This window comes from Brassica napus, chromosome C8 (assembly GCF_020379485.1).
Source record: "Brassica napus cultivar Da-Ae chromosome C8, Da-Ae, whole genome shotgun sequence".
NCBI lineage: Eukaryota > Viridiplantae > Streptophyta > Magnoliopsida > Brassicales > Brassicaceae > Brassica > Brassica napus.
The window spans coordinates 47,863,625-47,930,073 of NC_063451.1; the positions used below are offsets into that span (position 1 = coordinate 47,863,625).

The 66,449-nt window shown below is 36.3% G+C and overlaps 12 protein-coding genes across 14 annotated transcripts; 5 read left to right on the forward strand and 7 right to left on the reverse strand.

The window, feature by feature from the left end:
* Positions 1 to 1,070: 1,070 nt before the first annotated feature.
* LOC111214005 (transcription factor bHLH74) lies at positions 1,071 to 3,288 on the forward strand. The gene is made up of 7 exons (XM_048765401.1): positions 1,071 to 1,962; positions 2,042 to 2,233; positions 2,315 to 2,449; positions 2,551 to 2,622; positions 2,714 to 2,824; positions 2,904 to 2,991; positions 3,074 to 3,288. Exons 1-7 carry the CDS (start codon positions 1,558 to 1,560, stop codon positions 3,094 to 3,096), a joined length of 1,026 nt encoding a protein of 341 aa, XP_048621358.1. The 5' UTR covers positions 1,071 to 1,557; the 3' UTR covers positions 3,097 to 3,288.
* LOC125591339 (branched-chain-amino-acid aminotransferase 2, chloroplastic-like) lies at positions 3,262 to 6,997 on the reverse strand. The gene is made up of 10 exons (XM_048765400.1): positions 6,809 to 6,997; positions 6,644 to 6,714; positions 6,395 to 6,566; positions 6,143 to 6,319; positions 5,929 to 6,060; positions 4,140 to 4,238; positions 3,958 to 4,074; positions 3,800 to 3,895; positions 3,620 to 3,732; positions 3,262 to 3,543 (listed from the first exon to the last, which is right to left on the reverse strand). The coding sequence occupies exons 1-10, from the start codon at positions 6,872 to 6,874 to the stop codon at positions 3,429 to 3,431; spliced, it is 1,158 nt and encodes a 385-aa protein (XP_048621357.1). The 5' UTR covers positions 6,875 to 6,997; the 3' UTR covers positions 3,262 to 3,428.
* A 368-nt stretch (positions 6,998 to 7,365) lies between these two features.
* On the reverse strand, positions 7,366 to 13,008 carry LOC106420136 (endo-1,4-beta-xylanase 2). 3 transcript variants are annotated; one of them, XM_013860978.3, is made up of 9 exons: positions 12,771 to 13,008; positions 12,354 to 12,679; positions 12,113 to 12,272; positions 11,050 to 11,396; positions 10,811 to 10,970; positions 10,392 to 10,741; positions 10,123 to 10,300; positions 9,258 to 9,806; positions 7,366 to 8,628 (listed from the first exon to the last, which is right to left on the reverse strand). In XM_013860978.3, the coding sequence occupies exons 1-9, from the start codon at positions 12,837 to 12,839 to the stop codon at positions 7,513 to 7,515; spliced, it is 3,255 nt and encodes a 1,084-aa protein (XP_013716432.2). In that variant the 5' UTR covers positions 12,840 to 13,008; the 3' UTR covers positions 7,366 to 7,512. The 3 variants fall into 3 exon arrangements, with proteins under 3 accessions (XP_013716432.2, XP_013716431.2, XP_022547283.2); XM_013860977.3 differs by having other exon boundaries at positions 12,354 to 12,684; positions 12,771 to 12,970; XM_022691562.2 differs by having other exon boundaries at positions 12,354 to 12,695; positions 12,771 to 12,966.
* Positions 13,009 to 13,590: 582 nt separating this feature from the next.
* Positions 13,591 to 18,658, reverse strand: LOC111212631 (amino acid permease 8-like). Its single transcript, XM_048765404.1, has 6 exons — positions 18,055 to 18,658; positions 17,853 to 17,946; positions 17,433 to 17,647; positions 17,005 to 17,147; positions 15,462 to 15,689; positions 13,591 to 14,141 (listed from the first exon to the last, which is right to left on the reverse strand). Exons 1-6 carry the CDS (start codon positions 18,455 to 18,457, stop codon positions 13,716 to 13,718), a joined length of 1,509 nt encoding a protein of 502 aa, XP_048621361.1. The 5' UTR covers positions 18,458 to 18,658; the 3' UTR covers positions 13,591 to 13,715.
* Positions 18,659 to 19,041: 383 nt separating this feature from the next.
* LOC125591340 lies at positions 19,042 to 24,636 on the forward strand. The gene has a single exon (XM_048765403.1). The coding sequence runs from the start codon at positions 22,588 to 22,590 to the stop codon at positions 24,634 to 24,636; it is 2,049 nt and encodes a 682-aa protein (XP_048621360.1). The 5' UTR covers positions 19,042 to 22,587.
* A 2,827-nt stretch (positions 24,637 to 27,463) lies between these two features.
* LOC106419870 (amino acid permease 8-like) lies at positions 27,464 to 30,444 on the reverse strand. Its single transcript, XM_022714203.2, has 6 exons — positions 29,950 to 30,444; positions 29,713 to 29,806; positions 29,291 to 29,505; positions 28,936 to 29,078; positions 28,064 to 28,291; positions 27,464 to 27,935 (listed from the first exon to the last, which is right to left on the reverse strand). The coding sequence occupies exons 1-6, from the start codon at positions 30,311 to 30,313 to the stop codon at positions 27,510 to 27,512; spliced, it is 1,470 nt and encodes a 489-aa protein (XP_022569924.1). The 5' UTR covers positions 30,314 to 30,444; the 3' UTR covers positions 27,464 to 27,509.
* Positions 30,445 to 33,221: 2,777 nt separating this feature from the next.
* Positions 33,222 to 36,269, reverse strand: LOC111198560 (amino acid permease 8). Its single transcript, XM_022714202.2, has 6 exons — positions 35,848 to 36,269; positions 35,623 to 35,716; positions 35,304 to 35,518; positions 34,856 to 34,998; positions 34,273 to 34,500; positions 33,222 to 33,741 (listed from the first exon to the last, which is right to left on the reverse strand). Exons 1-6 carry the CDS (start codon positions 36,242 to 36,244, stop codon positions 33,316 to 33,318), a joined length of 1,503 nt encoding a protein of 500 aa, XP_022569923.2. The 5' UTR covers positions 36,245 to 36,269; the 3' UTR covers positions 33,222 to 33,315.
* A 2,852-nt stretch (positions 36,270 to 39,121) lies between these two features.
* Positions 39,122 to 43,746, forward strand: LOC111212633 (protein FAM135B). The gene is made up of 15 exons (XM_022714206.2): positions 39,122 to 39,461; positions 39,679 to 39,934; positions 40,016 to 40,104; positions 40,182 to 40,336; positions 40,411 to 40,664; positions 40,742 to 40,796; positions 41,022 to 41,258; positions 41,348 to 41,478; positions 41,561 to 41,744; positions 41,825 to 41,884; positions 41,970 to 42,218; positions 42,367 to 42,625; positions 42,713 to 42,918; positions 42,998 to 43,048; positions 43,279 to 43,746. Exons 2-15 carry the CDS (start codon positions 39,756 to 39,758, stop codon positions 43,579 to 43,581), a joined length of 2,412 nt encoding a protein of 803 aa, XP_022569927.1. The 5' UTR covers positions 39,122 to 39,461; positions 39,679 to 39,755; the 3' UTR covers positions 43,582 to 43,746.
* Positions 43,747 to 44,695: 949 nt separating this feature from the next.
* Positions 44,696 to 48,004, reverse strand: LOC106420112 (receptor-like protein kinase 7). Its single transcript, XM_013860951.3, has 2 exons — positions 45,308 to 48,004; positions 44,696 to 45,231 (listed from the first exon to the last, which is right to left on the reverse strand). Exons 1-2 carry the CDS (start codon positions 47,856 to 47,858, stop codon positions 44,858 to 44,860), a joined length of 2,925 nt encoding a protein of 974 aa, XP_013716405.2. The 5' UTR covers positions 47,859 to 48,004; the 3' UTR covers positions 44,696 to 44,857.
* A 3,949-nt stretch (positions 48,005 to 51,953) lies between these two features.
* On the reverse strand, positions 51,954 to 55,278 carry LOC111198116 (sucrose transport protein SUC4). The gene is made up of 6 exons (XM_022714205.2): positions 54,395 to 55,278; positions 53,023 to 53,762; positions 52,889 to 52,952; positions 52,766 to 52,809; positions 52,437 to 52,617; positions 51,954 to 52,361 (listed from the first exon to the last, which is right to left on the reverse strand). Exons 1-5 carry the CDS (start codon positions 54,891 to 54,893, stop codon positions 52,459 to 52,461), a joined length of 1,506 nt encoding a protein of 501 aa, XP_022569926.1. The 5' UTR covers positions 54,894 to 55,278; the 3' UTR covers positions 51,954 to 52,361; positions 52,437 to 52,458.
* Positions 55,279 to 58,062: 2,784 nt separating this feature from the next.
* On the forward strand, positions 58,063 to 59,214 carry LOC106420129 (protein RESPONSE TO ABA AND SALT 1). The gene has a single exon (XM_013860969.3). The coding sequence runs from the start codon at positions 58,287 to 58,289 to the stop codon at positions 58,983 to 58,985; it is 699 nt and encodes a 232-aa protein (XP_013716423.2). The 5' UTR covers positions 58,063 to 58,286; the 3' UTR covers positions 58,986 to 59,214.
* An 890-nt stretch (positions 59,215 to 60,104) lies between these two features.
* Positions 60,105 to 62,728, forward strand: LOC111212632 (glutamyl-tRNA reductase 2, chloroplastic). The gene is made up of 3 exons (XM_022714204.2): positions 60,105 to 60,563; positions 60,994 to 61,235; positions 61,451 to 62,728. The coding sequence occupies exons 1-3, from the start codon at positions 60,338 to 60,340 to the stop codon at positions 62,564 to 62,566; spliced, it is 1,584 nt and encodes a 527-aa protein (XP_022569925.2). The 5' UTR covers positions 60,105 to 60,337; the 3' UTR covers positions 62,567 to 62,728.
* The last annotated feature ends 3,721 nt before the right edge of the window (positions 62,729 to 66,449 follow it).

Consider the following 66,449-nt stretch of genomic DNA (forward strand, 5'->3'; position numbering starts at 1 on the left):
CTCTTGCTTGCACAATGAGACTTTGAAACAATAAGAAAAGAATAATGAGACTTATATACCGTTTGAGAAATTGATTGAAAAGAAATAGTAAAACGAAATTATTTTATACATCAATGTAACCTTAATTCCTCTGACAGTTTGGTATATATATTGTATTATTGAAATAATTGAACATGTATTTTATCTGTTTAAATAAAAAGAAAGTTAAACCAGCGGAGTTAGTCTAGTGGTACTTAAGGGAGCTTGGACCCCAATACGGTCTCGGGTTCGATTTCCGCTGGGCACCGAGGTTTTCACATGGGTTCTTCAATCCGAGGAGAACAACACGTGGTCTGAGGTAACTCCTCGCCAAAGGCTCTAAACCTATCTCGTGGCTAGTCTGGACCACATAAGTGGGGCCATGACACTCCTCGTAAATCTAAAAAAAAAAATTGAAGGAAATACACAGAGGGAATAGTTTGCTGTAATTTAAAAATTTACAAGGTGTAAAAAGTTAAGACATGTATTTATAAAAAAAAAAAGGTAAGACATGCTAAAGAGGTAGATTAAGGTTGTGTAATAATGAAAAAAGGAAAAGAACAAGTAAAGCAGTTGCAGTAGTTGTTTATCTTTGTTTAATAATCATATTAGTGTTAACTTCAACAGTTTTCTCTCTCTCTCAAATGGTAATTATGAACTTTATATTGTTTATTCTCTTCCTCTAGGTCTTTTATTGTCACTAAACAGAACTATTATTACTGTTTTCTTTGATTCTAAAAAGGTTGGAACTTGATGCTTGCTTTGTTGCTTGTGAATCTCTCCTTAATTTCATTTTATATTTTCCCCTTTTTAAATTCTTCCCAATTCAAGCTACAAACAGCATTTGATACCCTTTCAAGACCTATCTGATTTAGGTTTACTGTAAAATGTAGAAGTCCCACCTAAAGAATTTGATTCTTATTTTGTACTCTATCTATTCAAGGGCACCACAGTCTTGGAGTATCTCAAACAGGGCTTGTCTCAATCTTTCTTTCATTTATTAATAATCCCCCTCACATTATTGCTTCTCTGATCCTAACAACTTGATCCTATCCAATGGGGTTGTGTCAATATCCTTCATTTAAAAATTCAAAGTTCTTGAAGCTGAAGAGATTAGTTATGAGACAGTGACTTTGCCCTCTCTCTCTCTCTCACACTATTAAAAGCGAATCTACTTTTCCTTTTTTTATTTTTTTTTCTTTACTAAGCTTCATGTGAGCTGTAACTTAGCTAAATCCATTGCTTGTTCCCACTTTATGTTCTGAAACTTCTCAGCTTTCTTTGTCTATGATAAGTCTATTCTTCTCTTTAATTATTTTTTCTTCTCTCGACTTGAGTAGGAATAAGCATTTTATCCTAGGCTTCTCTTTCCTTAAAGAACCTGTGACTTGCTTCTGCTAACATTTAGATTTGATGCTCTGTTGATTTGTTTCTCTTTCCCCACTGTATAAAATCTACAAAACTGGTTTTAACTTCCCTTGTCAAGAAGTTTTTACAAAGTAGCAAACCTGAGTTTAAAGTTTCTTTCTGAGGATTGAAATGGGTGGAGAGAGTAATAATGAAGGTGAGATGGGGTTAAACCATGGACATGATCCCTCAATGCCCTTGTATGCAAAGGCAGATCCTTACTTCTCTTCTTCAGATTGGGATCCAGTTGTTAATGGTGGTGGCTTCTCAAGCTCCCATTACCCTTCAGTGGTGATGGACAATCCAGGGATGAGTTGCTTCACTCATTACCAATCTGGTTCTGGTTATCCGGACATGCCTGCAAGTCTTCTTCCTTTTGGTGATTGTGGAGGTGGTCAATTTCTTGGTTCAGACAAGAATGGGGAAAGTGTTGGAAGGTTGATGAGAGCTGGAGAGTCTCATGATCAGGTTTCAGATGATGGTGTTTCCCCAACGAGAAAAAGAAGGCAAGCTGAAGCTGAATCACAACGGAACAAGGTAGGTTTTGGTTTGGTAGCATTAAGTTCAAGGTGAATGTGGCTTGTGCTGAGACAAGTGAGTGTTGTTAAATTGACAGAAAGCTGTGGAGGCATATCAAGAAGACACTCAAAGGGGAAGTGATCAGAGCCAAAAGAAGCACAAAGATGGTCAGAGTAAAGAGACAATGAACAAGGAGAGCTCTCAGAGTGAAGAAGCACCAAAAGAAAACTACATTCATATGAGGGCAAGAAGAGGTCAAGCCACTAATAGTCACAGTCTTGCAGAAAGGGTAATGACTCTTTACATCAAGTTCTTCTAACAATCACTGGTTCTGAGAAGTTTGCTGTTTTGTTTGTTTGTTTGTTTGAAGGTTAGAAGAGAAAAGATCAGTGAAAGGATGAGACTGCTTCAAGAGCTTGTCCCAGGATGCAACAAGATCACTGGGAAAGCGGTTATGCTTGATGAGATCATCAACTATGTTCAGTCATTGCAACAACAAGTTGAGGTAAGAACTGAGAACTATCCCAATAATGCAAGATTCTTGAAACGTTTAAGTTAGGTCTGAAAGAGGCTTTGATTTTGATGTTGCTTTCTTTTTTTATTCAGTTCTTATCTATGAAACTGGCAACGGTGAATCCAGAAGTCAACATTGATATAGACAGGATTCTCCCTAAAGATGTAAGAAACTACCAAAACTTCACAATTGAAAAATGATTTAGTAGTTTGAAAGTTATGAATCAGTACTAAACCTTGCTTACTCTCTGTTCAGCTTCTGCAATCAAGAGACAGAAACACTCCTACACTTGGGCTGAATCCATTCACTAGTTTCCAAGGGAACATTTCTACCACTACAAATCCACAATACAACCCATTACCTCAGGTAAGCAAACATCAGAAACAGCATATGGCACCACTTTAGATTCTCTTACACATTTCCTTTTTTAATCTCATTGTTGCAGACAACACTAGAGAGTGAACTACAAAGCCTCTACCAAATGGGGTTTGTCACAAATCCATCAACTATGTCTAGCTTCTCACCTAGTAATGGTAAACTAAAAGCTACACAAACTTGCTTCAGTCTCTTCCCTTTTTTTCTGTTGTCTTGATTGATATTTTCTTCTTACCGTAGGTCGATTGAAACCAGAGCTCTAGTACTTCATGGAAAATTTGAAGAGAGCTTGTATAGAAGATGGCTTTGGTTCTAAGTATTATATAATGTTTTTCCATCATTCAATGTTATTATTTTTCTTAAAGACCAAAACGGTTTGAGTTCTCAGTTGTTGTTTTTTTACCTCAACGAAGAATGCATTTATTAAATATGGAATTTGAATTCATTTTACTAAATGAACTTTGTAGGTAGAAGTTGAGAAGATAAAAATGAGCAAAAGAGCTTTCTGTTTCTGTCACATTAATATAAAATATATCTACTTAATTTATTCTTCATTGTTGTATATACACAGCTTAATAAAACGCAGAGTAGTTTCTTAGTTGATACATGTGACCCATCCCTTGGTATCTTCAACCAATCCTGTCTGGATACCGACAAGGACCGAACGCAGTTTCTGGCAGACAGATTCATCCCCAGTTTCATACTCTACTCTGAGTGTTTCAGAAAGACTATTACATCAGGCCAAAACTTTGATCAAGGCAGTGTGAGTTTTTTTTTTTTGTTTACCGTTTGTCCTGATATGTTATAGTGCCTACAGGAGCAACTCCTACAGCAGTTCCGGTGCAGAAAACTTCATCCGCATCCATTACTTCATCCACATGAACTGCCTTCTCTACTACCTGCGAGGAACTTATCTGAGTTTGTTGTTTTGGTGCTTTGAGTTAAAACAGCTTTGGTTTGTTTTACCTGATAACCTTGATCACATGCGATCTCCATAACACTCTTCCTAGTAATGCCCTCTAGAATAGTTCCATTAGTTGCAGGAGTTGAGATGGTCCGACCCTGAACACTAGATATTAAGATACAGCAACGTAGAAATCACAGTCACAAATAATGTATATTACCTTAACAATAAAGACGTTGCAAGCAGAAGCTTCCTCGAGATACTTCTTCTTGACAGAGTCAAGATAAAGAACGTCTGAATACCCAAGACTCTTGGCTCTGCTCAGTGCTTTCAGAACCTACAACACATGGGTTTTTTCAAAACTTGTTCCCTTTGATAAACTAAGTGGGTTTCAGTAATTACTGGGGCATAGTTTGTGATGCTCTTGACGCCTCCAGATCCACCAGGAGCTGCACGAGTATGCTCTTCCTCGACATAGAGGTTAAGAGCAGCAACACCTTCCTAAACCAGTAGAGAAAAGATTTGCCACTAGTTCCATTTAGGACTGGGATTTTGAACCGAACCGCACCAAAATTTTTGGTTAGTTTGGTTAGGAGTTTGGTTCGTTTCAGTAAGTTTTTTTCTAAAAGTTCCGTTTTTGATTCGGCAATCGGTTATTTTGACTTTCTTTGAAAAGCCAAAAAGTTATAACCAAGCCATATAAAAAAACAAACCAAACCATACCAAATTTCAACCGAACTAACCGAAATAACCAAACTAACTGAATTTAACCAAAATTAACCGAACTTATCAAAAAATTTAACAAAATATAACCGAAATCATAAACTTCCGTAGAATTTTTAAAAACCAAATTAACCGAATATCGAACCAAATTTAATTTCGGGTTAATTTCGTAAAATTTATGTTGAACCTAACCGACAACCGAACTACCCAAACCATCCGGGCACAGTAAGTGAAAGAGAGGATATGCATATCTATATTATTAAAAGAGAAGTACCCATTTGAAAACGTTCTTACTTCATTAATTAAACTCCCTATTTTTTTTCTTGTCTTTTTCAGTTGCATTTATGAAATATCTTAAAACGAATAAAACTACCTAATTTATTACTTATCTTTTCAGTTAAATTAATGAAATATGCTTAAATGAATTTAAACTTCCTATTTTATTGTTTGTCTTTTTCAGTTAGCTTAATGAAATATCCTTAAATAAATTTAGATATAATGTAATTTAATCAACCAAGAAAACTCATGAGTTATCCTTACGTGCATCATTAAAATGTTACCTAAAACATGTAGCACTAATATATAACATGCATCAATAAAAATAGAATTTGACTCATAAAATTGTACGGATATTATTTTCAGTTGATTAAATTTAAAAATAATTATTTAAGAATGGCTATGCTTTTAAAAATTATATGGTATTATTTGCTCATAACTCATTTGTCATTTGCTAAATTGTTATAAAGAAAATTTTAGCATAATATAACTCAGTTGTCATTTGCTAAATTTATAGTTTTTATTTATATTTTTTATTAATTAATTATAATATTTTCATTTTATATTTGAAAGATAAATGAATTTTCTTTCAAACAATATTTTTGTAAATGTATTTTCTTAAAAATAATCAATTTAAATTGTTATTATCATTGAATATAATTATTTTTGACATAATTTGAGTTTTCGTTTACATCAAAACTTATCATATTTTAGAATAATTTTAATTTAAAATGTAATTTTCGTATTTTTCAAACAAATTTTAAAAATATTTTGTTATAATTTTTAATAAAATATTGAGTTGCATCTCAAATAAAAAGGTAATGATATTAAAAATATTCTAATTAAAATATGTAAAATTTAATATAGTTTTAAGGAAATGGTCAAAGTAAAAAAAAATTACACATATAAAAATCATGATTTTGTTAACTGGGCGGATCATTATTTATATGATATCGCACACGAAATTTTTTTTTTCTGTTTTTACAATTATCTAATTAACTCTATATACTCATTTTTTAAATATTTTTTATATGATATCACACATTCGTAAAAAAATAGATAGTTTAAGATGCAAAAAAAAAAATATTTACTTAATGAATATAATATGAACGAATATTACAAATACATCATTTAATAAAATAAATAATTAAAAACTGAAAATTCATATCCGCGCGCCAGGGTCTAGTATTACCTTGAAGTAGTTACCAACTGGAGATGCATAGACAATAAATGTATATTCAGGTGCAGGCCCCAAACCAAGAACTGGACCAGTTCCCATCAACAGAGGTCTAATGTACAAAGACCCTTTCCCTGAAGGAGGAACCTGACAAAATACACACCAACTCAGATCCCAAAACAAACCTCTTCAGAAGACAATATTTGTTACAGGAAAGCAGTTTTAGTACCCAACGTTTATTTGCAAAAGCGGTTTGCTTAACAGCATCAACGAACTGATCAACAGAAGGAGAAGGCATGAGCATACGTTCAGCTCCATGCTGCATCCGGACAGCGTTGTGATCAGGGCGAAACAGAAGAAGCTTCCCGTTATCTTTCCTGTATGCTTTTGTACCTTCATATATGGCCTGTGAATGATATCACAAAACCTCAATTGATCAGAAAGTTCAAAGACAAAATCAAGAGGGTTACAAGAGGCTTGCCTGTCCATAGTTCAAGACTCCAGCAGAAGGACTTAGCTCAATATTACCAAAACGAGTAAGTTCACCTTTAGTGAAGTCACCGTCTTTTGAGCATTTCATGACGTACATGTAATCAGCTGGAGTGAGAGCAAACCCGAGATTATCCCAATCCATATCCGCATACTCTTCATTTCTATATAATACAAAACAACGGTTGTGTGAAAACAGAGCTTTCTAGTGCTTATTTACATGAGTTGGATCAGAACTTACTGGTAAAAAAGTTTCTCACGCTCCTCTACGGCTGAGGCAGCTTGTGCGTTGTACTTAGAGAAAGTTTGTAGCTGTTCATCAGAAAAACATTCTCATACATGTTTGCATCTAAGACTTGACTTAAGGATTCAGTAGATTGTAAGAAAAAACATTTTCAGTTTATACCGTACGAATATGTAAATGAATAGGTAGAGCCAGACTTTTGCGCAGAGATGAGATTGTTTTGATCATCTTCACAATTGCAGAGCCTTTGTTTTTGGTTGTGGAAGAAGATCCTATTTGATTTAACAGAAACAAAACAAAAAGAAACGAGAAATTTCTTGAAGGAAAAAGAAAAGGTTGAAGAGGACACTAAGCACACAGTGTGTCAAATTGAGTAGCAAACACGTAAGTGATTGCGAAGTGTCTGCTTTTATCTTGGCAAATAGTTTTATTTTGTTTTCTTTTGTTTTGTTTTTAAAATTTCTTGTTCAAGAAAGACGTGTCTAGATCTCATCAGGTAGATAGACACAAGTGACTAACCAAAGGAAACAATAGTTTTGCTTTGTTTTCTTCGTCACTTGTGTCCGTGTACTTGATGAGATCTTGACGTGTCTTTCTTGAACTAGTACTTAACGTAATCAATAGAGCTTTGTCTTGTTTCGTTTTACAGACATAGTTACTGAGGTGGGTCTCTTATTTACTAATAAGAGTCGGATGTGTATTCCAAAAAGGGCCTTGACTTGAGGGTTTAGATCTTTCTTTTATTGCAAGTAACGAAAGTACAAAAGAAAAGTCATTTTAGTAAAGCCATCTTGCACAAGACACAAAGAGGAAGCCTTGCATCTCACCAATGTGCATACACGACATCAAGTCATGTATATACAAATTCAAAGCTCTATGATCACATCAACTGGAGAATTGCCTTTCTCAACAACAAAATTCTTCACATACTTACCTTCACAAGTAACAACTTCCACAACGTAACTCCCATGATAACCTCTAAACTCAAACCCTCCTTCATCCTCAACCCCTCCCTCCACAAAAGTCAACCACTCACGTTTAATCTCAAGAAACCTCTTCCCAGCTTCGTTAACCTCACCATCCGCATCCACCAAATGCGCATGCTCTCTGCTCATAAACAGCTCCCAGAACCCCCAAAGCATCACTCCTTCAACCGCCGGATGAGCAAACGCTTCCCACAGCATCACCTCAAGATCATCTCCTCTCACGTGCTCGTTAACAGACGACACATCAAGCTCCGTGAACCAGATAGGTAACCCTAATGTACTTAACTTGTCTAAAGCGTTACGAACAATGTGGCCAACAGGACTCGTTATATGTCCTTGTATCCCAATTCCTCCCACAGGCGCACCTTTCTTCTGTAGCTTATGAACAAGCTTTATGTACTTCTCAGGCGATGACCTAGAATCAAACCCGTCTTCTATGTGGTATTCATTGAGAAACAGTCTCGCTAACGGATCCAACTCATGTGCAGTCCTGAACATCTTTGCTCTTGCATCAAAGCCTAGCTTATCTCGGTAGAACGATCCGTGAAGCATCTCGTTGTTCACATCATAATGTCTGAACTTACCGTTGTAACGTGTAAGGAGATCAGTTAACCGATTCTCAACCGCTGCTTCCAGAGTAGGTTCACTCAACTCTTGAACCCACGGTTGAATAGCTGACTCGACCTCCCAGAATATGCAATGGCCTCTGGTTTCTACGTTGTACGTCTCGCAGAAGCCGAGCATCTCGTCTGCGTCTCTGTAGTTGAGGTTTCCTTGCTCCGGCTCCGTCCAGGACCATTTCAGCTCGTTGCCGAACACAGCCCACTTGAAGTTGTTGAGAAAGAACTCCACAAAGTCTTCGTTGTCTATGTTGCTCCGACTGATGCTTGAGCCGAGAGGGAAACTGTTGCTCGTCTGTCTGATTTTCACCGTTGCGCCGGATAGTTCGTTGGGATCTAGGCCTGTGACTTTGAGGCGAACGTTGCGTTTACGAACCTGTAATAACAGAGAAAGAGCGTTAGTGCAAAATGTAGCTTCACTGAAGATGTAACAACTAAAATGTTTCCTAGGTTGGTTTGGATTTTCGAATTTTCGATACTATGCTCACAAGTCTCATTCGGGTTTTAATAATTTTTGGATCAGAGTCGTTCCGGTTTCTTCTAGTTTCGGTTTGGATTATAACAAATCAGCCAAAATATTTTTTTTTAAACTTGAAAAATATTATTAACAATAATTACTAAAAATATATAAATTATTCAAAAATCTACCTAAAAACTTGTTAAACTACCTAATCTAACTACAAAATATTCAAAATAACAAGTAAAACAAACTACAAAAATCTTTTAAATATATATAAAAACATTAACATATTTAACTAATTTTGAATATTTTTGGATTTTGGTTCGGTTTGGGTTGTAGCCGAATCCGAAAGTACCAAGCTTTTAAGTTCTGTTCAGATATTTTTCCATAATGGTTTGAATGGGTTTCGTTTTTTTCGGTTCGGGTTAAGGTCGGGGTTCGGTTTGGGGTATAAACGCCCAAGCCTAATTAGTGCAAAATGAAGTTTCATTTTTCGTTTCAAAGCATTTTTGGAGATGTAAAGACTAAAATGTTTCGTAGGTTACCATATCAGCTTGTCCTTTGAGATAACTCAACCGTGCCTTATGATCAACTGCGAAGATCTGGAGACCTGCAACCATTAGATCAACACCAGGAGACGGGCCCTGAGCATGAAGCATAACTTTTTTTGCTTGCTTCTCGATTCTAAACGAACCAACAACCTCATGCCAATCACCATCCTTGACCTCAACCTTTCCTCCATTAACCCATTTACCATCAACGCTGAGTGCAATATTCACGTCTTGCGGACAAGTTAGTCCTCCTCCTGAGCCAACCTTAACCCAAGCTGAAACCTGGTATGTTAAAAACAGCTTCACTTTATCAGTTATCATCTGAGCAGGACCCATCCATGTTCCACTTCGGTTTGTTGCAAGCACGTATCGTCCGGATAGATACTCATGAGTTGTTCTGAGAGAGTGTCTGGCCAGTGGAGGTAATATCTGAGGGGACCCTTCTCCAACTCTTAGGTGGCAGTCTCCAAGAGGGAACCAACCTTCGATTGTTCCATCGGTTAGGTGGCTATTGGAAACTATGTTCATCCCAAAAACATGACTCTGTAGAAAAAAAAGGAAACCGTTTATGATTCATCTAGACATGAGGAGAAGATGTAGAAAAAATAATACCGAACCGAACCCGAACCAAAACTGATTATATAATGCATCTAAAATTTTAATATCCAAAGATTTATACTGATTTTTGAATTTTTGACATAATTTAAATGGATACAGAACCCGAACTGAAATTTATAAATATCTGGGCTTAAATCTCTAGCCCAAAAATCCGAAACCCGAATAGATTCGGACCGAAACTCGAATAGACCCACACCTAAGAAGGTGCATGTTAAAAAGAAATACAATGTATATGTCCAACCTCGATATATGGTCGTCTTGAAGGTGGAGGTTTCTCGGCAGGCTTTACTTCAAAATGGTCGACGAAAACATCAATCCCTGGTGGTGGTCCTTCAATGTAAACAACGGCTCTAGCTGGAGATCCATTCAAGAGGAACTTCCCTTTCAACTTTACCCAATCGTCATGGTTTGCCTCAACGCTGACATTGTTTTGATCAGATGATACATTTAGATTCACATCTTCAGTATCATTCGGTATTAAAGCAGAAAAGAAGTCGTTGTAAAGCTCACCTGGAAATGCCAATGTATTCTTCACGTTGGTCAAGGTACTGTACATACAAAGTGGCCTGCACGGTGTGATGGCTATGCGATAGCCGAACAACAGAAGAAGCTTCATAAATGAGTTTCCTCTGGACTCTTTCTGTAATATCCTGCTCGATTCCGCTCCACTTGTGTGTGCGCTCCGTTGCAGAAGCAAAACACGTTCCAGAATGTGGAAGTATCCTCCCATCAGCTAGAGACTCATGTAACATAAGATTGCATCCTCTTCCAGACCAATGATTGAGACCATCGGAAAAGCTTGAATTCAAAAAGATGTGATGATGATCAGCTTCAGGAGCTGAGGAGAAGTCTCTGCTTCTCTGGAAAGCGAAAGAAACAACATTAAACACTGAAGATACAGCTTCTTAAGATCTCAAGAAGGCAATTACCTCAAACTGATTATCGCTTTCGCAATGGATGGTTACTGACTTTATAAGAAGATCAACCCCAGGAGGTGGACCTTCCAGAAAGAACACAACACGGTCAGGTCTTCCTGATAATGCAAAAGTACCTTCCAGAGTTTTCCAAACATCGTTTGAAACATAAGTTCTGCCATTTAAAAAAAAAACATGATCAGTGTCAGTCTTCTTGGCTATATATAACAGAGAATGTCATGTGGTTCCCTTACTTTCCAATAAGTTTAAACTCGGTTTCTGAGCCTTGGTGCTCTAACTTCAAAGTGGCTAAGACCTGCGCAGACCTTTGAACAGGTCCCCATACGCTAACACTAGCAGAGACTTTATATGAACAACCAGGAGAAACTCTGTCTGTGATATCTTGCTCCAGTCCTTGCCAGGTTTCGCTCCGGTTATTAACAACGGCGTATGATTCTGAGTTACATTCGTTGCTGCCAACAACAAATGAATCACAACTGTTGGAGTTCCAGGAGCACAACCCGCCAGAGAAGTCATGGTTCTCAATGATATTCAAAGCAGGAGGATAAACACTGAAGGCTGCTTTGTTTTCTTCCTTTTCCTGTAGTAAAAAAATAAGCCTCGAAATGTTAAAACATGAGTTGCTATTAGATTATGCTGTTTAGAATCAGATGTCAGGGTGAGCTGTACAACGCTGCAGTGAACAGTTTAAGATCAGATTATAATGTTATAATTAGGCCTGCAGGTTCGGATAGTTCAGTTCAACATAAATCTTACCGAATTAACCCGAAATAAAGTTCAGTTTGGTATTCGGTTTTTTGGTTATATTTTGCTTTAATTTTGTTAAAATTTCGGATAAGTTCGGTTTGTTTCGGTTTGTTTGGTTCAGGTTTTTGGTATGGTTTGGTTATATTTTTGTGTATTTTAAGAAACCAAAGTGACCGATTGCCGAACCGAACCAAAAACCGAACTTAAAAAAAAAACTACCAAATCGAACCAAACTCCTAACCGAACTAACCGAAAATTTCAGTTCAATTCGGTTCGGTTCAAGATCCCAGCCCTAGTTATAATGCTTCAACGAACGTGAAGCGAAACAGTTTGATTTTCATTTGGCTGACTTGTCTCTATTTCAAATAGCTGAAAATCAATTTCATGATCAAACAAACCATAGCTAACAATAATGTTTAATCTCAGGCACATTATAGTTACTTCAATCTCAGACTCCAACCATAGCAAAACTACTAATCCCATATTGTTAAGTATTCAGATCACAATGTCTTCCGGCTAGTAAAAGAAAGAGTCCACAAAACTTTTTACCTGGAAGTCACGAGAAGTGGAGTCTTTAACAGTAACTGAGCGTATAAGAAGATCCTTCCCCGGAGCTGGACCTTCCAAATAGATCACAACACGGTCAGCCATATTCGATATCGAAAACGTTCCTTCTAGATCAACCCACTTGTCTCTCGACGCATATGTTCTGCATATAAAAGTTCACAAATCCATCATCAATCTCTAACAAAAATTCCAAAAAGACAACAACAAACTCTCAAAACCTTACTTTCCAATGAACAGATACTCAGTAGGCGAGTCATCACGCTCGAGCCTCACTGTAGCAAGAACCTGTGACGATTCATGGAAAGGACCAGAGACACCAACACAAGCCGATACATTGTAGGTAACACCGGGAGAGACCTGAGGTGTGATGTCTTGCTCGAGGCCTTGCCAAGTTTCTTTCCTGTTGGTTACAACTGCGTAGCCAGAGTCTGAGCTGGAGGAGTCTGAGGAAACGACGAAGGCTTGGCATGCGTTGGGGTACCAAGGCTCAAGCCCATCAGAGAAGTCACCGTTATGAACGATGTTGGAATACGCCATGAGAGTGGTGGCCTGTACTGAAATCAATCTATCAAATCAACATGTACAGATTCAATAGAAAACGGGTCAACGCAGGGAAAAAAAAGTCAAATAAAAATCTCACCTTTGAGTGACGGAGAGGAGAGAGAAGTAGGAGGGAAGTGATTAGTTGTAGGAGGAGTCCAATAGGCATCAATCAGATATGCTTTGGAGAAGAAGAAAGGTCGAAAACAAAACTCATCGGACTTTTCATTTGCTTCTCTGTGTTTCGGTTTCAATGCGTTTGATGATTGATTCGTCTTGTTTCGGACGTGTTGGTAATAAAGTCAAACATTGTGGTTTTGACTCTTCTTAGCGAAAACAACAGAGAAGCTTTTGGGCAAGCTTGGATCCGATCCATAAGCGAAGGTTTGGACCGGGCTTACTTTGGGCCGGGCTTGAATAAATCATTCACTTTGACAGTATAAATATGTTCTTCGATTTTTTTTTTCTAAACAATTACGTCATTACCTATGAGGAACGCCTTTTCTCTTTCTATCATAGTAAGTAGATTCTTGTTGTTATTTTTACAAAATTGTAGTTAAAGAAAAAATATGTTTATATAAGATCAATTTTTTTCACTATTTAAATTTCTTTGTAGTACTAAATGTGATCGTAAAATGAAGTACTACATAATATAACTTATAGAGGTTATCATCATCTATAGAAAGAAGTATGCTTCGAAACTAAGTCTGCTTCTTGAAAAATAATTAAGTCTTATGTTTTTGGTTTGATTATGTAAATAAATTAGAAGAGAAAAAATAATCTCTCGATGTTAAAAAACATGATATTCTGCTATCTTGTTCCTTTTATTTGTTGATGAACAATGTCTCCATGGTAGATTATGTGATTATAATTCTCTGGCTTCTAACATTATGCTAGTTAATAAATTATCTATAAGTTGTAACAAGTTAAATTAACATCTTATATAAATAACATAGCTCGTAATTATTTATTTGTTCATCCATAAACCCATTGTTAACATAACTCATTATTAACTATGTATTCAGATAACATAGGTTACAAGTAACTAATCTAAATTGTGGAAAGGCTTGTATGCCTTGACACTACTTATCAAGCCAACGATGGATCCTATGGCAGCTAGGAGTGAAACAATTAAACAAACGAAAACAAGGAGTTTCAACACTATCCATCTCACCGAATACTTCTTAACCTTTTTCTGCGAGATGTGCATCTCCACCGGGAAGTAAACTGTTAGCGGCCAGAATGCGACTGCCCCAATAAGTCCCAAGATAGCGTTGAAGAAGGGGAATATCATTGCTACAACTGTTGAGAAAATCACATAGGTTGTCCTCCACACCAGTCTGAAGAAGTTAATGCGACATTTTCCAAGCAACGGTACGTTCATCGAATGTTCTTTGGTGATGAAGTTGCTTTCTGGCCACGCCTGATTGCATTTCTTCTCAACAAACTGGAATATTGGTTGTGCAAACACCTGCTCATTATATTAACATCATCAATGTTTTGTTTTCTTCAAATTGTGAGTGGTATAGATACCAGTTATCTATTTAAACTCGACTTTTTTTAGGACAAATGACTTAGATACCACAAAAAAAAATATTATGACAAAATTATCACATAAGGAGAAAATGACAAAAAACATTTCAAACTCTACACTCTTCCACTTGTTAAATACTAAACCCTATTTGATCATTTTGCGTGTGTTAATTTATAATCCCTTATATATTAATTGAGAAATATTACAACATTGTTTTGTATATACGTGTTACCATGAGAATGAAATTCAGAATTATTAGAAAAATAAGTTGGTCCATCTTAACTTATATTATACTTTTTATTAAACTAACTATCAAATTGATAAATAATATACAAAAGAATATTCTCTTAAATAAAAGTTACGGAATTACCTAATATGATTAATGTATATATGACAATTAATGATTATAAATAATAAATATTTGATAACACTTTTTGTATCTTAGATCTTTTTTGTTTAATTTTATATTATTGAAATATATTAAACAATCACATTAACCATATAATAAAAAATTTAGATTTTTTCTTATATGTTCTATTTTGAATTTTTTAAAACAATTATAAATTATTAGAAATTTTAAAATCTCACTTTGAAAATTTTGTGATCTTTGGCTTATTTTTTGTTATAACAAGATACAAAGAATCATAAAATTTTATTAGTATGGATTTTTATTTAATAAATATTCAAATTAAATAATATATATATATATACATCTAACGACTTAAAGCAAGAAAATAGACTGCATCAATTTCGTCGTCCAGTGGAAACCCTTCAAAACTATATGGAAGACTAAGATCAAAGTAATTCGATTTTGGAAACAATACTAAGTTGATGGTTCTAAAACCATTAAAATGGTTCTCACTAATGTTAAAGTAAAGAATTTAAAAAAATTGTAGAACATGTTTTTGTAATAAAAATTCACTTGATGACCACATTAAGGTTTTTATAGGTATAAACAGGGTGATAAAAATTTTAAGCCCAAATCGATCAGGTTCATCAGAAATTCAAAATAGACTTTGGTCCACAATTGCAATTACAAATGCTCAGTCTAACATATATATGATTATATAAAAAAAACATAACTGTATGCATATTAAAAAAAATTCAAACATATATATATATATATATTTAGTTTATCAATACTATATATTTTTAATATTTATTATATAAGTTCACCATGCGCAAAGCACGGATTTTATCCTAGTAGTAAGCTGTTTTAGTAATATTCTAAAGTATTTCTCCTTTTTTATGAGTTACCTGATAAGCTCCGATAAGGTGGACAGCGATGCAAGCATTAGCAAAATCGATGAGCCAGTAAGGTTCATAAAAACCAAAGTCAGTAAGGAAGTCTCCGGGGGCTTGGTTTCCAAATGTAGCATATCCGATGCAGCCACATAAGATGTAGAAAGCAGTTGTAGTTGAGACTGCAGCAAGGCTTGCTTTTTTCATGACTTTGTTCTCTGGTGGGCTTGATCTCAGTGTGTCCTGGAAGGAAAAAAAAACACATATGAAGAACACTGTCTTTAAGAGCTAACATACATCATATTAACTCTAATCATCCATCAATATATACTTTAAGGGAATTACAACAAGAAAACAACCACCATAAACAACGGTTGAAGACGTATTATAGTGAAAATAATAGTATAGTTCTGTGCCAAAAATATTTAGTTTTACAAGTATACTTTAATTACTTTTAAACAACCCAACTAATAAATGAGTTACACTTGTAAAAAAATCGCAGTTTTTTTTCTTGAAGTAATCTTTTTTTCTGCCCTTAAGGTGGAGAACTGAACCAAGAATACAAGAATAGTTTTTTGCTATTTTCTGTTCTTCTCTCTTTCAATATTCCTTTTTATTTTAATTATTAGAAACCCTCTACGATACTAATACTATGACTAATGGTGCTCTAATAACAGTCATTATTCCAACCAAAATAGAGAAATTCTTGAGTGAACCTCAATAGTATTTGAGTATTTAATATTTGATATCTTTTAAAAAAGAAAATAAAATTGAATATCCAAATTATATTATATTTTTAAAATAAAATAATAAAAATAGTTACAAAAAATAAATAAATTAATATTGTTAAGTCTTCAGCAAAATACTAAACTCTATACCCTAAATCCTAGTTAAACCTTAAACTTTGGATAAACTCTAAACCGTTGGAAAATCTTAAACCCTAATTCATACATTAAAACTAAATTTTAATAACACTAAACCCTAAATCCTAATCACTAAACCCTAAACCCAAACTCTGAACCCTTGGATAAATCATAAACTTTAGGGTTTAGTTTTAAATATTTTTGATTTTGAGTTTATGATTAATCCAAGGGTTCAGGGTTTATCCAAGGGTTTAGGGTTTAGTGATTAGTGATTAGTGTTTAGGGTTTAGTGTTATTAAGATTTAGTTTTTAATGTATGATTTAGGGTTTAAAATTTTTCAATGGTTTACGGTTTATCCAAGATTTAAGGTTTATAATTTAGGGTTTGGAGTTTAGGATTTAGGGTATAAGATTTAGTATTTTGCTAATGGTTTAATAATATTTATTTATTTAACTATTTTTATGTATTTTTATTGTTTTATTTTAAAAATATAATCTTATTTGAAAATTCAATTTTTTTTTTTTTTAAATGATATCAAATATCAAATACTTAAACACTATTGGTTGGTGAACCCAAGAATTTCTCACCGAAATATATATCATGTAAATAAAAGAATAAAAGAACTAATAGTAGAAAGTGCTACACTATTCTGATTTCTGAGTGTACTGACATCATTAATTGAAAGAATACATGCCTGAATCTCAACGAGAACAACGGAATAAGCGTATGAAAAGGCAATGTTTCCAGCCGCTTGAAATGACTTCCATAATTTGTCAGACGCAGTTACGTCCACTCCAACCACCGTGCCTGTCAGTCCCGTCTTACCAACCTTCCCACCTTTCATCGTACCGCATTAGCCATTAGTTTGAAGATTCATATATGTATAAATAATTTTTTTTTTTAAAAACAATAGATGTATAAATAATTAAACATATATCAGCTTACAAATCATTGAGAATGATTTCTACTGAAGAAAAAAAAAATTGTACTGAAAACTAAAATATAAATGTATTAAGTATGTATCAAGATATTTGCATAGGGTTTAGAAATAGCTTGAGAATGTTCTACAAATATATTTTGAAAGTCAAAAATTATATAGAATATAGAAAGGAGAGAACGTACTTGCCAGAGCGGCCAAGGCTAAGCCAAAACCGATAGATGCATAAGAGAAGGACATAACGGTGGCGATAATGGAGAGAAAAGAGAGCTTGTGAAAATTAGGAATCTGACTAAGAAAAATCTGGACGATCCCAAACGCCGCCATGAGTGGATAATTTGATACGGAACATTTCGCACCATGTCCCTTGTCATGAAAACAATTTGCTTTCCCAATCGCCCTAGCCAAATTAACATCAAACAAGAGTTAAATATTTTCTTAACATATTGGTAACCATATGACATTATGGCCACGTTTGTTTTATGTCGTTGCAACCTACAACTGCGACATGCAACATGCAAACGAGCAATATTTAGTCGTAGGTCACGTTAGAAATTGAAACAAACATGTTTTATATATCAAAATAATCACAAGTTGTAACTTACACTAAGCTTATGGAGGCAGTGATGGTGTAACCAATAGTAACCCCTACGAGACTCCCAAACTGTGCCAGTCCACATAGCTGCACTTTCCTACCACCTGTCGTGTTATGGTTTTAATTTGTTTTGTTTTGTTTTGTTAGTAATAAATAGACTAAGCTAATGCAAAATAACATTTTGTTCAGTTAAGAAATGAACATATTCATACCAAGGTAAACTCGGACAACGTCCATGTAAGTATAGTTGCGTGTTCCCTCCGGGGATCGATAACTGTCGGCGAGCATTCTGGATGTGTAATTAACGATGACGGCAAAGGCTACCAAAATCACTGTTCCTACCACCCAACCAAGTTGTGCTATAGCCCAAGCCAACGACAAGACTCCAGAACCTATCACTGTCGTGATTATGTGGGCACTCGCCGTTATCAACGTCCCCGTTCTCTTCTCCCGACAATCATCGTCGACGTTATTCCCGGCGCCAGCACCGGATTCAACCACTGAGCTCGTGTCGAAGCTTTTCATTTTGAGAGGAGAAACTGAAGAAGAGATAAAAGAGATATGCAAAAGCATAGGCGATGAAGAGTGAATGACATATCTATATATAGATGACATATTTGAGATTTTTGTTCAAAATTTATGTAAATATCTCTTGTTTTAAGTGTTATTTCATTATGTGCCACATGCTTATTGTCTAGATATCTTTGTATTTACACTTTCTTATATTATATGCCCCATGTTTGCTAATTTTCTGGGTCCGCCCCTGGATGATGCATGTACGCAAACGTCAATGCTTATGATATTTTGGAGACGCTCATAACCTTTTTTCTTTTATTTAATTTGCACAGTCCGTAACAATAGTTACAAAGCATGTTCAAAAAGCAAGTAGTAAATATTCATACGATATTTTAACGAATAACTTTTAACCTACAAATAACAAAAAAGGTAAAGCCGAACCGTTCTTTTTATTAGCAAGTCAAACGTAATCAAATTTGTAAGAGTAAATAATTTTAAATAGACAATCCAAGTTCCTCGTTATATATTAAACCAAAGAAAATCTAATATATAAGCTTGTTTCAACTCTATTTAGTATAAAGTCTTTTTGAGATTAATCGACTCAAAAATAAAATTTTGAAAGTTTAGACTCAAAACGGATAATATTACACTAAATGAACCAAAGAGCATTTGGTCTGATTTTAGTAAAGTGTCTGGTCTAAAAGCATATGATCCATCATAATGGTATCAGAATTAAAAGTTTCGTGATTTTTGGTTTGAATTTTTTTTGTGAAAAGTAAATAGAAAAGTTTAGTTTAACTATTTTTTTAGAGCAATCAACCCAAAAAAAAATTCGTTAAAGATAGACCCAAAAGAAAAAAAAACATTATACTAAGCAAATGATTGGACATATGATAAAAGGCATCTAACTATAATAAAACCTCTGGCATATATATGATGGCATCTGGTCCGTTGCAACAAAATCTATTATCATTACTTTTCTTGGTGGTTGAAGAATATGTTATTTACTATCTAATTGATATCTTTTAGTGCGCTAAAGCATCTAGGTGAAAACGAAAGAGGGCCTTGATGACTATTAGTGTTGATCATAGGATACGTGCTTGGGCCATGTGTGTGTGTGAAAACTGGAGACGTATAAAGTCATATTCTTTTTCCTCCTTATATTATATGATCCCTGGTGGTGTAACGGATTGAAACACACAAGTATAAAGAGATATCAAAAAGCTTGAGATTAGAGCTTATTATATTGAATTCTGAAAGTTAAACGTAGGCTTCTTAGCAAAAAAAAAAGTTAAACGTAGGCGAGAGTGTGCGCCAAACTAGATAATTTCAGTGTCGCATTCTTTTCTGTTCTTCTTTTCATTTGGTTCAAAAACAATTTAATTCAAACAACGGTCAAGGTTGAATCAAGGCAACGTTGGGCCTTCTGTTTCGTGGCCCTATCGTGTTTGCATTACATATTTTAACCATGGTCATTTGTTCATGAGGTATGAGCACCGGGTTCTTCGACAATACGCATGGGCTTGTTTTTCACTTAATTGTTTGTTGAGCATAACGAAAGCAAGTGAACTTTTTTCATAGGTGACAACAATTGAAATTGATGTTTTTACTTCTCTTTTAGTAGCTAAGAGAGATTTTGATCTACAATTTTCCAAAGTATGAAATAATTTTTTCAAAAATTTAATTAAAAAAATATTTTTAATTTATATTTGTATGCGTAGATCAGTTTGATTTCTTGTTGCAATAATTAAATTTAGTTTTTTCCTGAGATAAAATTATTAGATTTTTTTTGCAGTAATTATATTTAGCTTTTTCAAACAAAAAAAACTCCCTTCTTCAATAAAACGTTTGCTTCTTTAAAAAAAAAAGAAAGTCTGATGCCTTTGGTTTAATTATGTAACTGTATACCTTAGAAGAAAATTTAATTTCTGTATGTAAGAAACACACATGAGATTGCTGATCTTTTGTTCTGTTGATGTTCAATTTCCCCATGGTAGACTCCGTGAATATAATTCTCAATAAGTTGTAACAAGTTAATTAACATTTTATATAAATAACATAGATCGGCGTATCGATTCAGTAGTAGTTGCATCTCCTCCGATACCGTGGTCATCTCGTCGTTGGGCTGTTGTAGTCTCAGAGTAAAACATGCGTGGCCCAACTGAATCTCTTTGATAATTATTTATGGTTGGGCCTCTGCCATCGTCTTGTTCCGAAGCCCGCAGACTCTTTGTTTTTCTCCAGCCCACGTAAATTCAAGGGTTTGGGCCTCCCAATCACACAGTGTTGGCCCAAGAAGCGTAAGCCACGTCATTCCCAAAACCATGTCGAGACCCGTGAGAGGAAGTGGAAAGAGATCGATACAGAAGCTCACGCCGCCGACAATTGTGGTGACCTGTTTGTATACGCCGGTACACCGGAGTGGTCGGCCATCAGCAACTCTGACTCGAAAAAGTGGTGTTGGAGTCATTGTCAAGCCGAAGTGTTTCGCAACCTTCTCGTGAATGAAACTATGAGTGGCCCCGCTATCAATCAACGCTACCATCTCATGTTTCTGAATTCGAGCTCGAGTCCGGATGGTCTTTGGAGAATCCCACCCGGTGAGAGCCTGGACCGTGATCTCCGCTTCTGTTGTTTCCAGATCCGGCGCGTTTTCCTCATCATCCTCCTCTACTCCTTCGATGAGCAGCAGTTGCGATTTCTGACATCGATGGTCTGGAGTATACTTTTCGTCGCAACTGAAACAAAGTCCGAGACTTCTCTTCCTCTGTAGCTCTTCCCAGCTCAAGCGTTTAGGTTGACCGGTGGGTGTGACTTTGGCAGTTAACGCTTGGCTCGGCGATGGTGGTGGCGGTGCACGGTTGTTGCGATTGGAGAAGGACTTTCTGGTTCGCTGCACTTGCTCATCTCTCATTTGAGCCAGCTCAATTGTTGCCTTGAGGGTTTTTGGTTGGAACATACGGATGCCATCCGAGATGTTATCGTTGAGGCCTCCAATATAAGTCCCAATGAGCGCCTTCTGAGTCCAGCCCGAGACCTTGTTCTGTAGTCGCTCGAACTCACGTTGGAATTCTCGCAACGTTCCTGTCTGTCGGATCTTAGATAGGGCCTCGTCAAAGTCCTCTGCTGCAGTAGGTCCAAACCGAGCCCACAATTCTTCCTCGAACACATCCCAAGTGATTGGAACATGCTCCTCTTGGAGAGCTTTAGATGTAGCTTGCCACCACTCATTGGCCTCGTCCTCCAGATGGTAAGAGGCGAAGCTAACCCTCCGATCTAGCGGCATTTCTTGGTAAGTAAAATATTGTTTCGCTTTACTTAACCATGCCATTGGATCTCCTTCTTGGAACTTTGGAAACATCAGTTTTACATGGCGGTTGGTGGCGGTAGGCGTGAATGGGTTGGTGGTGGTGGTGTGATCGTGATGCAGCATCATGATACCTTCACCGTAAAGCAACCGTTTTTCTATTTCGGTTTTTAGAAGATTTCATTTTCTAATTATGAATTCCTTTTAGTAGATTTTCTATTTTTAACAGGGTTAGGTTATTATAAACCGTCTCTAGAATCCTATATAAGGGATTGTAAGTTGGCTTTGATAAGTAGTTTTGAAAGATAATAAACTTGAGTTTCTCTAAAGCCTTGCATTGATTCGATTTTGTCGTCAATACGAGAGCCTTGTATCGAATTTGATTAAGTTCTTCGATTCAAGAAGTCAGGTCTCTAAAGATTTAACCTAAATCTTTAGATTTGAGCTGAGTTATACGCTGCGCCAGGTTGGTATCAGAGCTTTGCTACGCTCCTCGAAAATTTTTCCATCCACCATGGCAAGACCTCGACGAGCACCTGTTCGAACCGAAGCAGAAATCACCTGTGATGCAATCGCTGAGCTTCAGGCTCAGATGCAAACTATCGCCGCCGCCCTCCACAACCTTAATGTTCAACAACAACCACCAGTTCGCGATAATGTTGAACGTACGAGCAACAATGATGCAGAAGACGATGAAGAAGCAAACCTATTTACCGCCGCAGCAGCAGAACATGTGAACCCCCTCGCTCCTCTCAACGACCGTGTACTCGGTCAAGATAACATTCGCGGTGCAGCAGCTGTTGTTCCATGGGAAACAGGATTCAAAACAGAGATTCCAAAGTTCCATGGCAACTCATCCGCCGAAGAACTTCTCGATTGAATAGTCACAGTTGAAGAAATTCTTGAATTCAAGAGAGCACCAATGGAACGTTGTGTTCCGTTGTTAACAATGCGATTCCGCAACAGAGCAGCAGCATGGTGGATACAACTAAAAACTACACGAGCCCGTCTTGGAAAACCCAAGATCATGTCATGGGATAAGCTTAAATCAAAACTTAAAAAGACATTCTTGCCTTACAACTATGATCAGCTAATGTTCCAACGACTACATCATATTCGTCAAGGAACTTGTTCAATTGCTGAATATTCTCAAGAATTTTTTTTGCTGCTTACAAGAGTTGATATTCAAGATTCAGAACGACAGTTGGTTGCTCGATTCACTGCCGGCCTGCGTCAACAGATCGAGCACACTATCAACTTGTTTAATCCACTGACCTTATCAGAAGCTCACCAACATGCATTCACCATTGAATCTCAAACTAAAAGCAATTACTCTTGGTCTGCGTCTCGTACTACCCGACCTGTTCAGCAACAACAGTCTACAAATTTAGCCGATGATTCGCTTCCTCAACAAGCTGAAACTGCCCTCGTGCCTTTGACGGATAAGACAACAACTCGACCATCTTCACTACGATGTTTCGCTTGCGGAGAGATTGGTCATCGACAAGCCAATTGTCCGAAAAGAAATCGCAGGAGACTTCTTCTTGATGCTGCTGGCAAGGACGTAGAGGTTATTTATGATGAGGAAATTGCAGAAAATCTAGAAGAAACAGAGGACCTGATCGCAGACACTGGTCCTTGTTTGATGATGCGACGTGTTTGCCTTGTTCCACGCCATATTGATGACAATCCACAATGCCATAACCTGTTCCACTCGAAGTGTACTATTGCCGGCAAGGTTTGCAAATTTATTATTGACTCGGGAAGTTGTGAAAACGTAGTGGCAGAGGACGTTGTCAACAAACTCAATCTGACAACAGAACTTCATCCATATCCATATAAACTCGCATGGCTAGACAAGAAGACAGACTTGACCATTACTCGACGTGCTCTCATATCATATTCAGTTGGTGGCACATTCCAGGATCAAATTTATTGTGATGTAGCACCAATGGACGCTTGTCATCTTCTCTTAGGACGCCCTTGGCTATTTGATCATCGAGTAAAACACGATGGTTATCACAATACCTATAGCTTCCATTTCAACGATAAAAACTTCACACTGCAACCCTCTTTACCTGAGAAGCAGAGTTTACCATCCTCACCAGTCCTTATTCTCCAACGCAAACCTTTTGAGCAAGAGATGCGAGAAGAGGGACGTGTTCTGATCCTGCTGAACTCACCAGTCAACACATCTTTACCTCAAATTCCGGATAGCTTTAAAGGTCTGTTGACCAAGTTTCAGGACGTCTTCCCCGACGAGTTACCAACTGGCCTTCCTCGTCTAAGAGATATTCAACACCGTATTGATCTAGTTCCAGATGCTATCCTACCTAATCGAGCTCATTACCGTATGAGTCCAAGTGAGCATGAAGAACTGCGACGACAAGTTGAGGATCTCATCACGAAAGGATACTTGCGTGAGAGTTTCAGTCTGTGTGCAGTCCCAGCTTTGCTCATACCAAAAAAAGATGGATCATGGAGAATGTGTGTCGATAGCCGTGCTATTAATAAGATTACAGTCCGCTATCGATTTCCAATACCACGTATTGATGATCTATTAGACCAAATTGGTGCTGCAACAACCTTTTCTAAACTCGATCTTCGCAGTGGATACCATCAAATCCGTATTCAACCGGGTGATGAGTGGAAGACAGCATTCAAAACCAGAGAAGGGCTGTTTGAATGGCTTGTTATGCCTTTCGGGCTTTCCAATGCCCCTAGTACCTTCATGCCGGTTATGAATCAGTCTCTTCGGCCGTTTATTGGTAAATTTGTGGTGGTTTACTTTGATGATATTCTGATATTCAGTAAGTCATTAGCCGAGCATCTAGAACACTTGGAAGCAGTCCTTCTTATCCTTCGTCGTGATCAATTCTATGCGACGATGAAGAAGTGTGAGTTCGGCTCTCCTAAAGTCCAATTTCTCGACTACATTGTTTCCGCAGAAGGACTCGCCGTGATCAATTAAAAAGTGGCCAACTCCATCTACACTGTCTGAGACACGAAGCTTTCATGGTATCGCATCTTTTTATCGAAGATTTGTGCCACAGTTTAGCAGCTTAATGGCGCCTCTCACGGATTGTATTCGACGGGATGGTGTCTTCGTATGGACTCCCGCTGCAGCCACCGCATTTGAGATTATCAAATCAAAGTTGATTTCAGCTCCTATACTTGCTCTACCTGATTTTACCCAGGTCTTTGAACTCCATTGTGATGCTTCTAAGTTGGGAATCGGTGCTGTCTTGAGTCAGCGAAACCGGCCTATCGCCTTCTTCAGTGAAAAGCTGGTAGGAGCTCGTTTACGTTATAGTACTTATGATGTGGAGTTTTATGCCGTGGTTCAAGCAATCAAGCACTGGAGACATTATCTTTTTCATAAAGAATTTGTTCTCTATACAGATCACAATGCGTTAAAACACTTGAGTAGTCAAGATAAGGTCTCGGCTCGTCATGCCTCGTGGGTGTCTTATTTACAACAGTTTACTTTTGTTATCAAGCACACGTCGGGTATCTCCAATCGAGTGGCTGACGCACTAAGCCGTCGTCGTTCTTTGCTGGGTGTTCTTCATGTTTCAGTTCCCGGCTTTGCAGCTTTTGCTGACTTATACGAGTCTGATGAATATTTTGGTCTGATTCTTCTTGATGTTCAGAATGGTGTATCACGCGATTTCACTCTTCATGATGGGTTTCTTTTTCGTGGCGACCGTCTCTGCGTTCCGGATTGTAGCCTCCGTCTTCAACTAGTCGCTGAAACACATAATGAGGGTCATATAGGACGCGACAGAACATTGCATTTGATCTCTGCGTCATATTTCTGGCCGGCTCTAAGACGCGATGTTGAGCATTTTGTGGAGAGATGCACGACCTGTCAAACGTCGAAAGGACATGCTACAAACGCTGGTCTCTACATGCCGTTACCTATACCAACGCAACCGTGGACTGACATCAGTATGGATTTCGTCATGGGTCTTCCTCGTACACAAAAAGGGTTTGATTCAATCTTTGTTGTCGTGTATCGATTCTCAAAAATGGTGCACTTTGTTCCCTGTAAAAAAACGACGGATGCAGTTCAAGTTGCGACACTCTTCTTCCGTGAGGTTTATAGACTTCATGGGCTGCCTACTTCTATTGTCTCAGACCGTGATTCACGCTTCTTGGGTCACTTCTGGCGATCTCTTTGGAAGCTTCTCGGCACCAGTCTCGACATGAGTTCCGCTTATCATCCCCAAACGGACGGTCAAACAGAGGTGACCAATAGATCGTTGGGTAACTTGCTACGATGTCTTGTTGGTGATTCCATTAAATCGTGGGATTCAAAACTTCCTCAAGCAGAGTTTGCTCATAATCATTCACTCAATCGAAGTTCAGGTTTCAGTCCATTTCAGGTCGTTTATGGTCTTCTTCCTCGTGGTCCTTTGGATTTAACTACTCTTCCAGACCATACCCGTCTTCATGGAGTCGCTGCTGATTTTGTCGACAATATTCATCAAGTTCATGCGCAGGTTATCACCAATCTTCAGTCCTCCTCGTCAAAGTACAAAGCAGCGTCTGATTCTCATCGTCGCCGTGTCCTATTTGAAGTTGGTGATCAAGTTTGGGCGTTTCTCACTAAGGATCGAATGCCAGCTCATGCTTATAACAAACTCAAGGCAAAGAAAATAGGTCCTCTCACAGTCCTGGAGCGTATTAATGATAATGTATATCGTCTGCAACTTCCAGCTCATATCACTACCTCGGATGTATTCAATGTTCGTTATCTCTCTCGCTATGCTCCACCGGATCCGGTTCCTGATTCGAGGTCAAATCTTTCTCACCCCGGGGGACCTGATGCAGCATCATGATACCTTCACCGCCAAGCAACTGTTTTTTCTAATTATGAATTCCTTTTAGTAGATTTTCTATTTTTAACAGAGTTAGGTTATTATAAACCGTCTCTAGGATCCTATATAAGGGATTGTAAGTTGGCTTTGATAAGTAGTTTTGAAAGATAATAAACTAGAGTTTCTCTAAAGCCTTGCATTGATTCGATTATGTCGTCAATACGAGAGCCTTGTATCGAATTTGATTAAGTTCTTCGATTCAAGTAGTCAGGTCTCTAAAGATTTAACCTAAATCTTTAGATTTGAGCTGAGTTACCGTTGATACGCTGCGCCAGATCGCGCGTAACGAAGACGGATGGTTGGGCTCCTTCCGGTCGATGGCTCCCGATCGGTGTGTTTGAGCCCCCTTCACGGATGCTAATCACGGCTTCGTTGAGCATCTGTCGCAAAGAGTCCTCCATACTCCGGAATCTCGTATCGAATCCTTCGTTGAGCTTCGATACCTCATCCTAGACCATGCCGAGTCCAGTTTCCAGATCAGACAATTGTTCCTTGTTGCTTGCCATAACTCTAATAGACTTCAAGTTACGGCAAAAGTGCTCTGATACCAAATGTTACCTTGGTCCCTCTTCAAAGCAAGAGTTTTGTTGTAAACAATACACGAGTATTTTTGGGTAGATAAGACTACCTCTTTTTGTCTTTTTCATTGATTAAATAGAGATAAACAACAAAGGAAATGGAGCTCAACTCCTACAAAACTGGAAATGGGAAAGTGGAAGAGGTGGTTCCTTATCTCAAGGAAGACCAAACACTCTTCTTATTAACTAACGTGAAACACAAGAAATGACTAAACTTATGAATAAAAGTTAAGGAAAATACTTCGGTTTGGAATGCGATTTCGGTTTGATGTCCTTCGGTCTGGTACAAGTGCATCATTAACCATGTATTCATTTGTTCTTCCATACTCACTGTACATAGTTCGTTATTAACTATGTATTCAAATAGCTTAGGTAACAAGTAACTAATCCAAATTGTGGAAAGGCTTGTATGCCTTGACACTACTTATCAAGCCGACGATGGATCCTACTGCAGCTAGGAGCGAAACAATCAAACAAACCAATACAAGGAGTTTCAACCCTATCCATCTCATAGTATACTTCTTAATCTTTTTCTGCGAGATGTGCATCTCCACTGGGAAGTAAACTGTTAGCGGCCAGAATGCGACTGCCCCGATAAGGCCCAAGACCGCGTTGAAGAAGGGGAATATCATTGCTATAACTGTTGAGAAAATCACATAGATTGTCCTCCACACCAGTCTGAAGAAGTTGATGCGACATTTTCCAAGCAATGGTATGTTCATTGAATGTTCTTTGGTGATGAAATTGCTCTCTGGCCATGCTTTGTTGCATTTCTTCTCAACAAACTGGAAAATTGGTTGTGCAATCACCTGCTCGTTTGTATTAACATCATCAATGTTTTTGTTTATCTTTTCTTGAGCCTTATACTTAAACTTGAAAATTGTGAGTGATAGATACTAATTATCTATTTTTAACTTTTTTTGTTTTAATGAGCTACCTGATAAGCTCCGATTAGGTGGACAGCGATGCAAGCATTGGCAAAATCGATGAGCCAGTAAGGTTCATAAAAACCAAAGTCAGTAAGGAGGTCTCCAGGGGCTTGGCTTCCAAATGTAGCATATCCCATGCAAGCACATAAGATGTAGAAAGCAGTTGCAGTCGAGACTCCGACAATGCTTGCTTTTTTCATGACTATGTTCTCTGGTGGGCTTGAACTCAGTGTATCCTGCAAAAAAAATAACAAAACAAGCATATATGAACAATACTGTCATTAATTAATTAAGAGCTAGCATACGTCATATTAACTCTTTCATCAATATATACTTTAAGGGAATTGCAACAGAAAACAACCACCATAAACGACGGTTGAAGACGTATTTAAGTGAAGATAATATAGTTCTGTGTCAAAAAAAATGATAGGAATCCCAATAACGTTTTGTTTTACACATACAGAGACCATCATCAACAAGGAAAAAACGTTTCTCAACAAAAAGAAAATATTAATATTTACTTTTATAAGTACACTTTAATTACTTTTAGACAACTCAACTACGGCTGTAAAAAAAAAAAAACAAGACAACTCAACTACTAAATGAGTTACACAGAAAAGTTTCTCAATTTTTTTCCTGAAGTATCTTTGCTATTTGTTGTTCTCCTCCTTTTTTCAATATTCCTTTTTATTTTAATTAGCATAAACCTTCTAAAATACTATGATTAATGGTGCTCTAATAACCGTCATTACTCCAACCAACATATATATCATGTATAATTAAAATATAAATGCAAATAAAAGAATGTGTTTCAAAAAGGAAAAATTGCTACACTATTCCGAGTGTGACCACCAACATTTCTAGTTGAAAATATGCATGCCTGAATCTCAACGAGGACAACGGAATAAGCGTATGAAAAGGCAATGTTTCCAGCCGCTTGGAATGACTTCCATAACTTGTCAGACGCAGTTACGTCCACTCCAACCACCGTGCCTGTCAGTTCCGTCTTACCAACCTTCCCACCTTTCATCATACCGCTTTAGCCATTAGTTTGAGGATTCATATATGTAATAAATATATATCATCTTACAAATCAATGAGAATGATTTCTACTGAAAATTAAACAATGTTGATGTATGTATCAAGATATTTGCATAGGGTTTAGAAATAGCTTGAAAATGCTCTACAAGTATATTTTTGAAAGTGAAAGAAAAGATAGGAATGAAGGAACGTACTTGCCAGATCGGCCAAGGCTAAGCCAGTTCCGATAGATGAATAAGAGAAGGACATAACCGCGGCGATAATGGAGAGAAAAGAGAGCTTGTGAAAATTAGGAATCTGACTTAGAACAATCTGGATGATTCCAAAAGCCGCCATGGCTGGATAATTTGATACTGAAAACTTCGCTCCATGTCCCTTGTCATGAAAACAATTTGCTTTCCCAATCGCTCTAGCCAACATAACATCAAACAAGACTTTAATATTTTCTTAACATGTTGGTAACCATGTGACATTATGGCCATTCGCATGTCGCTGTAATACATGCAACTGTTCACAAGATCATGCGACATATGCAAAAGAGCAATATTTAGTCATAGGTCACGTTAGAAATTGAAACCAACAGGTTATATATCAAAATAAATCACAAGTTACTTACACGAAGCTTATGGAGGCAGTGATGGTGTAACCAATAGTCATCCCTACTAGACTCCCGTATTGTGCTAGCCCACATAGCTGCACTTTCCTACCGCCTGTCGTTTTATGGTTTTTTGTTTTTGTTTAATAAAAAATAGACTAAGCAAAGAAAATATACTATTTTGTTTACAAATTTGTGGTTAAAACAAATATCAAAGTAGTAGTTGAGTCACAAAATGACATATTCATACGGTAATACCGAGGTAAGCTCTAACGACGTCCATGTAAGTATTGTTGCGTGTTCCTGCGTCCGGAGACCTATAACAGTCGGCGAGCATTCTGGATGTGTAATTAACTACGACGGCAAAGCTTACCAAAAGCACTGTCCCTGCCACCCAACCAAGTTGTGCTATTGCCCAAGCCAACGACAAGACTCCGGAACCTATCACAGCCGTGATTATGTGCGCACTCGCCGTCATCAACGTCCCCGTTCTCTTCTCCCCACCATCATCGTCGACGTTATTCCCGGCGACGGTACCGGATTCAACCGCTGAGCTCGTGTCAAAGCTTTTCATATTGAGAGGAGAAACTGAGGAAGAGAGTAATGAGATATACAAAAGCATAGGCAATGAAGAGTGAATGACATATCTATATATAGACGATGCATGTGCGCAAACTTCAATGTTTATGATATTTTGGAGGCTCTCATAACCTTTTTCTCTTATTTTAATTTGCAGAGTCAGGAACGATAGTTGCAACGCATTTTCAAAAAGCAAGTAGTAAATATACATACAATATTGCAACGAATAACTTTAACCAACAAATAACAAAAAAAAGGTGAAGCCGATTCGTTATTTTTAGCAACTAAAACGAACTGATGACAAAAAAAAGCAACTAAAACGAACTCAAATTTCTTAGTAAATACTAATAGACAATCCAAGTTCCACGCTGGATATTAAACTAATTAAAGGAAACCTAATATTTAAATTTGTTCCAATTTTATTTAGTATGAAGTTTTTTGAGAGTAGCCGACTCAAAAACAAATTTGTGAAGGTTAAGGCTTAAAGCGAGTAATATCATAATAACAAACGGTTTAATGGAGCATCTGGCCCCAGCAAAGAGCATTTGGTCTAATTCTAGTAGAGTGTCTAGGAGAGCATTTGGTCCGTTATAAGAAATCAGTATTGAAGTCAAAAGTTTTGTGATTTTTGGTTTGAATGAAGATCGCTAAAGTAAATAGAAAAGATTTAATTAACTCTAATTAGTATAGACACTTTCTATAGTAATCAATCCAACAACAAATTCGTTAAAGATTAGACCCAAATAATTGGACATATAATAAGGGAGACATCTGGCATACACCGGCATCTGGTTCGCCACAGGAAAATCGTAATCATTTTACTTTTCTTGGTGGTTGAAGAATATGTGATTTACTATTTAATTAATATCTTATAGTGCGCTAAAGCATCTAGGTGAAGACGAGAGAGGGTCATGATAACTCTTTGTGTTGATCATAGGATACGTTCTTGGGCCGTCCGGCCATGTGTGTGTGTGAAAACTGGAAACGACTGATGTATAAAGTCATGTTCTCCTTCATCCTTATATTAAATGATCCGGGGTGGTGTAACGGATTGAGATAAGAGCTTCTAATATTGAATTTCGAAAGTCAAACGTATGCGAGAGTGTGCACCAAACTCGATAATTTCGTAAGCCACATTCCTTCTTTCTTTCATTTGGTTCAAAACCAATTTAATTCGATCAACGGTCAAGGTTGAATCAAGGCACCATCGTTTTGGGCCTTTACATGGGACTTATAAACTACCCAGATACCGGGATGTAAACTCATATCGAAAAGCCTGTAAAAATGGCTGGTCGGATCCAGTTTACGGCTATGTGGTCTGACTAAGCGTGTCATTTGATCGGTTCAGCCCAGCCAAAAAACCTATAAAACTCGTAAATATTTGACTCCGATTCGACTAACCCGGCAATCTTTTGGGCTTACATTCTAAAGCCTGACCTGATCCCAACTTTCAGATTTTTTGAAGAAAATATATTTAATGTTATACTAGGATAAGACCTGAATGCGCAGAGTAAATTTATATGAAAATTATTTAAGAAATATCGTATGGAAAAAAAATTATATTATTGATCGAATTAATATATTTGGCCTTTAAACAATTTTTTAAAACTTTTTTTTGTTAATTACATAATTTGTTTACTAATGAACTGTTCTCATTTTTAAAAATATTTTAGGTCAAAAAATTTTTTATTCGCATAAAAACCTAACGTTTAGGCCGAAGAATCACATGTCTACTATTTGGTTACAATGAAACTATGTCACCTCGGTTTTATATCATGATTTAGCAATTTAAAAGTTAATTATGATTATGAGAAGTTTACGTTCACGTGCCAATCATATCTATCTTCGATATTTTTCTCTTTTTTATGTCATTTTGGTTATTGCTCGATATAAATATTGATTTTTGAGTTTATTTTCATTTCTTTCTTTTATTTTGGCCTAAAATTTAGAAAATGTTTAAGATTCAAAATTATTAAAGAAATACATACTTAGGTTAAGATATGCGCCTTGTGCAGAATAAATACTTATTTTATATTTTTCTGCATATTATGAAATAATAAAATAATAATTATACATTAAATAACTAAGAAATCAGTTACTATTATGTAATAAATTGGCTTGCACATATAAATTAAATGACCGCTCTTATTTATTCACAATCATTTTAGAATAAATAAATCAAAAAATCAATCTTATCTATCGTATATGATATAACTAAATTTAAACGATATGAAGAGTATATATATATTAACATAAACACCTATTAAAATAAAATTATTTATTTATATGATTTTATCATCATTGTATCTTATTATAGAAAAAAATTTAAACATTGATCACAAAAGTTTATGTGAGACTTTTAACAGTTTTAGTAATTTATACTCGTTTTGAAAAATTCAAAATACATCATATACAAAAAAATCTAAATTTTTAATATATGATTAATGTAATTGTGTAATTTATTTTAGTAGTAGATAATTAAACAAAAATAATAGAAAGCATACATATTATTAGCAAATCTTCATTATTTAAAATCATTAATTACTATATATATCATAATCACATTAGGTAATTCCGTACGTTTTATTTAAGGAAATAATATATAATAAATAGCCATCTTGCTTTAGTTAATATCATATAGTATCATATAGTTGGTATTAAATGTTTCTAGTGAGATATAAAAATTAAATTGGATCAACATGTTTTTCAATTTCAATGTGAAGCTGACACGTAGGACTAATTAACTACCTAATTGATTGACACATAAGCAAAGAGTCTTTTTTAATTATTAAAAATTGAGGTTATATCTTTTCAAATGTTATTCAATTAATCTATAAGGGATTATCACTTTCACTATTTTAAACATCTAGCTTGAGTCCCCATTGTAGATTCTTTGATTATAATTCTTAAGTTGTAACAAGTTAATTAACACTTTATATGAATAATATAGCTCGTCATTAACTATGTATCCATTCGTTCTTCCATATTCTCATCGTACATAGTTCGTTATTAACTATGTATTCAAATAGCTTAGGTTACAAGTAACTAATCTAAATTGTGGAAAGGCTTGTATGCCTTTACACTACTTATGAGGCCGACAATGGATCCTACTGCAGCTAGGAGCGAAACAACCAAACAAACCAATACAAGGAGTTTCAACCCTATCCATCTCATAGTATACTTCTTAACCTTTTTCTGCGAGATGTGCATCTCCACTGGGAAGTAAACTGTTAGCGGCCAGAATGTGAGTGCTCCGATAAGGCCCAAGATCGCGTTGAAGAAGGGGAATATCATTGCTGCAACTGTTGTCAAAATCACATAGGTTGACCTCCAGACCAATCTGAAGAAGTTGATGCGACATTTCCCTAGCAATGGTATGTTTATCGAATAATCTTTGGTGATAAAGTTGCTTTCTGGCCACGCTTTGTTGCATTTCTTCTCAATAAACTGGAATATTGGTTGTGCAAACACCTGCCCATTACAATAACATCATCAATGTTCTGTTTTATTTTTCTTGAGCCTTAGGTAACTTCAAAATTGTGAGTGGTAACTCAAAGTAGCTACTAATGCTTTTTTGTAATCCTAGTAAAACATTGGAATTGACCTTCATTTTTTTATGGAAATTATATACAAAGACTTACAGCAGGATTATCGGGAGGGGGAAAGGGTTTTTAGTGGGGTTTTTAGGTGGGAGGGGGCCACAAAAAAGGAAAAAAATCGGTTACAGGAAACCCAAAATAAGGATCGCTGGTCGGTGGGTTTTTGAACTGTTTGCGGGCCCCACTGATACGTGGCGGCCCGCAATTGGTTGGTCTTTAATTTTTTTTTTTTACCCAGAAAAAAAAAAAAAAAAAACATGTGGAGTTTCAGCGTTAATGATGGCCTTAGACCTCAAAATTATGAAAAACAAAAATTTTAATTTTAAAAAAGATATTTATAGTCTCCAGAATCTCAGATCCAGCCATGAGAATAGTTCGAAACTCTCACTTTTTAATGAGTTACCTGATAGGCTGCGATTAGGTGGACAGCAATGCAAGCATTAGCAAAATCAATGAGCCAGTAAGGCTCATAAAAACCAAAGTCAGTTAGGAAGTCTCCAGGGGCTTGGTTTCCAAAAGCAGCATATCCGATGCAGCCACATAAGATGTAGAAACCAGTTGTAGTTGAAACTCCAGCAAGGCTTGCTTTTTTCATGACTTTGTTCTCTGGTGGGCTTGATCTCAGTGTATCCTACAAAAGAGGAAACAAGCATATATATGAGCAACACTGTCTTTAAGAGCTACTATACATCATATTAACTCTAATCTATCCACCATTAACGTTAAGAAGTAAAAAATAATTCTTGATAAGAAAACCTTTTTTTTTTTCAAATTCTTGATAAGAAACCTAATAGCATTTTTTTTTCAAATTCTTGATAAGAAACCTAATAGCATTTTTTTTTTCAAATAAACATAATAACAATGTGAAGTCATTATTCCAACCAACACATATATTCTGCGATTTAAATACAAATGATAGCCAAAATTGCTAGACACTATTTTCATATTTTGTGACCACCAACATCTCTAATTGAAAGAATGCATGCCTGAATCTCAACGAGAACAACGGAAAATGCGTACGAAAAGGCAATGTCTCCAGCTGCTTGAAACGACCTCCATATTTTGTCAGACGCAGTTACGTCTACTCCAACCACCGTGCCCGTCAGATCCGTCTTACCAACCTTCCCACCTTTCATATCATACCGCTTTAGCCATTAGTTTGAAGATTCGCATATATCTATCATCTTACAAATCTATGAGAATTCTATAATTAGGCCTAGATCCAGATGATTTTATACAAACAAACTTTTGAATGTACAATATACATGTATATAGACATATTTCAGAGCTCCTACTTTTCAATAAAGAAAACTGAAAACTAGACAACAAAAATGTATATACATCAAAATATTTGCATAGGGTTTAGAAATAGCTTGAGAATGTTCTACAAATATATTTCGACAGTCAAACATAAGATAGGAAGGGAAAACGTACTTGCCAGAGCGGCCAAGGCCAAGCCAATTCCGATGGATGCATAAGAGAAGGACATAACGGTGGCGATAATGGAGAGAAAAGAGAGCTTGTGAAAATTATGAATCTGACTAAGAACAATCTGGATGATACCAAACGCCGCCATGAGTGGATAATTCGATACGGAACATTTTGCACCATGTCCCTTTTCATGAAAACAATTTGCTTTCCCTATCGCTCTACCCAATACAACATCAAACAAGACTTTAATATTTTCTTCAAAACATGTAGTAACCATGCATGTGACATTATATATCAAAATAAATCATAAGTTGTAACTTACACTAAGCTTATGGAGGCAGTGATGGTGTAACCAATAGTGATCCCTACTAGACTCCCGTACTGTGCCAGACCACATAGCTTCACTTTCCAACCACCTGTCGTTTTGTGGTTTTTTGTTTTGTTTGAAATAAAACAAGTCAACATACCTTTTTGGTTACTACTGTCGTTAAAACAAATACCAAAGGTCCAAAGTAGTAGCTGAGTTAATAATGCTATATATTCATACCAAGGTAAGCTCTGACAACGTCCATGTAATTATAATTACGTATTCCTGTGTCCGGAGATCGATAACAGTCGGCAAGCATTGTAGATGTGAAGTAATTTATAACGGCAAAAGTTACCAAAATCACTGTTCCTGCCACCCAACCAAGTTGTGCTATAGCCCAAGCCAAGGACAAGACTCCGGAACCTATCACAGCAGTGATAATGTGAGCACTTGCCGTCATCACCGTCCCCGTTCTCTTCTCCCGACCATCGTCGTCGAAGTTATTCCCGGCGGCTTCCACGGCCGAGGGATTATACTCAGTGTGGAAGCTTTTCATTTCTAGAGGAGAAAAACCGAGGAAGAGAGGAAAGTGATATAAGGATAGCCAATGAAGAGTAAATGACATATCTATATACATAGATATATAGATGATGTAGTTGTACTAACGTCAATGTTTATGATATTTTGGAGACTTTTTAACCTCTCTTTTTGGCAGGGTCAATAACAATAATTACAATTTACAAAGCATGTTCGAAAAGGAAGTAGTAAATAGATACAATAATTCAAGGAATAACTTTAACCAAGAAATAGCAGAAAAAAGGTAAGTCGATTCGTTCTTTATAGCAAAATCAAATCTAATATCAAATCGCTTTTCTTGGTGGTTGAAGAATAAATGATTAATTATGTATTTGATATCATATAGTGCGCTAAAGCATCTAGGTGAAGACGAGAGACGGTCTTGAGATGACTCTTAGTGTTGATCATAGGATACGTGCTTGGGGCATGTGTTTGTGTGTGAAATTCGAAACGACTGATGCATATAAAGTCGTATTATCTACTTTGTCACTTATTCGATCAGGATGATATTATTTTGTAACGGATAGAATAAAAGAAGAAGAATAAACACAAGTATAAACAAGAGATCAAAAGCTTGAGACTAAAGCTTATTCCAATGCTGAATTTTCGTGTCGTTTCTTTCCAGACATTGGACAACAGAAAGTATTATACGACACACAACCTATCAGTATTTTGATTAGACGGTAAAACAATTAGTTCATAATTGATGAATTGTAAATATGGTCAAACTTCTCAACATAATTGAAGAAGTTTGCATCATTCAAAGGAAGATTTCAGTTCTTCAAGATCTCCTTCATTCACGGGACTCAGAACACAGTTGTTGATGAACTGCAAAATCGTTTTATCGTGATTTAATTGTTGTGGTTATGTTATATTGGTCTACCTTCCCAAACCATCTATGGTTTGAATAATAGAACCATCTCTTGACATAAGAAAAAAGCTTAATTATTCTAATGAATTTTGAAAGCCAAACGTATAATTTCAGTGTCTCATCCCTTTTTCGTTCTCTCTTTCATTTTCTTGAAAAACAATTCAATTTGATCGATCGCAATTACATACACATATATAATATATCTCTATAATATTATTTGAGAAATCAGTTTTTATGTGTTGCGACTCACGTTAATTCTCATAATGGTATATTACATTACTAACCTTAATGAATTAATATTATTTTTTTATTGTCATTATCAAAATTTCTACTTTAGTTTTTATGAATATTTAGTTTTTTTTTTAAATAAAAAGGGAAAATATCTATAAACTATTTTTATTTTCTTTTTAATATATATGTATATATATATAATCATATCAATATCATATAGAAATTTAGTATAAAAAAATAGTATCAAAAAGAAAATATCTTAAAAGTAAAAATACATGAGAAATTCCCAACGATAGCCATTTTTAAGTTTTTGTCACAAAAACAGCTATAATGAAAAAAATGACTAAAATAAGTTTTTTTAAATGGTAAAAATATATTTTTATCCTAGGGTTAACTAATCTAGACTTATGGTTTAGAGTTAAGGGGTAGGATTTTGGAGATATGGTTTCAAATTTAATAAAAAAAATATTAAAAATTTCAAAATAAAAAAGAGCTATTTTGGTCATTTTCTTTCTTGAGTGTTATTTTTGTGACAAAAACTTAAAAATGGTTATTTGAGAGAATTGCCCAAAATACATAGTGATTTGTTATATATAAAACATGTAATTGACAATAAGAAATTTCATTTTATATAAATCTCAATTTCATAAACTATTTTACTAATTGCCATTACTAATATTATATATTTATATTTTCGTTTTTCTTAATATTTTTTTTATAAAATCATATATCATATAGGAATTTAGTATCAAAAATAATCTTAAAAACAAAAATATAGTGATTTTTGATATTTAAAACATATTATTAAAAAAATGAATTTCATTTTATACAAAATATCACTTTCATAAAATTTTCTAGATACTTTTTGTTTAAGAACGTTTTTCTATGATTGTTAATAACGTTAGTTAAATATTTTTTATTTAAAATATAATAATTTTTTTCATAAGAAAAAGTCAATTTAGTTACTAAATCAATATTTACTTTAATATACTAAAGAAAGTTCTTTTCTCTTAATTATAAATTTTCTTAAATAATATTTATTTTTTGGATAGTTATTCAATCTCTTATTTTAAACAAACTCTCTCACATTTTTATACAATTTTTATTTTCATAATTATACATTCTCAAGCCTAATACTACGTGAATGTTTCAATATATATAAAAATAAACAAGTAATTATCTCAAATCCAATTCTATTAGCAAATTGTTTTCCTATAAATATGGTATTTAATAAAAGTAATTAGGTTACTATTAAGTTATAAAACTCTAATGGTCGACGTGGTTTTAAAAGATTTTAATTTGATTCACTTATACAAATTCTGATAAACACTTCAAAATTTTCTCATAAATTTAAGCCAAAAATATATATCAATTATTAAATACATATTTAGAAATTTGAGAAAATAAAATTAATTATATATAATCTGAGTTAGTATAATTAAAATTCAATTGGAAAATATATACAACTCAACATACCAAAAATAACTTAGCCGATCCAAATTATTATACCCAAAATAAAATATTTAATTAAGGTAACAAAATAACGTAATTTAAAATAATATTATATTTGTATTTCAAATATATAAACTACAAAATAAGTTAAACTTATCAATAAATAGAAAAAAAAAAATGTAGTGCATAAACACGGAAAAATATATCTTTAATAGGAGTGCTCTTATAAACTCCTACATGGGCCTGATAAACTACTGAACTAAACCGGGCATTATTTTCAGAAAAATAAAAAAAACATTTATTCTTTTTCGGACCAGATCCCTTGTGAAAAATAAAGAGATAGAGTCAAAATATCAAACACATAGGAAATAGTGTTGTCGCATGAACATTCATTCATCCATTCATCTTTCTTTTACCCGACAAAAGTAATAAAAATCTGAGTAAAACTTTTTTGCTTTCAGAAATCCTTTTTTGAGTCTCTCGACATAACATCTTGTTTGTTTGTTCCCTACCATCATCATTTGTAACGTTCCCAGATCCTCTGTTCTTTTTTTTTTTTTTTAATCTTTTTGCCCCCTCTGTGTTTCTTCTGCTGCTAAAGGGTTTGTCCTAGGAAAAGAGAAAACCCTAGCAAATCTCCGTTTCCATATTTATCTGAATCGTCAGATCTTGGTTCCTTTGTCCTTTCTGCTCTGCCATTGATATTATTCTCTTCCATTTCGAGGTAAATGTAGCTACGTTTATCTTTTGTCATATTCTTCAAGTTATACGACTCTGTTATCTCCTGCCATCGTTTAGTATTTAGGGGAATGTAGTTTTAGCTTTTCGAAAATACATTTGCAACTCACCAGCTTCAGATTGGGGGTTTTTTTTAGCTGTTGACCTTAGACGGCTTTAATTAATCAATCTCAGACTTTTGTGTTGTTTGCTTTTATCTTCAGGGTTTTCATTGATTCTGAAACACAGACACACACATCCCAAAGTTGTAACAAGGGTGATGTGAGTTCGTTCCTACCATATGTTAAAGCGTCTTGGATGGTTAATTGGACTCAGCCAACGAAGTAGGCAAACCAAGACTCTTGATGCCCACCCTTACGTAGCCACCAGGGTGGTCAAGCCTGTTCTCATGGTCGACACTGTTCAAGAAATCGCTGTTTATATCCATAGGTTCCACAACCTTGATCTCTTCCAGCAAGGGTACACACTATTATCACCATCTCATTTATTCTTACCTTTGAGTATTTTGTATCCTGTCTCTGATTCTTTTAATTCTCTTAGATGGTACCAAATAAAAATCAGCATGAGATGGGAGGATGGTGATAACAACAAATCCTGTGGGATTCCTTCACGAGTCGTTCAGTATGAAGGTAGTTACTCTCTTCTCCATTTCTCAATCATTTGGCAAGAGTATAATTTACACAATGAGAATCAATATATACCACAGCTCTTGATTCAAGCTCAAACGACTCTTCTGGAGTCTGGAAGATAGATGACAAAGACAACAGTTTCTTAACGCAGCCCTTCCGCATCAAATACGCTAGGCAGGACGTTCGTCTCTGCATGATGGTCTCTTTCACTATGCCCCTGCAAAGATACGAGGTACCTATTCTTTCTTTTTCTAGTCGTGTGCTTAATGGTGTCTACTTGGTTGACCTTAGTAAATGATGATGCAGGGGCCAGCTACATCTGCTGTTATACTGAGGTTCGAGCTTTTATATTCTCCAATCGTGGAGAATATATCACTCGCTCACTCAGATGATTCTCCTGCATCAGTTCATGATTTTCGCATTCCTCCTAAAGCCCTCTCAGGCGTCCACTCTTACTGCCCGGTCCACTTTGACACCTTTCACGCCGTTCTCATCGATGTTAGCGTCCACGTCAGCGTCATGAAATCCGCTTCTTACAAACGGCCTGCAGTTTTTTCAAGGTAAGCCGCTTACATTTTTGGATTCTGCATCGTTCACCGCCTCTTCAGTTAAATATATCAATTATGTTTTGGTGCAGTGATGCGAGTAGTGGTAAAAGTTTATCCAGCGGTAATTCTCAGTCTTCCAAGAAAGTATGTGTGCTTACACTATCTTATCATCATAGCCAAACTTTTACTTGATTGACCAAATTGATTTTTTTCTTTCTAAACAATATTTTTCTAATTGATTAGCAACTCTTCAATTAGTTAATTAATGTTACAAAAGAACTTTATTGAGTATCTTGTTTGTTTTGTAGTAATGCCTCTCTTTCTCGAGATTCTTACTCTATTTCTCTTGATTGTTTTGTAACTCACTAGGCCTTTGCTCAGATAGCTCCTGCTGACAAGCTGGTGTCATTCGTGAAAGCCTTACTCGGAGCTCGTGACACTTTACTCGAAGAAATGCCAAAACTCAGCAAGGCCATTGACCAAACAATCGACTTGTCTGAGTTTGTATCCACTATGGACAAAACTCTTTTATCTGACGCTGCTTCAACGGAAAAAACTGTTGATGTTGAAGGTTCAGGACAAGGCAAGCAACAAAACAATCTTGAGGTCCTTGCTTTTATTTTGCAGCAGAGTGTTCTTTATCTATTGTTTTTGTTTTCACTATGAACATGTTTCTTCCATTTTTGGCACAACAGTTAAAAACCTCACTTGATTTAGAAAGTGATGACTGGCTTCATAACTTCTCAAAGGAGCATCTCTCTCGCACATTCCACTTACTGGGCACTCAGCTCCATTATCTCTGGAATACCTTTCTGACATTTCATCGGTAACTTCTCTTACCTTGCAGGTTCAGATTGTTTATATATATACTGTTTCTGATGATCATTGGTTTTATTTGTCCTTTTCAGGGATAATAACACAAAAATCTTGGAATATCTTCGAGATACCTGGACGAAGGATCGAAGAGCTGAGTGGTCAATATGGATGGTGTACTCCAAGGTTGAAATGCCACATCACTTTATAAGTGGAGTGGATGATACTTCAAACCATAGTTCCCACAAAAGAGTCACAAGTGCGTTGAAGCTGAATGATGTGAGTTTATAATTTACAGTAGTCCATTGGAATGCAAAGCTTGGCTCTCTCTATTCATCCAATATTTTGCTCTTATGCAGCCTGCGCAAGTTGCAGCCACTCGCGCTGAGCTTCACCGTCGAAGTATTGCACAAATGCGGGTTTGTTTTTCTTCCTTCTCTGCTTCGTGTTGGCTTTATAAGTTGTAATAATAATTCATTTGTGTGACAACTAATGATGTTGCAGATTAACAACCGAACGGTGCAAGACATGCATATATTTGGTGATCCTATGCGAGTTCCTATTGTTATAATTGAACGTGTCTGGAATGCACCAAGGCGTACATTCAGTGAAAACTCGTACATGAGACATGTTGACAAAATCGATTCCAGCTTACTTAATGGGCATGATGACGAGAGCGGGACAAGAAAACATAATAACTCACAGCATGGTGGACGTGAGCTGAAGATTGTTGTTTTTGTTCATGGTTTCCAGGCAAGTACCATTTAGAATTTTTAGTGAATAATCATTGTCCATATTGTTCAATTTATTTTTCCTCTTTTAATTTTGCAGTTACCACTTTCTTTTGTATATTTTCAGTTTGTTATTCATTTACATGATAGATTTTTGTTAACTACTATAGGGGCATCACTTAGACCTAAGGCTTATTCGGAACCAGTGGCTCCTCATTGATCCAAAGATAGAGTGTCTCATGTCCGAGGCAAACGAGGACAAAACACATGGAGATTTCAGGGAAATGGGGCAGAGGCTTGCGCAGGAAGTTGTTTCTTTCTTCAAGAGGAAAATGGACAAACATTCGAGATACGGGCGGTTGAAAAAGGTCAAGCTGAGTTTTGTTGGACATTCAATCGGCAATGTCATCATCAGAACTGCACTAGCAGGTAAGAATCTAGACAATTCTCTTTTTTTTTCTAAAAAAAAAAACAGTTTGTTCTGTTTTGTGTTTTATCTTTGTCTCTTTGTTGCAGATAGTTTGATGGATCCATACAGGAAGTATCTATATACTTACATATCGCTTTCCGGTCCACACTTGGGTTATCTGTACAGTTCAAACTCATTGTTTAACTCTGGGCTTTGGCTCCTGAAGAAGTTAAAGAGTACTCAGGTTATTCATCAGCTTACGCTCACTGATGATCCTGATCTTCAGAATACTTTCTTTTACAAGCTCTGCAAGGTAGAGAAAGATCTTAACATTTTCATCAAGATTTGGTACCATTCTCTGGTTCTAATGTCAGTTCTGAAACTCTTTTCAGCAAAAGACTCTTGACGGTTTCAAGAACATAATTCTCCTGTCTTCACCTCAGGTACATTAACATCAGTGTTCTAAAAATCGGTTTAGGCATTCAAAAAAGTGGTCTAGACATCCATCAGTGGTTCGCCTAATTAATACTCCTCTATTAAACTCCTAATTACCGTCTAGAGATTTTTGAACATAATACTAACTAATTAATGCAATAAGGATGTGTTGGTCAAAAGATACAAATATCTTGCTAGATTTGATGCTAGTTGTAATTATCTTTTTTGGTTATCGCAGGATGGGTATGTTCCATATCACTCAGCTAGGATCCAATCGTGCCAACCAGCTTCTTTCGACAACTCAAAAAGAGGAGCCGCGTTCTTGGAGATGCTTAATAACTGTATGGACCAAATACGTGGGCCATCCCCTGAAACACCTCACCACCAGAGAGTGTTCATGCGCTGCGACGTCAACTTCGACACAACCTTGTATGGTCGTAACCTCAACTCGTTCATTGGTCGAGCTGCTCACATCGAGTTCTTGGAGTCTGATATCTTTGCAAGATTCATAATGTGGTCATTCCAAGATCTATTCCGCTGACAAAAAATCTTGGTTACTGAGAATTCTTTATCTCTTTTTTTTTTTAGATAGAGAATGATACAAAAAATGTTGTATATTAGTAGTAGTTAACTCTTTTGTTGCAGCAGAAGCTGTTATTTTGTATGTTACCATCAACTGTGGTCTATGTATGGTGTTTACTTGTTAGCTTCTAGAATCTCTATGGATCGCTAATGATTGTTGTGACACTTTAGATTGGTTTACAGATATCAAGTTGAAACCACTAACAAAGCTAGGCCATGTAGTGGAGAGTGGACTTTTTGCCCACCACGTATCCTCTCATGAATGCATATACTTTTCTTAGTGTTTCACTATGAGTAGTGCATCATGTGATTACTTTGTTTAATGCTTTTGAGTCTGCTATTAAATATTGGCTTATATGTTGCTGCATTCTTTGAATTGAATTGCAAAACAAGGGAACAAAAAGATGGTGGGGAGACGGCTTTTAAATTTGTTAGTTAGCCAGATTAGTCTTGTGGCAATGTATTAGGTATGGCGAATTAGTTTCTTATCAAAATGTTTTGTAACTAATGCAAATATGATGTTTGTCTGTATCAAGGCTGTTCTATCACGGGTATTATGCAAATGCACATGTGAACACCTGTTTTTAGACTACGTTATTTCTTCAATCTAATGTAAAATTCAAAATTCTATAATGCTTATATGTCACATCCCCTTAGAATAAAAGAAAAGAGGTTTATCGCTGATGGACACAAAACATTATTGTCTGTCTGATAGCGAAGGAATACGATAAAACCTCTTTTTCTTTAAAATCTTCTCTTTTTGAGTTGGTCAAAGTTGGCAACTACAAGTTTTGAGCACACGTAGATAATACATTTGGCTATTACAAATTATAAGGGACGGTGGCACTACACGATAATAAAACTGATAATTGTTATTTCATCACAAGAATTCAAATTGGATTTGGTTTCGTTTTGAGAAGTCATAACAAACTGATTGCTTGTAGTGTGATCGTAGTCATTATTTTATCAGTCTAATATGCATTTATTGTAGCCAATTATACTGCATCTAGAATATAAATTTTACATAGTAGTTGGCTGCTGACTTGCATCAACTAAGTCGGAGACCCTCAAACTCAACCAAAATTCTACAATTACAAGAAATAGTTTACATGAGAGATCCTAATAGTTCATAACCACCAGGACTAGAGTCACATTCTCCATCTACACTTAGTCTTACCAAATTTAGATGAAGTCTTCTCTATAAGTTTCATAGTTACCAAAAACATACCCAATCATCAACTTGTTTCTTTAATCTTCACATCACTCTCTTTGCTAATCACAATACCCATCAATCTACACGGTTCCGCGTCCTCTATCATATGAACCACGCTCCTCATCGTCGGCCTTAGTCCAGGCTGTCTCGCAGTACAGAGGATAGCAACTCTCAGCAACTTGATTGCATCTTCTCTATACATCTCTCCTATCTTCTTGTCCACGATCTCCATAACACTCTCTTTGCTCTTCAGATTGTTACTAACCCAATTCACTATGTCTTTGCTCTCTCCAAACTCCGCCTCTATCGGTTTCTTCCCCGTTACTAGCTCCATTAACACAACTCCAAAGCTATACACATCGCATTTCTCATTCACTTTCGACGAGTATCCATACTCTGCAACAACAACTTTAATGTTAAAAAAATAAAATAACAAGGTGGTTGGTTAATAAGAGTTTTAAAGTCTCATTACCTGGAGCTATATAACCATATGTTCCTGCAACGACATGAGTGGAATGAAGATCACCATTGTTGGTCTGAAGAATCTTGGCAAGACCAAAATCAGCGATCCTAGGCTTGAAGGACTCATCTAGCAATATGTTACTCGACTTAACATCACGGTGAATCACCGGCCTCTCGTATCCATGATGCAAGTACTCAAGCCCTTTGGCTGCACCAAGTGCTATATCATACCGCGTTTCCCAACCGAGATTCGACTTCTTGCACGTGTGAAGCATGTCGTACAAGCTCCCATTAGGCATGTACTCGTACACCAGCAAGCTCGAGTCGTCGCTAGTGATGCTACAATAGAGTTTCACCACGTTTAAGTGTCGTATCGAGCTTAGTGTCTGCACCTCTGTCTCGAACTCTTTAGACCTTCCTTCCTTCTCAGTTAGGATAGGTAACGTGCTGCTGAAGTTCTTCTCTGTGCTAGTACTAGTTCGAATGTGTTTCACAGCGAGTTCTTTACCATCGCCGAGTACTACTCTGTACACATCTCCGCAACCTCCTCTGCCGATTAAATTCTCTTCTTTGATCGAATCGATGATATCGTCTTCGGTGAAACTCATCTTCCTGAACGACTTTATACTCCAAGACTCGTGTCTCAACGTTCTTTTCCTTTCCTTCTTCTCGCTTTTCTTGAGGTACAAGAAACACACAAGAGAGGCTAGCAAGATCAGCGAACCGAGAACTATGCAAAGCACAAAGATGCGAGTGTCGCCGCGACGCGATCCTGGAGAGTTAACGCAACGGTTTAACGACTTGATCGTCATGCTGCAGAGTCCAGGGTTCCCGTTGAAGCTGCCGTTGTAAGACGACAAACTCAACGGGACGCGACCTGATAACTTGTTGTTCGACAGATCAAGAAGGCTAAGCCTTAAAGACGACAAGCTCTCCGGAATCTTCCCGGAAAGCTTGTTGTCGGAAAGATTCAGAGCATTGAGTGTCGGGAGTGATCCCAGCGTGTGCGGTATCTCTCCCGACATCGAGTTTTCAGCCATGTTGAGATCGCTGAGGGCCGAACACGATCCGATCGTGTCCGGTATGGAGCCGGAGAAGCCGTTGCTCTGCATCTTTAAACTGCTTAGCCCCTTCAGCTTCCCGATGGATCTCGGGATCTCCCCGGAGAACCGGTTATCATTAATCTCAACTTTAGTCAGAGCCTCCACGTCACCGATCTCCTCAGGCAGCTCATCGGAGAACTTGTTGAACGCTAGATTCAGCGTTCCGAGCATCTTCGCGTTGTTTATATCTCCCGTGACCGGACCTTCGAAGTTGTTCTTAGCTAAGTCGATAATCACCACCTTCGGTAACCCCCAGAGTTTAACCGGAACTGTTCCGGTTAACGAGTTATTGCTAACTCTGAACCGTTCCAGAGTCAAACAGTCGGCGTACGTCTCAGGTATGGATCCCGTGAGATTGTTTTGTAACAGAAGGACAGCTGTCATCTTCCCTTTCTTGCACATATCCGGGGGGATCGGTCCGGTTAACTGATTCTCAGACGCATCGATGAAATCAAAATCGGCTAGCGAACCGAGTCCTTGAGGGATCGGACCGGTTAGCTTGTTGGTATACAGAGAGAGATTGACTAGATATTTAAACTCTCCGAACTCGGGTGGAATCTCGCCGGTTAACCGGTTTTCGAAGAGCTGTAACGAAATTAAATTGGTTAACGATCTGAGCTCCGATAAATCTCCTTCGAGACTGTTCGTTGAAATATCTAAGAAAGTGAGATTCGTCATGGTGCCAAAACCGGGAGGAATCTTCCCGGTTAAGTTGTTGTTGTAAATCTCTAACCGCCAGAGTTTGTTGAGCTTCACGATCTCCAGGGGGATAACGCCGGTGAGAAAGCTGTCGGAGATCTCCAAGCTCTGAAGCTCCGTCAAGTCTCCGATTTTCGGAGGGATTACGCCGGTGATGCTGCAGTTGGACAAGTAAAGCCACGTCAGTTTCGTCAGAGAAACGATTTCTTCAGGAAACGGCGTCGTATCTAAGGGATTGTCCCCGAGGCTTAAAACGACGAGCTCTATCGCGTTTTGGAGAGATTTCCACGGGAAGGCGCCTGAGAACGCGCTGCTGTTTAGGTAGAGATACTGTAAGTGAGCCAGAGAGGAGAGATCAGGGAAGGGGCCGGAGAAGAAGTTGTTGCCGAGATCCAAGTACTTGAGCTTCGTGCAGTTGTTCATGTCGCTCGGGACGGGGCCCGAGAGTGAGTTGAATCCGAGAGAGAGCTTCTCGAGAGACATGAGATCGCAGAGGAAAGGGAACGGGAATTTTCCTGATAAGCCGCGGCGAGAGAGGTCAATCTCTGTAACGGAGCCGTTGGAATTGCATGTTACTCCGGCGAAGGAACAGGGACCGACGCCGGAGTTCCATGAATCTAGAACGCCAGGGTTTGAGTCGAGGAGAGATGATTTGATCTTGAGTAGGACTTGGAGGTCGTCGGAGGAAACGATGGAGAACGGAGAGAGGACGAGGAAGAAGAAGAAGAAGAATCCAAAATTACGAGACGCCGGAGACATGTCGAGAGAGACGGTGGTTGAAGTTAAGGTGGGGGGGGGGAGAGCTTTTGTTTCTTTCACATCGGAGAGAGGTGTGGCGCGATAAAATGCGTCGCCGCTTTGAAGCAAAGTTCTTATCTGCTGCTAACCATTAAATATTCAAATTTGGCTTATCTTGTGGACTGTGTATATTCTTCACTTTTATATTTTTTATTGATAATGACATCATTATTTTATATGGTGCTGATCTAATTACCTTCGATTAAACTATGGTCTGGAATCGTTGTTTTTTTAATACTGGAAGTATTCAGTGTTGAGAAAAAAACTATAGCTACTGGAATAATAATATGAGTTTATGAAGCGGGACCCTTGAATACTATTTTATTTTCTGATTATACAGCAATTGTGTTGAAATATAGGAGCATTTTGATTGATACTTAATATTATGTATTATTTTTCTTGGTTTTCTTTGACCATCCTTATAAATAATGAAACTGACAGAGAATTTAAAAATATTGAAGAAATGTGTACACAAAATTGAATCCATGTCCACAGGAGTAGGACCGTATCTACTTAATAGAGTATTGACCAAAAAGGCATTATTAGGTTGCAACTTTTTAAAAAAAAAAAAATCTTGTTCCCAAACATCAACATTATGTTATGGAAATGGAGTTCAATATTTATGTAACAGTTTTCATATTAAAGTAACATCAAGTGAGAACAAAACTAAACTAAATATATTATATCCCAAAAAACTATATAATATGTATGTTAGTAAAACTTAAATAAAAACAAAACCATATGAAACCAAAATTACATTCAATATTGGATTTCTTCTCGTATACTAACTTGAATTATCCCCTAGCATTTTGGTTTATTTTCGGTTAAACTACGAATTTTGGATAACCTAGAAAGCTTGCAAGATAATTTTACTGGTCTTATAGACTAACACAAGTTATAACTGTGTACTCACATATATTGGAAACCACGTTTTATAAAAGTCACTCAGGTTAGAATTATTATTGGATCAAACATAGTTTGATTTTGAATTAATCCAAAAAAAAGCTTCTGAATATAGAAGTGTGTACCAATGATTTTCAGTCAAATTTGTTTATTTTCATATTACATAACCCGTATTTTGGGTCCTATATTTTTTCTTAATGCACTTCCGAAATATGTATTTGATAAAGTAAATATTAAATATTACTCATAACAAAATGTAAAACTACATTCATATATGTATAATACAAACTTTAAAAAAAAACTTCAGTTAAGGTGTTAAGGCATCACCATACATGTGCTGATTGCATGCTTCTTGTGACACACGAGTGCAATAACATACCTTTAACCTTTTCCAAAGTTAATTAGGAAGTAGTTATGTGTCGCAAGACTCTCAACTTAAAGCAAATTAGTATTTTTATTCTAAAATGCAAATTTTATAATAAATTTTTGTTTTAGCAGAGTTTTAACTCTCAATAACAACAAAATTAAAGCAACCTTATAAGTGTGAATACATTAGATAGTGCAAATACTACTATAGCTTATAATTAAATTCTGCGGCTCCATTATTGCCATATATCAATAGTCTTTGCGAACTCTCTTTTTCGGTGGACTCTTCTTTATCCGACATAGATCAATAAAAAAAATTATATATTTTTGTTAATATATGTATAGCCGAGTAGGAAAATGAAATTCGTTTTGTCATATTCTGATTAGGTGGAGACAATTAATAATTGATTCCACGCCAGTAGACAACCAGCGAGTGCAAACAAAAACATGTATTTCAAATCTTTGAAAATCCGCAAGGAAAAACCCTTTTTCCTATTGTATTATTTGCCATAATAGAGTTTTTGTGACTAAGTGATGTAACTAGGGAGGGATAATATAAGATAGTCTAATACTCTGATTAAGCGCCAGAGTGTAATTACAAAGATGGTTTGCTCTTAACTAAGATATATATGTGCTAAAAGAACCTACCATAGAATAGAGTAGAGAGGAGTCGTTTGCCTAAAGCAATTCAATGTTTTCAAAAGCTGGCATTTTCATATACTAATTTCTATTATATTATTCTATTCGTATTTTGGTTAAATCATCCTCATTTGTATTCTGCTGACTCGTCCACATCTGTATAAACTGCTGGGAGATTGTCTCCTCAGCACATACTGATCAAACTGCTACAAGATAACAATTCGGAATGATATCAAAAATTTCAAATGAAATGATGACTATCCGAAACCAAGTTCTTTTTTTTTTTTTTGAAACACTCCAAAACAAGTTCGATAATATAAAATATAAAGATGTAAGGGCTTTAAACTTAAGTTAGTGGTAATGATTAAAAATATGTACTTATAGATCATAAGTTCGATCAAAAATTACATGAATAAACAAAGATGATGGCTCTGTGAATCGGTGTTTTCTTAATTTAGATTAGTTACTGTTTAAAAACAAAGATGACGTCGTTAAGGAGTAGACATGCTGCATTGCCGCATGCATGGATCATATGAAACAGTGACTAGTAAAGTATGAACGGATTATTTCTCACTATTATATAGTAGGATAAAACTGTATTGCATAATTCTATTCTGAAACTAATCAAATTTAAATTGATGCTTCGAAATAGTTTTGACCGTACCATAATTACTCAACGAATCTTTTTTGGTCAGTGAATTTTCTTCTTCGAATCATCATGAGTCTTAACAGTTTACTCGTCAAAAAGGCGATCGAAGCTTCATGGAAAAGAGGAGATTGGACTTAAAAAGCAAAGTTCTGAAAAATAATTTGTCCAATAGTTGAAGCCAAGGAAAAGACAAATCCTTTTTTAAAAGAAATAAATTTACTTTAATTTTTGGACAAGTGCATGCAACATGACGAGAAGATGTGCTTATCGTGAACAAAGACAGGGTGGACTTCACTTACCAATTTTTTTTGTGTATAAAATCTTGAAATATTAAAGCTAATTGCTTTGTTTCATACAAAAAGGTAATTACTTTATTTCTTTAGCTAAAGCTAGAAGTTCACTTAAAGAAAAAACTATCCAGTTATGTAATCCGAAGGCGACAAGAGAAGAATCAAATGGCCAAATACTTAATGCATGCTTACAACCGAATTCAATTCTTAGAAAAATGCAATGTAAATATGACATTAAGTTGAGATTCATCTTTCCTTTTCGTCAAAAGTATTTTATCACATTTAAGCATAACAAAAATATGGGATAATTATTGACACAACTTATCTGATTTGTCGGGAGTTAAAATATTCTCACTGTAGTTGAGAGTATATATCCCCAAGTCTTTGTTGTAGTGCGTCAATAACACATTAGGCTTCTCCATTTCGATACTATAATCTTTAAAAACCAGCAAAAAAAGGTTTTCATCTTTCTACTTGATTTCTCTATAATCAAAACGCTAATAATATAGAATGGTTTTCAGGTGAAAACGACTGTAATTTAGATATGTAAATCGTCGTAGTGCAAGCTAGATACTCTATCTCCAAGTAATTAATTAAATGAAAAGGAGATGTTAAGTTTTATCATTCATCTAGAAGGCATGGAGGTGTGAAAGCCGCCTTAGTTGACTTTGAATGAGAGTACTATCAATGTGGGTCGGCAACACCACGTTTTTTTACTTGTATATCGAAATTTAATAACCTCTTGAAATGTAACAGATTTAGAGGTCCCATATGCCCCCACGTTTAATATTTTTTTTTATCTTCTTATATTGGTTATGGCAATATACCAAACAAAGTGCTGTAATATATGATGGGATTGTCCTAGTTATGAATAAGTTTACGAGTGTTTGGCTCTAAAATGATGTGTCAAAGAGCCATTCATGATCCATCTTGCTAATTTTTGGTTATATAATACTATAATAGTCCTATCATGGCGATTTCTTGCTAATCATATCATGCCCATTACTATAGTTCTGTTATACTATCCTGAAGCCTGCTCTCAGTACCTGGCTGGCCCTGAACCGGTGAAAGGTTTGTTCACCAAACCAGATCACGATAATCCGGATGGTTCATTTCTACATTTTACACTACACACAATGACACATAGCAGACATTTTTCTTCAGATCTCAGGTTTCTTTATCAGAAGAATTAAAGAAATGAACTTATAATTTCGTTCAAAACAAAAAAAGAACTTATGATAACAATTTCAGAAATTTCAGTCTCCGTTGTACACATGTTCTCAGTTATAATTTACAGGTACGTATTAGTAAACTGGTACAAGCTTTATCCAAACAACAAAACAAACAGAGAAGAGCCCTATTTGGGTGCTTCCAACAAAAGGAGAGATGCATAGACCTCACAATCTTAATGATGTGTTATTATTTCGCTGGTAAACTTCTATGGCTCCTCATGGACACAAGGACCATAGACCCAACGCAGAGGGGGTTAGGTCCTAGAAGCTGAAAATTAGTTAGTTAGTCACACCAGAAGCCATTGGATGAATCCGACAAGGATCACACAAAGTAGTGCATCCCCTCCCACCATGCTCTCTTGAAGCGTTCCTTGCTTGAACTCGTCTGATTTGCATTAACCATATTTGTTAATCAACGACAAATGTTTACTATACTTTATTGTATTAGAAAAAAACATACTTGGTAGCAAAAAGAGAGGATATCATGGGAGAGGGATGGGCTTCTGAATCCTTGTTCGAGGAATAGCCAAGATGGCTACGATTCCGCCAATGAACCCTGCAGCTGCTCCAACTGCAAGTGCCGGTGAGTTCCCACCTCCAAATAGTTGGTCCCAAGGACCACTCCCAACAGACACAATTACCTGCAAACACGTAACACTTTTTAGTTAGCCACAACCAGCTAAAATAAATAAATGAGGTTTTATACTAATACACATGCTTCACTAATGCAGACACGTTCAAACAAGTATAAAAAGTGAAAAATAAAATCATAAACAATGAATAGCTTACCTGTGGGATGACTATAGCTAAATTCAGCACACCCAAAGACAAACCTGCCACAACAAAACTTCGATAAAAAAACACCACTTGTAATTAAACCAGTGAAGACATAATATTAAAAATAATACACACCTTGACCTAAGCCCAAAGACTCAATACGTATTGAAATCAACGCATAAGGAACACTGTAAGTTATCTGCGGAAGAAGTAACAGTATCATTAGTAATTATTGTAACTATAAAGTTAGTCAATGTAAGTATACTTACTGCCAATGGAATCCCCAGAATCGTAAAGATCAACACTGCAGCAATCACAATCCCAGCAGGTGGCTGTTCATGGCCAATGTAGCCAATATGATACGCAACGAATGAAGTAACAATCATCGCAAGAAAGCAAACAGCCATAATGATGTTTGACACCCCCCAGACAAAACCAGCCCCCCACTTTCTACAAAGCTTCTCCATAAGCACCGAAGTGATCCCAAGGAAAACAGAGTTCAACATCAAACCAAGCGCACCCATACTCACCCCGGCACTATAAGCACCACCTTGGTTCGGTTCGCCACCGTAGATCTCTCGACCCATCCAATCAGTATCAAACAGAATAAACGGGAACCAACCTATCCACGTCAAAGCCGTGACGAGCAAGATCATCCAGACGCTCCCCGGAAAATATCTGAAAGTGCCGAGGATCTCGGTGAGGAAAGCTTCGTCTGTTCCTCCTCCACTGGATTGTTGCCCGTGTGTTTGATGAGAAGGTGATGAAGCGAGAGGCGTCTCGTGAGCTGCTGTGATGCTTAGGATGGTGGTTATTGCGATGAAGACTACGTCTATGTAGAATGCGGACTTCAGGTTGGCGCATTCCACGTTGCATGCGACGGTCTTGGTGAAAGGGAAGACCTTGTACCAACCGTTGTATGATCCAGTAGCGTAGCCGAGAATGTTGCCGATGGCCATAAAGAGGGAGAAGTAGCCGTTGGCTACTCTTGTTCTGCGATTATCATTCTCTGAAAATTAAAAAAAAAGAGAATGAACAAGAATTAAAGCACAAACAGAGCAGTTATTTTTTTTGTAATATATATTAAAAACTGAAAGTACCTAGTCTAAAATTAGCTTTATATTTCATTCAAAAAAAATTAGCTTTATATTTTATCAAAAATAAATAAAAAGAGATTAGCATTACGAAAAATTACAAAAAAAAAAAACCAAAATGTCCAAATCCAAACACATTTAACGCCAAAATCTCTGGATCACTTCATCAAACTATGTTCTTCAAAAGAAAATTCATTCAATTCACAAGAAAGAAAAAAAGTTTATGGTGACCAAAAACCAAAAAGAATATCCCTTTTCATAGTGATTTGCCAAGCTTATTATAAAACATGAAAAATACTACAAAACAATTTGACTTTATAAACACTAATTATAATATCGCACACCACAGCTAATTCGAGCTATATGTTAGGGGATCAACTCGTAACAATATTAGTATTAATTATCCAAAAGATCATAAATTTGTGAATTTTTCAATGATTCACATGTGTGACTTATGTGAGTGTATTCACGAGAAACATTCTCAATACTTTAAATTTTTCAAATATTAAAAAAAAAGAAAAGAAGACAGCAGAGAGAGATTAATTACCAGTAAGATCAGCGAGGAGAGCTCGACAAGGACCCTGAGTCATATTATTAGCAACATCAAGTATCCAAAACCCCAACACGAACGCCACGATCGCTCTCGGCTTAATCTTCCCTTCTCTATCCCCACACGCCCACCCTATATCCGCCGCGTGTCCTATCACCAAAACCGACACCGCGATCGCCGCGGCTCCTGCGACTATAAACGGTCTCCGCCGCCCGTACTTGCTCTTGCACCTGTCGCTGCTGTGTCCGACGAGCGGCTGCACGAACAGTCCGGAGAGAGGACCGCAGAGCCAGATCACGCTCGCCCAGGCGTGCGGGATCCCCAGCTCCTGCACGTAGGGAGTGAGGAGAGAGAGCTGGAGCGCCCACCCGAACTGTATCCCGCAGGCCACGGAGGCGACGCGGAGGAGCACGCGCTTCGAGACTTTTGATCGAGGGGGTTGACGGTTGCGTGACGGTGGTGGTCGATGGTGGCGATCTTGATCGGAAGTAGACATCTCTCTCTAGCTTCACCGATTCTCTATGAGAGCACAGCACACTTGTAGGTGGTGGCAGTGGTGGTTTGCGAATCTACTTTTGGAAAGTTTAGGTTCGAATTTTTTAATTAGTTGGTTTTAGTGGGGCGATTTTGTAATTAATTAAAGTGATATCCGGGCACGGAGAAAGATGGTTTTTATGTTCTGTAAGGGATAATAAAAGACGGTTTTTTAAATGGGAATCATTTGGTGGGGGAAAAGTAAAGAGGCAATCGTCACATTCCCTTGGATCGTGGGATAAGAACGGTTCACTATACGTTTGCACAAGAGCGACGTCAAGTATATTTCAATAATTGTGAATTTGTGAGAGAATAAATCTTTGTTACGCTAAGCAGAACTAATTAATAACTAGATCCGACCGCGCAGATTTTTGTTTTCATTTATTTTTATATAAATATTTTGTTTTCAATTCTAAATTGGTATATATTATAATATATATATGTCAATCAATTTTTAAAGCATAATAAATTTACGGTATATTTTTTTCATTTAATAGATTGTTTCAAACTTTCACATGTATTTGTATATTCTTCTATATATAGATTTTCGGATTATTATTTCATTATTAAAATCATAACTATATATATAAATATTAGTAAAATATTGTTTTATTGTCATATTCAAAAATATTGTAATATTTCACAAATTTAGAAAGTTCTTAAAAAATTAAACTTTTAGCTTCATACATTTATATTATCGAGTAAATAATTAAACATTTAGTTTTTGTTTAATTTTTAAAATAAACTATATAGTTTAAAATTTATTTTCATTGGTTTAAGGTAGTAAAAATTAATCATTGTTAGATAATATGATTTTTATTATTAATTTTTTTTTTATAATTTTAAAAGTTAACATCGATAAATATTTAAATAATTAACGTATGGAGGTATAGTATTACAACATTAAATTATATCTATTTACTTTATACTATCTATAAATCCAATGGATCATCTATTGTTTAAATTCAATTATTGATAGTCCAATAAAAATTTCTGATAGGCCCAAAATTTAAATAATAAAATTAGAAATTAAATGTAACATGATTTTCTAGAAATAGGTCCATTAGGTCTAATTTTTAAAAATCACACATGAATCAAGGTTGTGACTTATGTTTTAATATATAAGATACTTCGGAAATATTCGCAAGAGGATTTTTTTTTTCTAAGAAAATTATATAGATATGATTAGGATGTTATTTTAATCGACCCATATGAAGTAGTTTAGAACAATTTCTATTGTAAATTCGATTTTATAGTTATGAGAATGACAAATTCCAAATTATAGACATTTAAGATAAGATGATATCGACAAATGATCTCTTCGCTTCAATCCAAAGTTTTATAAACTGGACATTGGTTGTATAATGAACATTAATATCTGAAAATCCTACCTGTATACACCTGTATTAACCTAATATTTTAACAAAATGGCTTATGGATTTAAGATGGAATGCGAATCCAAAGGATATTGAGTTGAAGGATTATTGAAAATTTGAAAATAATGAAAAAGATAATGATGTTATTGGTCTGTAAATCAAGGTGCAAGGACCTACTATGAGCCGTATACGTCCATGATTGATCCCATTACGTTACGGCTTAAAACACGAGGGTGCGAAGATCTAAACCAATCCCACTCTAAAGTAAGGACACGAGGGTGCCAAGATCTAACCAATTTCACTCTAAAGTAGCATCTTTTTATCTTTGCCTCTTAGCTTTACGTGACTATCATACTTTTAATATTTTACTTACTTTATATAGGCACTAACTAAATAGGGTAGGTCGGGTTAAATAGTTTCAGTTTTGGGTAATGGATGAAGCTCTTGATTTTTTCACAAAATCAAGTTTTATTGCAGTTAAATTATTTACTGCCCCTAGTTTCCTTTTTAGGACAAACGATGGGTCGCATGCAATTGAGACCCAATAACATGTGAGCAAAACTGTGGATCGCTTTACCGATGAGCCTAATTAATTATGATTTGGATCACAGTTCAAAAAGAGCTTCGCAGCTAAACTATTCAACTAATCAAAACTTGAACTAAGCCCAAATTCAGAACGAATGTAGCATACATTTTTGGCTCAATAAGATGTCAACAAAGCTCTAGTGGGTTGTATTATGTATGAGCCTAAATAATCCAGATAAGGAATACAAAACCACTGTAAAGAGCCCTCTTCTCTTCTTTCAAATGATCCAAAGAACCGCCTTAGACAGTTTTCTTACAGAAAGAAACAAAATGAATTTTAAATGTGTTGAGATTGAGAGAGCCGCTAAGAAACGCGGTGATTGACGAAAACGTGGCCCCGCGTAAGGAACGAGTCGAGAAGAATCTGCGTCCGTGCGTCGCGTAACCAACATGTGCAAGTACTGACATCCAAACGTTTTCAGTTTTTCACCTTTTTAGCAAAAGGCGTATCTTCACTTCTTTGTTGACGTCACGTTTTTTACAATCTTTTTACTTTTTTTTATCAAGTGTCAATATTCATGTAAAACTTGTACTTTCACTGACATCTTTGAAAGCACTAATATCACTGAATCACCATCATAACTGGACTATAACTTTAAATGGTATGCATAAAAGAGAGACCTACATGTTGAACATATGCACGTTAAAAGTATACTTGACTATAGTTTTTTGGTGCATGGCTTGTTAATTGTACTAGTCGTGATTTTAACTGCGTGAGAAACATAAAAAATTCGATACCATCTTTTCTTCCTTAGAATATTCTTTGGTTGCACGACACCCAACGTTGATGGAGTGAAAGATCTGCTCGAAAGAAGTGCAAGACAAGACAACTATAGAACTAAATTAAATGTGGACTTTGTAAAGAAGAAAAGATGGCGCGAGGCTGATGAACTAGTAACAGTCGTTAATGGAACATTAAGTTTATAAAATGATAACTAGACAAATGTATTGTAAGAGTTGATAATCACACCCTATTTTAGTTATTTGATTAAATCATTATCTTGTTATAAAACATACTACTGCATATAAATTTGGGCAAAATATTTTTTACATAATTATTTGACTAATCATTAGTTAACTAGAAATGACTTAGTAAACAATTATTTGAAATTATAGGTTATATTGTTGTGGTTTTGTCAACTGTAAGTGTTAGCACAGGTACAAAGGTACTCGAACCTGATTCCAATTTTTTTACAGTAGGTGATCATAAGACGCTGATCATCTGACCACACTTCACTCCCGACATAAAAATAAAAACCGACATATCATATAAATAATTAATTAATCGCCAAAGGAGATTTTCTTTGGTAAAGTCCAAAAGAGAGTATATAAATCTTTGTACACAAGCACGTTCCAAATACACATCGGCTCAATACTTGGTGACTACTCCAAAAATGCCAGTCACCACCAGCTCCCAAAGCTTCACCAGCTTCGCCAACGGCTGGCTGATTCGTCACAGGCATTTCGTCGAACAGCTTGCGTGCGCTTCTTCCTTGGACGAAACCAACCGCATCACTCTCCAAGACCAGCAATTTCTCGTGACCCAGTTCCTCTCTCACTGTCTCCAATACTACCAAGAGAAATCCTCCGCCGTCTCCGTCGCCGGAGACAACGTTTTCACTTTCTTCTCCCCGCCGTGGTTCACCTCATCATATGCAAGACTCATCCTCTGGGTCGGAGACTTCAAGCCTTCACTCGTGTTCAAACTCACTGACTCCTCCGTCGACGACCTCACCCGCCACCAGAGAGATCGGATCTCGACTCTCCGGGCGGAGACAAGGAGGAAAGAGAGGGATGTGATGAGAGACTTCGCGCTCGTGCAGCAGAGCGTGGCGGATCCGCCGGTGATGCTGGCGGCGAGAGGGGTGGGGGCGAGGGGGATGGTGGACGGAGAAGAGTCTGATTTGGAAGAGGCGATGGAGGTGCTTAAAAACGGGATGGCGGCGGCGATGAACGACGCGGATGAGCTGAGGTGTGCGACGGTGGGGAGAGTTGTGGAGATTCTTACGACGTCGCAGGCGGTTAAGGTGTTGAGGACGATCGGAGAGCTTCATCTTCGCTTGAGGGAGTTAGTGGGTTTGGAGAGTGAGTGACCAATAGTGAGAATGAACTTGCTCTGCTTCTTGAACATCAACCATGGATGTTCTGATCTTAATAGATTGTTTAAAAGCTTGGCCATTTGGTTGTAGTGACTAAAGTGATGTCATGTAATGTTTTTGGCTTATTTTGCTTCCAACGTCCTATGTAGCTTATGATGTAGTGCCAGTGGTCATGTCAATTTTAATAAGTTACTTAAATGCTGACATGTTAATTTTCTCAATACGTGTATTTTCATTTTTAAAAGAGACAAAATACTAGTATATAATTGGGAATAAATAGCAAAAAGGAAATGAATATTTTGCTTACAGTGAACAAAATTAGTACTATAAGGGTGAATTGTGTAAAGCTTTTGACAGAACCAGAGTTACAAATCGAAACCAAATCGACATCTAAATGTTTTTGATTCTGACTATCGGATACATACTACTCATAGAATTCGTAATTTATTGGCTTTACCTGATCCACATTATTTCCATGGGTAGTTGTTTAGTTTTCTTGGCTTAATTTTGTCTATGTTAGGCCTGCCATTGACTTCTATGGCTGACCCAGTTCACACAGCAGTTGGCAAATAAGGACTCATTGGAAGTCAGCTTAATGGGCTTTTTTACATAAGCTTTTTCATAAACATACAGAGTGGATGTGAGATACAATTTCTCCTCCGGAAACTCCAAGAAACACGTACATATACATGTTATAAACAACCAAACTGAAAAATCTAAATATATAGTCTATCTATCTTCCATTTTTTTCCTATGTCAAAGTACTATATGATTGAGTAGTTAACCAACCACATGTAAATAAATAAAATATGAAATTTGCCGGCCAAATTATTTAACAAAGCCAGCCCTTATTCAAAGCCTAGTTGTTCTTGAATTCTAAATTTCTAATATCCATGATTTCTTCAAAGTTGAATAAGGGAAGGCATAACATAAACGGCATGGGATAAATAAAACGTGTTGACCACACTCCAGTTACAACTCACAAAACTTCGATTCCTTTCACACTTCAATTATAATTTTTCGTCCAATTAAAAGCCTCAATTTCCGGGTCAACACTTTTGGCTTGACGAAACCATAACCCGGTTTGACCCGACCCGGGCTCACACCTGCTTCTTCCTCCTTTAATTTATTTGTTTGTTTTCTCTCCTTTCAACCTAATACACACCCCCATGATCCTAACCCCGAAGAGGTGGGTGGGTTTCCTCATTTGTCAACTCAAAATCATAACATTATATCCAAATCCCTCTTTGTCTGCTCGATTCCTGATTCTCTAGGATTCGAAATTCCGGAGACGAAGAGGAGGGTTGTGCGTGTGTGTAATATTGCTTGTAAACTCTCAAAAAGCCATGGCGGTTTCTAAATCCTTCCTTGTCAGCTCGAAGCTGGAGACTTTGTTATCGAATCCAAATGATCCGTCTCCTTCTCCAGCGCCGCTGATTAGGATTCCTACTTGTCCGATGAACAACAACGGGTCAAGACGTGGCCTGATCCAGAGAGCCCGCTGCGAGATCTCTTCATCCAAGGCAGCTAGCGTCTCGGCTCTGGAGCAGCTCAAGACCTCTGCTATTGACAGTACGAGTCTCTTCCTTTTGAGAATCGTGATTAGTTGTCCTCGCCACCGTCTCTCTGTTTTCCAAAGTTTCAATTTTTATTAAAGTTTCAATTTTTAATTAGATATTAGCCATTTTGATTCATGTTTGACGTAAAAGCAATCCTCTTTGAGCTTGTTCTGTCTCTTTGTTTCCAAAAAGTTTGATTTTTTTTATAAACTATTGGACATTTTGATTCATGTTTGACTTAAAAGCAATCATCTTGAGCTTGTTCTGTCTCTTGATTTCCAAAAAGTTTGAATTTTTAAAAACCTATTCGACATTTTGATTCACGTTTGACGTTAAAGCAATTATCTTGAGCTTGTTCTTTAATCCCTGAGCTGCACTCTAGACTCTAGTGGATAATTGTATAATAGTTCTGTTTTGTTTTTTAATTGATTGATTGTGACCAGGATACACGAAGGAAAGAAGCAGCATTGTGGTGATTGGCCTCAACATCCACACAGCCCCCGTTGAGATGCGTGAGAAGCTCGCTATCCCCGAAGCCGAATGGCCGCGAGCTATCACCGAGCTATGCAATTTGAACCACATCGAAGAAGCTGCTGTCCTCAGTACCTGCAACCGTATGGAGATTTATGTCCTGGCTCTGTCTCAGCACCGTGGTGTCAAAGAAGTCACTGAATGGATGTCTAAGGTCTCTTTCTTTCCCCATATAATGTTCTCTCCATCATTGGAAGATGCTAACATAATCAGTCCTGAGGCAAAATCGGATGAAACATTGGTCTTTGGGCCCCAAATTTTTGAAAACATTATTAAAAAAATATTGAAATCTTTATTAAATCGTGTACGATCCCCAAAATTTCAGGACCGGCATTGGATGCTAATATAATAATGTTTCTTTCGTTGCAGACAAGTGGGATCCCAGTTTCAGATCTCTGTCACCACCGTTTCGTGATGTACGACAAGGACGTGACGCAGCATCTGTTCCAAGTCTCGGCTGGTTTGGACTCTCTCGTCCTAGGAGAAGGTCAGATACTTGCGCAGGTTAAACAAGTTGTTAACTCAGGTCAAGGAGTCAATGGCTTTGGGAGACACATCAGTGGTCTATTCAAAAAGGCGATCACCGCTGGAAAGCGCGCTAGAACCGAGACAAACATCGCTGCAGGAGCTGTTTCCGTCAGCTCTGCAGCCGTTGAGCTTGCTCTCATGAAGCTTCCGGAACACGCATCATCATCATCTGCTAGGATGCTGGTGGTTGGTGCGGGGAAGATGGGGAAGCTTGTGATTAAGCACTTGGTTGCTAAGGGATGCACTAAGATGGTGGTTGTAAACAGAAGCGAAGAGAAAGTTGAAGCTATACGGCAAGAGATGATGCCGTCTGGTGTTGAGATTGTATACAAACCCTTTGATGAGATGTTGGCTTGTGCTGGTGAAGCTGATGTTGTCTTTACCAGCACAGCCTCGGAGTCGCCGCTGTTCTTGAAGGAGCACGTGGATAGTCTCCCTCCTGTTGAAAATGGGAGGCTCTTTGTCGACATCTCTGTTCCGAGGAACGTTGGATCTTGCGTCGGTGAGCTAGACAATGCACGGGTTTACAACGTGGACGATCTCAAGGAAGTGGTCGCTGCTAATAAAGAAGACAGGGCGAAGAAAGCGATGGAGGCTCAGGGGATCATCACAGAGGAGTCCAAACAGTTTGAGGCGTGGAGGGATTCGCTGGAGACGGTTCCAACGATCAAGAAGCTGAGGGAGTATTGCGAGAGGACGAGAGCTGGTTTGGTCGAGAGATTCATGTCGAAACATGGCGATGGTATGGACAAGAAGACGAGGAAAGCGGTTGAGGATTTGACACGGAGTGTGGTGAACAAGATTTTGCACGGTCCGATGCAGCATTTGAGATGCGATGGGAGTGATAGCAGGACGTTGAAAGAGACGTTGGAGAACATGCAGGCGCTGAATAGAATGTATGGACTCGATGCAGAGTTGCTTGAGGATAAGATTAGAGCGAAGGTGGAACAAAAGTAGAGATTATTTGTGTTACATTCATTTTTTTTTTCTTTGCATTTGTAGAGGTCACACATGCGTAGAGAGTGGAGATAGCTTCTGAGGAAGAAGATGTGAGAAGTAAACCATAATTGTTTCATTGAGTATGTGTTTGAAATTAAATAATATTTACATTTTCTTGAACCAAATAAACAAATATTAAGAATGATTCGATTTTGAAAGCAGATTGTAACCTATAGGTTCAAGTCAGTAGTTCATTTTGAAAATATATTATATGTAATTTTTTGTTAAGTGATCATAACAAAATTATTTTATTATGGATGTAAAAGAAAGAAAATAGCTAGACTTCTATTTTTATTACATAGTGTTTGTAATTTTAAAAGGTTCTAGATTAGTTAATTGGTAGACTCTCTCTCCTCTCTTAGTGAGAGATTTAATCTCTCGAAACCTCCAGCCTTCTTATCAAAAAAAAAAAAAAAAATTTCAGAAGGTTTGGAGATTGTTCGGAGGAACAAAGAGTCCGATGTTTTTTGCTTTCCGGTTTCGGTGTTTCCGACCGGCCCCTGCTTCCGGCGTCGCATCTGTTCCTCCGATGGTCGTCTGGCTTTAGATTCTGGGAAGCGGTGGCTTCCATAGCACCTGCTTCGCCGGCTTTGTCTCCGGGATTCGGCGGCTTAGTAGCGTCGTTTTCGCCGGCTATGTCTGATCGTCGATTCAAGTCCTTCACTTCTCCATCGACTCTCGATTTCATCCTCCAAAGGTCGGAGTTCTTTGAATCGATTGAAGACGATGGTTTTTTCTGAAAAGACGATCCGGTTGCGTTTGCCTTCTATGAAGACTTCTTCGTTTGGATGGTCTTCACCGATCTATCTCTGCTGATGGCGGAGCTCCGACGTAACCCTTCCGGAGAAAGTGATGGTTTCCGACTTGACGCGTGTCTTTGAATCGTGTGTCGATCGGATATGTGGTGGTCACCGACGATTACTTTTCTCTACGGTTTTTTCTATTGGCCTGTTGGCCCATGGAGTTTTTGTAGATGTGGCCTGTAGTCTAAGCTTTCTGTTTGCTTTGTGTTGGGCTTAGTTCTTTTGTTGGGCTTAGTTCTTTTGTTGGGCTTTGACCTTTAATAAAATTCCCGGATGACAAAAAAAAAGGGTTCTAGATTAGTCTACCATCTCTAATGGTAATTCTCGTAGATGCTTATCATTATTTTAATTATAAATTTTTAAAATTTTGTAAATTAAAAACTTTTTAAAGTTGCAATATTTTGTCATGTCCAATGGTACAAAACCTCTTATGGGTTTTAAAAAAAGATTAGATGTGTGAATGTTTCTTTTTTTAGATTGATTCTCAAATTCGAAAAAATCTAAATTTTCAAATCGGAACATCAAAATCTCAATTGAGATAGTATCCACGAAATCAAACATGATGAAGAAGAGATAATTAAAGTTTAGGAACTGTGTAAAAGAATTGATTTACCAAACAAATACCAGAGAGAGAGAGAGAGAGAGAGAGAGAGAGAGAGAGAGAGAGACCAATAAAAAACGGACATGCTAGAAGTTTTTTACCAATTCTAAAACTTTCTTTTAGAAACCTGTTACTATCATTTCTTTTCTTTTTAATTTATTTTTTGGGATTTTTTTTTAAAACATTTTCCTTACAACCTTCTGTTGGAGGTGCTTTTAAACGTGTGAGAATTTCTAACTAGAATATTTTGACATGTAACGAAGAAAAAAGAAAATATTTCGACATGTATTTCACGACAAGTGTCTTTAGCTGGCTTGTCTATTAAACAAAGATTGGAATATAAAGTTTCAAAGCTAAACGAGTAAAAAGACTAACGAGTATGACCTTTCCAGCTAAAGGCAATATTTACATTTTTTTCTTGAGAGTCTTTTGTCTCCTTTTTCTACGTAATTTGATCCATATTTGGGTCCAAGATCCTTTGAAAAATTGAATGAAAAATCAGCAGTCACAAACGTACAATCCAACTCAAATTAATACACAATAAGAAAGCACAAATCGAATCAATTAATTTGCATCATATAATGATATAATATTACCAAGCATAGAAATTTTACTTTTCATGTGATACTAAAATATTTATTATTACATAATTCACGTTTACAGGATAATCCACTGGTTATTTACATTAATCGTGATTGCAAGTCTCTAATCCCCTTTTTTCTTTGTTGTTGTGTTAAATGATTTTTCCTAAGATATGATCAGTTGAAATAGCTCGTTACGTTGCTATACGTTAATTAGTTATACCAAGTGAAGAATGAGTCAAATGTTTGACTTGTATTTGCATGAAATTTTACGTACCATTCCACTTCCACATGTGTGGTCTTTATAATATTTCAACTTTTCAAGTATATATATAGAGCCCATCATTTTGCTTGCCAATATCATCATTGAACACTACAAAAAAAGGATCATATTACATCACTTAAATAGAATCACAAAAATAAATGATACTATTTAGAATTACTTATTAGGAAATGATACAAAATATCTGTTTTAACATCAGTCATAACAAATGATGCGGTTATTAACTTGTTTGGCATCGATTGAATGAAATTGATGCAAATCTTTATTAGTTTACATCACTTTTTAAAAAATGATAGAAAATATGAGTTTACATCAATTAAATGATCGATACATTTATTAATTTGTATTAACATCACTTATTAAAATGATTCAAAAGTAACATCATTTTAATAAATGTTGCAAATTTGACATCAATGATAAAAATGATACTAACATAATTTTCATTAGTTACTAATATGTACGTAGATCATTTCTGCTTATAAACGATTTTTATGCTTTGATAAATAATTTTGAATTGATTTAATAAATAAGCTACATTAATTGATATTTTTAATTTTAAAAAAATATAACATATATATTGACTAAATAAAGAATCTGAAAATCTATATTTAAAAAAAAAACATTTTTATACTCACTAGAATACATATTTAATTAAAAGAAAGAAATTATTCTATTTTTTTTACAACTAATATTTTAAATTTTCGACCTAATTAATAAATGTTAATAGCTAATCTTATAAATGTACTACGTTAATTTGTTTTGTAAAGAAAATTGTAAACCATTAAAAATCTATATGTTTGTTACCAAAAATATAGCAATATCTCCTATTTTATCTCACCACTAGTTCACGTTTCCTTCTAATAAGAAATCAACTGAATAAAAGCAACGATCCTTTACATCTTTTTTGCAAAGTCTTTTCTTCCACACACAATTCCTTAACACAGTTTAAGAGAGGTTGAATCTGCAGATCTGAAATAATATTCTTGGAACCTTCGTGAAGTCTATTATTGTTTACCTCAGGAACCATTGGTTAAGGTTAGTTAATAGTGACAATCTGATGCAAACTTTTCTTTATATTGTTTTTGTCTATGAATCGGTATTTTCTTATATGAGTGATGATGATTATGGTTTTATTTGTAGAAGAAACTATTAGCTTAAAACCCTACAACCAAGAGCAGAAGATACAGAGAATTGGAAGAAGAAGAAGCTTGATCGAAGAACTCTTACGGCGAACTATGTTTATCTGTTTTTTTTAATTGTATTCTTTTGTTTTCTTGTTTTTGTAATTTTATTATTTTTAATTGTAACATCAATGAAAAGAACAATAAGAAATAATTAACAATTAATAAAAGTATTTAATTTATTTATTTACTGCTATCAATTTAATATTAATTTTGTATAAATATTAATATAATTTTAAAAAAACATGATAATAATTTAGTTATTCAATTACCAAAAGTGATATAATTAATTATTAAAATCAATTAATTGATTGATGCTAATATTAACATCATTTTAATAAATGATATAAATATTAATATCAGTTATTGTAATTGATATATATTTTACATCA

What these genes read in the sequence shown, in the direction of transcription:
- LOC111212631 (XM_048765404.1), bottom strand. Translation starts at nt 18,457, where the DNA reads ATGTCATCTATATATAGATATGTCATTCACTCTTCATCGCCTATGCTT. An exon ending in AGCCTTGGCCGCTCTGGCAA is followed by an intron (nt 17,148 to 17,432) that starts GTACGTTCTCTC and finishes GTACGATGAAAG; the next exon opens with GTGGGAAGGTTGGTAAGACG. An exon ending in TTGTTCTCGTTGAGATTCAG is followed by an intron (nt 15,690 to 17,004) that starts GCATGTATTCTT and finishes TTTTCCTTCCAG; the next exon opens with GACACACTGAGATCAAGCCC.
- LOC106420129 (XM_013860969.3), top strand. Translation starts at nt 58,287, where the DNA reads ATGCCAGTCACCACCAGCTCCCAAAGCTTCACCAGCTTCGCCAACGGC.
- LOC106419870 (XM_022714203.2), bottom strand. Translation starts at nt 30,313, where the DNA reads ATGCTTTTGTATATCTCATTACTCTCTTCCTCAGTTTCTCCTCTCAAT. An exon ending in CGTCGTTAGAGCTTACCTCG is followed by an intron (nt 29,807 to 29,949) that starts GTATTACCGTAT and finishes ATAAAACGACAG; the next exon opens with GCGGTAGGAAAGTGCAGCTA. An exon ending in AGCCTTGGCCGATCTGGCAA is followed by an intron (nt 29,079 to 29,290) that starts GTACGTTCCTTC and finishes GTATGATGAAAG; the next exon opens with GTGGGAAGGTTGGTAAGACG.
- LOC111198560 (XM_022714202.2), bottom strand. Translation starts at nt 36,244, where the DNA reads ATGTATATAGATATGTCATTTACTCTTCATTGGCTATCCTTATATCAC. An exon ending in ACTGCCTCCATAAGCTTAGT is followed by an intron (nt 35,519 to 35,622) that starts GTAAGTTACAAC and finishes TGTATTGGGTAG; the next exon opens with AGCGATAGGGAAAGCAAATT. An exon ending in GGCCTTGGCCGCTCTGGCAA is followed by an intron (nt 34,999 to 35,303) that starts GTACGTTTTCCC and finishes ATGATATGAAAG; the next exon opens with GTGGGAAGGTTGGTAAGACG.
- LOC111214005 (XM_048765401.1), top strand. Translation starts at nt 1,558, where the DNA reads ATGGGTGGAGAGAGTAATAATGAAGGTGAGATGGGGTTAAACCATGGA. An exon ending in GTCACAGTCTTGCAGAAAGG is followed by an intron (nt 2,234 to 2,314) that starts GTAATGACTCTT and finishes GTTTGTTTGAAG; the next exon opens with GTTAGAAGAGAAAAGATCAG. An exon ending in TAGCTTCTCACCTAGTAATG is followed by an intron (nt 2,992 to 3,073) that starts GTAAACTAAAAG and finishes TTCTTACCGTAG; the next exon opens with GTCGATTGAAACCAGAGCTC.
- LOC111212633 (XM_022714206.2), top strand. Translation starts at nt 39,756, where the DNA reads ATGTTAAAGCGTCTTGGATGGTTAATTGGACTCAGCCAACGAAGTAGG. An exon ending in CTTGATCTCTTCCAGCAAGG is followed by an intron (nt 39,935 to 40,015) that starts GTACACACTATT and finishes TAATTCTCTTAG; the next exon opens with ATGGTACCAAATAAAAATCA. An exon ending in ATTCTCAGTCTTCCAAGAAA is followed by an intron (nt 40,797 to 41,021) that starts GTATGTGTGCTT and finishes GTAACTCACTAG; the next exon opens with GCCTTTGCTCAGATAGCTCC.
- LOC106420112 (XM_013860951.3), bottom strand. Translation starts at nt 47,858, where the DNA reads ATGTCTCCGGCGTCTCGTAATTTTGGATTCTTCTTCTTCTTCTTCCTC. An exon ending in ATATGGTTATATAGCTCCAG is followed by an intron (nt 45,232 to 45,307) that starts GTAATGAGACTT and finishes TTGTTGTTGCAG; the next exon opens with AGTATGGATACTCGTCGAAA.
- LOC125591339 (XM_048765400.1), bottom strand. Translation starts at nt 6,874, where the DNA reads ATGATCAAAACAATCTCATCTCTGCGCAAAAGTCTGGCTCTACCTATT. An exon ending in CAGTTGGTAACTACTTCAAG is followed by an intron (nt 4,239 to 5,928) that starts GTAATACTAGAC and finishes CTACTGGTTTAG; the next exon opens with GAAGGTGTTGCTGCTCTTAA. An exon ending in GCATCACAAACTATGCCCCA is followed by an intron (nt 4,075 to 4,139) that starts GTAATTACTGAA and finishes CATGTGTTGTAG; the next exon opens with GTTCTGAAAGCACTGAGCAG.
- LOC111212632 (XM_022714204.2), top strand. Translation starts at nt 60,338, where the DNA reads ATGGCGGTTTCTAAATCCTTCCTTGTCAGCTCGAAGCTGGAGACTTTG. An exon ending in CAAGACCTCTGCTATTGACA is followed by an intron (nt 60,564 to 60,993) that starts GTACGAGTCTCT and finishes GATTGTGACCAG; the next exon opens with GATACACGAAGGAAAGAAGC. An exon ending in TCACTGAATGGATGTCTAAG is followed by an intron (nt 61,236 to 61,450) that starts GTCTCTTTCTTT and finishes CTTTCGTTGCAG; the next exon opens with ACAAGTGGGATCCCAGTTTC.
- LOC125591340 (XM_048765403.1), top strand. Translation starts at nt 22,588, where the DNA reads ATGGAACGTTGTGTTCCGTTGTTAACAATGCGATTCCGCAACAGAGCA.
- LOC106420136 (XM_013860978.3), bottom strand. Translation starts at nt 12,839, where the DNA reads ATGCCTATTGGACTCCTCCTACAACTAATCACTTCCCTCCTACTTCTC. An exon ending in CCACTTCTCGTGACTTCCAG is followed by an intron (nt 11,397 to 12,112) that starts GTAAAAAGTTTT and finishes TTTTTACTACAG; the next exon opens with GAAAAGGAAGAAAACAAAGC. An exon ending in GAGTTTAAACTTATTGGAAA is followed by an intron (nt 10,971 to 11,049) that starts GTAAGGGAACCA and finishes TTTAAATGGCAG; the next exon opens with AACTTATGTTTCAAACGATG.
- LOC111198116 (XM_022714205.2), bottom strand. Translation starts at nt 54,893, where the DNA reads ATGTCTACTTCCGATCAAGATCGCCACCATCGACCACCACCGTCACGC. An exon ending in TCTCCTCGCTGATCTTACTG is followed by an intron (nt 53,763 to 54,394) that starts GTAATTAATCTC and finishes TTTAATTTTCAG; the next exon opens with AGAATGATAATCGCAGAACA. An exon ending in TTCTGGGGATTCCATTGGCA is followed by an intron (nt 52,953 to 53,022) that starts GTAAGTATACTT and finishes CTTCTTCCGCAG; the next exon opens with ATAACTTACAGTGTTCCTTA.